Source organism: Nyctibius grandis, chromosome 34, assembly GCF_013368605.1.
Source record: "Nyctibius grandis isolate bNycGra1 chromosome 34, bNycGra1.pri, whole genome shotgun sequence".
Taxonomy (NCBI): Eukaryota; Metazoa; Chordata; class Aves; order Nyctibiiformes; family Nyctibiidae; genus Nyctibius; species Nyctibius grandis.
The window spans coordinates 1190249-1260529 of NC_090691.1; the positions used below are offsets into that span (position 1 = coordinate 1190249).

The following is a 70281-nucleotide window of genomic DNA, read 5'->3' on the forward strand; positions in this document are numbered from 1 at the left end:
CCCCCTCACATGGCCCACAGCTCTTCTGTGAAGGCACGCTACGTGGTAAGGTGCATTCAGGAATGGGTAAAAGTCACCTGGCACCATCTCTATGACAGTCTTCTATGCCCCATCTCCCCATGACCATCATACTTTGGAAGCTCTTCCAGCACCTGACCCCTGCCCAGTCCCAGCCATGTCCCGTGTGGGGGTTCACAGACAGCTCTGCTCCAGGGTCTGCTGGGATCTGGGCCAGGAGAGAGCACGGGAAGGGCTCGCTATTCCCCTGTTACAGGCACTGAGCCCGGCAGGAGGATGGAGATGGCCTTGCAGAAGGACTCACCCATAAACCTGGGGTGAGAGGCCAGTGCTGGAAATGGCCAGCGAGAAAGACTAGGGGGTAACAAAGGCCCTGCACCACCTTCCCAATCTGTCCATGCCACCAAGGGCACAGACCAGCCTCCTCTCTCCTGCACCTACATGTCTTTGATCCCCTCCACAAGCCCTGGCTCTGCACCTCAAACACTCTGGTGTGAATCCTCACCCTGCATGGTCACACAGTACAAGCCATACACTGATGATTTTTATTCCTGGGCACTCTCCAGCCCAGCCCAGCTCCCTCCAAGCTCTCCCACCTCCCATGCCCTGTCTCCAGCCCAGCCCAGTCTTGGCTGACCCCACAGCAGTGCCTGCCCCAGGGTGCTGCAGAGCTCTGGGCACTCACCCCACATCCCCAGCCCCTCTGAAGGGCACGGCAGCTCCTGGGGGGCAGAGAAGGGTCAGCCCTAGACATGACGGGCACCTGTGGCACAAGGAAAAGGCAGTCAGTGGCACCCTGTGTCCTCCTCTCCAGGGTATTCTGAGAGGTCTGCAGCTCCTCTGTGGCATCCCCTCTCCCCACGCCCTGGCCCTGGGGGTCCTCAGGCAGCTCCTGCTGCCCCAGGGACAGAGCAGCCCACCCCGAGCTGCTGCAGCCAGAAAGGTCTTTTCATTTCCTACTCATTTATGCTCAGACAAAGAAGTTGCTGCAGGTTCATTTATTTTGCTTAAACACAGACACTGCTGCCTCATTTATACAAAGCCACTGGGTCACACAACAGGTGGATTCTTAAGTAGAAGGGGATGAATAATGACATTTCTTTGCAGAAAATATCATCACAAACAGAAAAAAGGAAAAAGAAGGAAAAAAATAAAAGAGAAGGAATGACAGGCTTGGCCCATCACAACATACACTGGGAGTCATTTGCAGAGGAAGGTACGCAGTCTATGGCTGCTGAAAAAATGTTTATTCAGTTTCCTCAGGGCATCCTTGAGCTCCTGGTTCCTCAGGCTGTAGATGAGGGGGTTCACTGCTGGAGGTACCACCGAGTACAGAACTGCCAGCACCAGGTCCAGGGATGGGGAGGAGATGGAGGGGGGCTTCAGGTAGGAAAACACTCCAGTGCTGACCAACAGGGAGACAACAGCCAGGTGAGGGATGCACGTGGAAAAGGCTTTGTGCCGACTCTGCTCAGAGGGGATCCTCAGCACGGCCCTGAAGATCTGCACATAAGACAGCACAATGAAAACAAAACACCCCAAAAAGGAAAAGCACTAAATGAAAGAAGCCCAACTTCCCTGAGGTAGGAGTCTGAGCAGGAGAGCTTGAGGATGTGAGGCACTTCACAGAAGAACTGGTCCACAGCATTGCCGTGGCAGAGTGGTAGTGAAAATGTATTGGCAGTGTGCAGCACAGCATAGAGAAACCCACTGCCCCAGGCAGCTGCTGCCATGTGGACACAAGATCTGCTGCCCAGAAGGGTCCCATAGTGCAGGGGTTTGCAGATGGCAACGTAGCGGTCATAGGCCATGACGGTGAGAAGACAATACTCCGCTATAACTAAAAAGAAAAGCCAAAAGACTTGAGCAGTGCATCCCCAGAAAGTGATGGCCCTGGTGTCCCACAGGGAATTGGCCATGGCTTTGGGGACAGTGATGGAGATGGAGCCCAGGTCGAAGAGGGAGAGGTTGAGGAGGAAGAAGTACATGGGGGTGTGGAGGCGGTGGTCACAGGCTATGGCGTGATGATGAGGCTGTTGCCCAGGAGGGCAGCCACATAGATACACAGGAAGAGCCAGAAGTGCAAGAGCTGCAGCTCCCTCGTGTCCGTGAACACCAGGAGGAGGAAGCCAGTGATGGAGCTGCCGTTGGACATCTGCTGCCTCTAGGCACAGGTATCTATCCAAGGAAGAGAAGTCGTTGCACGTTAGACCAAAAATCTTGCAATAAAATTCAGTGTTTCTCATAGAAATGCTCCAATTGTCTTATTCTTGGTAGCACCTTCCTTCAGCTCCTTTTCTGGAGTTCCTTTTGTCTGAGTGTGCCATGAGGAGCAGGAGCTCTACTGTGTGCTACAGAGTAGCAGTCCTGCCCTACAGTGGAGCAGGGTGGGGAATAAGTTTCCTGCCCAGAATTTAGGTCAGATGTTACCCATTCATAATCCTAAAATGACCAGGGGAGTGTTCTTTTGGGGCAAAAATTGTCAGCATTTTTACTGCTTTCAGAGTGAACAGCTGTGCCTGGGGAAATGCAAAAGGATTGCCTGTGGCTTAGCGCCGACTACAGAGAGGTGATCTGTCCATCAGCCTTTCTCCTGGCTTCTTTGTGCTTGTGCCTCTTGGACCTGGAGTATGTTCACACTCAATATGATATTATCTCCCAAAGAAACAGAAAACAGTGGAGAAAGAGAACTCACAGAGTGCAGATCTGCATGGCAGGACCCACAGGGTCAGTGTCTAGCTGCAGCTGAAACCTCACTCCCCAGAAAGTTGAGGGGAAGAAAAAGGGCAGCACAGACAGGAGGGGAAGGAAAGAAGGAGCATCACCAGGATCCTCTGCAAAGGTACGAAAGGTCAGGGAGAGATTGCAGAGGCGATGCTGGAGCTGTCTGCAAGCTGGAGCAGAGGGAGTTTATGATGCTTCCCTGAGCATCACAACAGCTGCAGAGTCTCAGTTCCCCACCAAAACCTGAAAGACTGATTTTAATTTCTCATTCATCACCCAGCAAACCAAGAGTAGAAAACTCAAGGCACAGTCTCCTTCCCTTGCAGGTAACCCCTACACAAACCTTCCTCTTGAAAAGTCACCTCAGAAATCTCCTGGAGGTGATCTGGAGCTGAGAGCAGCCCAGACCCATGCAGCAGCCTCTAGGCAGCAGAAAGACCCTGCACTGCCCTGCTGGGAGTGCCTCCTTCCACCCACAGCTTCTCCCGCAGTCCCACAGGGAGCTCCCCGGGCAGGCTGAGTGCTGACCCTGGCAGGCAGCAGAGTCCGTGTCCCAGCACACAGCCCCTGGGCTGAAGAACAGCCCTGGGCACCCCTGGCTGCACACCCATTTTCACACCCCTGCAGCCATTCCTGGGAGAAGGCAGCTGCCATGCCCTGTCCCTCTGATGGTGCAGCAGGAAATCCCTGCTGAAGAGCGTGTCCTCCTTCTCCTCTACACTAGGAACCTGTGAGTGTTCTCCTGAAGATCCCATAGGCTGTGAGATGTACCAGCTTTAGGAGATCCCTCCAGGAACCACAGCTTCACTTCCCTTTACCCAGAGACTTACCATGTAGAGGGCTCTGAAGATTTCTTCCTCAACAAACTCTCAGCTCTCTCCCACTCCACACTGCCTTTAAGCTCTCCCTGCCTCGCTCCTCTCCCCTGGGTGCCTGCAGGCAGTGCCCTCAGCCCTGCTGCGCTCTGCAGAGGAGCTGCTCCTGGGCAGAGCTGTCTCTCTGCAGTGCTGCCCAGTGGCCAGCAGCTCCCTCCATCCCAGGAGCCCAGCCCGGCTCAGCAGCACAGGACTGGCCCAAGGCAGCACTTGCTCTTCCCCCTCTGGGGCTCCAGGGGAACCTGCTGCAAAACCGGCTGAAGGAATCACGATGTTCCCTCCCTCAGCCGCGGAGAGAGATTTCTTCCCAGCAGTGCCATTTTGCCTCTCAGGAAAAGATTTACATCTAAGAATCACTTCTTCTTGTCACAGTATTGGACAGGACACCCGGACAGTGACAGAGCTCCTTCACCCCTGCTAAGGGAAGGGAATCAGCTGAGGCAATGCAGGCATCTCACCCTGGGTCTCCTAGGGCTAGAAGGGGACTCAGCTCTCCTCCATACCTGCCACAGCCCCACAGGAGGTGGGATTCCTCTTGCCTCAGTTCAGGGGTGCACAAAATAGGCACCTGCATGTGAGCTCCTTGTCTCAGCTCTGCTGCTAATTAGTGGAGATGGAGGGCAGCAGTGAGCTGCTCAGACACAAACACTTGGTGAAATCTGAGGTCCAGAGGTGATCCAAGATACGTGAAGGTAACTGTAAGCTCTAATGGAGCAGTTCATAGAGACAGGGCAGCATCTGGGAACATCTTCTGACAGGCTGGTGGGGAATCCCTTTCACCAACAGAAATGAAAGAAGATGCCACATCTTCAGGACAACCGACCTGACCTTAATTTGTTAGTAGTGCACAGAGCTGTCTTTGAAAAACAGTGATGAACAGGTTGGGAGGTTATGGGTAAAAATTAGGGGCCAAGCCAAGAAAGGAAACCTCATGGCTGGTGTTTACTACAGGCCACCTGACCAAGAGGAGATTGTTGATGAAGCGTTTTTACTTCAATTGCAGGAAGCATCACGCTTGCAGGCTCTGATCCTGCTGGGAGACTTCAGTCCCCCGGACATCTGCTGGAAAATTGTCACAGCAGGCTGCAAGTGGTGCAGAAGACTCTTGGAGTGCATCGAGGATAATTTCTTAAGCCAGGTGGTAGACATCCCAACCAGAGCAGAAGTGTTACAAGACCTGTTGCTCACCAGCACAGATGAACTAATTAGGGATACAAAGACTGATGGCAGCCTGGGCTTCAGTGATCACACCCTGGTGTAATTCACCATCTCAAAGGATATGGGCTAGGCAAAGAGTAAGGCCAAGACCCTGGCTTTTAGGAGACCAAACTTTTGGTTGTTTAAGGAGTTAGTGGATAGGATGCCCTGGGACACTGCCCATGGGGATATGGGAGCTGAATAGAGCTGGTAGCTCTTTAAGGAAATCTTTCTTAGCACACAAGAGCTCTTGATTCCTGTGTGTAAGAAATCAGGCAAGAGAGGCAGGAGACCAGCATGGCTCAGTAAAGACTTCCTGGTCAAACAAAAGTGTAAGAAGGCAATGCACAGGCAGTGGAACCAGGGACGTGTATCCTGGGAAGTATGTAGAGATGCTGCCTGGATGTATAGGAATAGGATCAGGAAATCTAAGACACAGTTGGAGGTGAATTTGGCAAGAGATGTGAAGAATAATAAGAAGGGTTTCTACGGATATGTTAATCAGAAAAGGAAGATTAAAGAAAATGTATTCCCCTTTCCCCTTCCCCTTCTCCACCACCGCCCCCCTCCCATAAATAAGACAGGAGAACTAGCACCAACTGCTGTGGAGAAGGCTGAGGAAGAGGGGTTTTTTTTTGCCTTAATTTTCACTGACCATCACTCTTCCCACCTCTGTGAAGTCCCAGAAACTCAAAGCAGGGACTGAGGGAATGAAGTCCCTCCCATTGGAGGAGGTTCAAGACCACCTGAGGAACCTGAACATACTTAAGTCCGTGGGATCCTACAAGATGCATGACAGAGTCCTGAGAGAATTGGCTGATGTAGTGGCCAAGCCACTCTCCACCATATTTGAAATATCATAGCAGCCATTTAAAGTCCTCAGTGAATGGAAAAAGGGAATATCACACCCATTTATAAAAAAGGATATAAAGGATGACCCTGGGAACTCCCAACCGTCATCCTCACTTCTGTGCCTGGTAAGACCATGGAGAGATCCTCTGGGAAGATCTGTCAAAATATGGAAGACAGGGAGGTGATTAGACAACTAACATGGCTTCACCAAGGGCAAATCGTGCTGACTAATCTAGTGGCTGTCTATAATGGAGTGACAGCATCAGTGGACAAGGGAACAGCTACGGTTGTCATGTGCTTGCAGTCCAGAAAGCCAATCATATCCTGGGCTGCATCAAAAGAAGTGTGGCCAGCAGGTCAAAGGAGGTGATTCTGTTCCTCCACTCTCGTGAGACTCCACCTGGAGTACTGTGTCCAGCTCTGGGATCCCCAGTGAAAGAAAGACATGGACCATGGGAGTGGGTCCAGAAGATGGCCACGAAAATCCAAGGGCTGGAATACCTCTCCTGTAAAGAAAGGCCGAGAGAGTTGGCATTGTTAAGGCTGGAGAAGAGAAGGCTCCAGGAGACCTTTTCGTGGCCTTTCAATATCTAAAGGGGGGGGTATAGGAAGTACGGAGAGAGTTTTTACCAAGGCCTGCAGTGATGGGCAAAGGGAATGGTTTTAAACCGAAAGAGGTTAGGTTTAGTTGGACATGAGGAAGAAATTTTTTGCAATGAGGGTGTGAGACATTGGAACAGGTTTTCCAGAGAAGTTGTGGGTGCCCCATCATCGGAAGTGTTTGAAGTCAGGTTGGATGAGGCTTTCAGCAACCTGATGTAGTGAAAGATGTCCCTTGCCATTGTATTGGGTTTGCATGGAAACATTTCAGTAGCCAGGGGGCTACAGGGTTGGCTTCTGTGAGAAGATGCTAGAAGCTTCCCCTGTGTTCGATAGAGCCAAGGCCAGCCAGCTCCAAGTCGGACCCGCCGCTTATCAAGGCTGAGCCAATCATTGACAGTGGCAGCGCCTCTGTTATAACATATTTAAGGGCGAGGGGGTGAGGGGGCGTGGAACTGCTGTGCAGCAGCAGCCGGAAGAATGGAGTGAGAACATGTGAGAGACACAACTCTGCAGAAACCAAGGTCAGTGAAGAAGGAGAGGTAGCAGGTGCTCCAGGCCCCAGAGCAGATTCCCCTGCAACCGTTGGTGAAGACCATGGTGAGGCAGGCTGTACCCCTGCAGCCCATGGAGGTCCACGGTGGAGCAGCTATCCACCTGCAGCCCCTGGAGGACCCCATGCCAGAGCAAGTGGATGGACCTGAAGGAGGCTGTGACCCTGTGGGAAGCCCGGGCTGGAGCAGCCTCCTGGCAAGACCTGTGGTCTCGTGTAGAGAAGAGCCCATGCTGGAGCAGGTTTGCTGGCAGGACTTGTGAGCTGGCTGGAGCAAGCTGTTCCTGAAGGACTGCACCTCGTGGGAAAGAACAATGTTGGAAACATTCATGGAGGACTATCTCCCGTGGGAGGGACCTCACACTGGAGCAGGGGAAGAGTGTGAGGAGGAAGGAGCACCAGAGACAATGTGTGATGAACTGAGCACAACCCCCATTCCCTGTTCCCTCGTGCCACTCAAGGGGGAGGAGGTAGAGAAATCAGGAGTGAAGTTGAGCCTGGGAAGAAGGGAGGGGTGGGGGGAAGGTGTTTTAAGATTTGGTTTTATTTCTTATTATCCTACTCTGATTTGATAGGCAATAAATTAAACTCATTTCCCCAAGTGGAGTCTGTTTTGCCAATGACGGTAATTGCTCAGTGATCTCCCTGTCCTCATCCATGAGCTTGTTGCTATATTTTCTCTCCCCTATCCAGCTGAGTTGGGGGGAGTGATAGAGCGGCTTGGTGGGCACCTGATGTCCAAGCCAAGGTCAACCCACTACAGCCAAGGTAGAGGGGTTTGACTAGATGATCTTTAAAGGTCCCCTCCAGCAAAACCCACGCTGTGATTCTGATTCTATGCTTGAGGTGAGGTGTATGTGATGGTGGATGAGCCACCGCCATACTCTAACAGCCTGTTGTTTGATTACTTTATGTGGAGAAAATGACCCCAAGAAGTTGCACGGAAAATCGCAGGGCTGGACTTGGATTTCTTTTTCTGGGATTTTCTGATCACACCAACCTGCAGGGTTTCTGCTTCACAGTCTTCCTGATCATCTGCCTCATGGTCCTCATAAGGAATGGCCTGGTGGTGCTCATCACAATGGAAGACTCAAGCCTTCACAGCCCCTTGTACTTCTTTCTGAGGAACTTGTCCTGAGGACTTATCCGGTGTTCACTTTGTCTTTTTTGGGCATTTCATGACCTTCATCACTTTTTCTGTGATGCCCCCCCTCTCTGCTAGAAATTGCCCCTGTCCTGCGAGTTTTTTTCCTCAATTTCCGACCTGAAGGGGAAACTTCACTCTGATATTTATCAGTTCCAGAATGTAAGGAGCTCTTATTTTTCCTGTTCATTCCCAGATCTTTATTTATTCTCCACTTCAGAGGGGAAAATTTTCCAGTACTCCGGTAATTATGCCAGATATACCAATAGTCCTTTTTTGTAACAGGAACTGATCCTCCAGTTGCTGGCACACATACCTCAGCTTCATATCATCAAAAGACCAGACCGTGGCCGCATTTGGTGCACATCGTCAAAGGCAGTCAATTCTGGCCAAATTTCTTGGCATAGGGCTCAGGCTTTTGACAACTTGGCCATCTCATCAACACACTGTCAGTGTTGCAACAATTCATCTACCAGTGAACTCTTCACAATACTTTGCCTCCTGTTAATACAAAAATCACCTCTAATACTGCCCAACAAGGTCCACATTTCACTACTGTCATGCCTGAGTAACTCGAGGGGAACTCAACCACAAGCCGGCAGTGCAGATCTTTGGGGTCCAGGTGGTAGCAAAACTTTGGATCAGGCGAGTCGGCTGTGTCCCATCTGGGTCGCCAAACTGTTACAAAAATTTGCAAATGGCCCGTGCCGACCGAGGTCTGAAGCTCAGATGCAAAGTATAGAATTACAAGGGTAAATATTCAGTCATGTGCATGAGGTGTCCCAGCTAAACTGAGGCATCGCAAATGTGATTTTACATGGGGTTCTTATACCCTTCAAGTGTTCAGGTACAACACGATTTGAGTAATCGCTAATTAACCCACACACTACTGATTAATAATCATAGTAAAACTTCGCAAAGCAACTACATTTCTGTTGCGTCTTCATCCGTTAGCCGTCTTGTTGCTCATCTGTTGATGCTGATGTCCCTGGAGTCAGTCTTGCTGTAGTTACTTATCTATGACACCAGACAACGTTGGGAGGGTTTCAAAGATCTGTCAGAGGGGCAGAGTTACTGGTGTTATCTTGGGTTCTGGGGGTATCTTTTATCCTTCATGGACAGCTCTGAGACACCGAGAAGCTCTTTATTTCCAGGGCTGGGCTGTCCTAGTGGTCCTTGTGATGATCTGGTGTCCTTTGCTTTGCTTACTCAAGCAGGACTAATCAGCATAAAATGTGACACATATATATATATATATATATGAAGTTAATACACTTTCACACTATAAAGACTGATTGGAATAATAGTTAGGGAGGGAAATTTTCATAACACTATATAGACACATACACAGTATGGTTCCTTCCAGGAGCTGGTCTTAGGTCCTCAGTCTATCTGGGAGCTGGCCCCAGGATCCCCTCGTCCACCCCAGTTCCCCTATGGACAGTCAAGCACACACACACACGCACTCAGATGGGTCTCTCCAGCACAAAATCACAGAACCATTGAGGCTGGAAGGCAGCCAGCTTCCACCTTCTCTGAGCTTCCTCTTCATGCTTGGTTTTTGTCAACAGCTCCTTTTTCATCCATGCCTTCCTCCTGCCACCTTTCTTTGACTTGACACCTTTGCATGTTGCAGTGGACCATTCGGGAGCTTGAAGAGGAGATCCTTGAAAATCAAAGAGCTCTCTGCACCCCTCTTCCCTACAGGGCCCCAGCCCATAAAATTTGTCCAAGTAGGTCACTCAGCAGGCCAAAGCCTGCTCTCCTCAAGTCCTGTTCTCAGCTTTGTTCCCTTCTCTCAGGAGCCTCAACTCTACCTTCTCATCTCTAACTTTTACATTCATGACCAGCTCTTCCTTGTTTTTAAGTGGGAAGTCCCAGAGGGCACCTCACCTCACTGGCTCCTCAGTTACCTTTGTCACGAAGATGTCGTCAATGAGGTTCTTTGCACCTTGCTATGTTGCCCCTTCAGCAGAGATTAGGATAGTTTACGTCCACCTGGAGGACCAGAGTCTTCAAACATGATGCTCCTTGCAGGTGTTTGAAGAAGGCCTTATCTAAATCATCTTCATAGAATCATAGTGTGTTGACCCTCACCCAGTGGCCTCAGCCTGTCAATCCAGCCTGTCCAGATCCCTCTGCAGACCCTTCGTACCCTCCAGCAGATCAACACTCCTGCCCAACTTGGTGTCGTCTGCGAACTTACCGAGGGTGCACCCGATCCCCTCGTCCAGATCATTGATAAAGATATTGAACAGAACTGGCCCCAATACTGAGCCCTGCGGAACACCACTCGTGACCAGATGCCAACTGGATTTAACTCCATTCACCACAACTCTTTGGGGCCGGCCATCCAATCAGTTTTTTTTACTGAGCAAAGCGTACGCCCCTCCAAGCCACAAGCAGACAGTTTCTCCAGGAGGGTGCCATGGGAAACAGTGTCAAATGCTTTGCTAAAGTCCAGGTACACAACATCCACAGCCTTTCCCTCATCCACTAAGTGGGTCACCTAATCATAGAAGGAGATCAGGTTAGTCAGGCAGGTTCTGCCTTTCATAAACTCATGCTGACTGGGCCTGATCGCCTGGTTGTTGTGTATGTGCCGCGTGATGGCCCTCGAGATGAGCTGCTCCATAACCTTCCCCTGCATCGAGGTCAGGCTGACAGGCCTGTAGTTCACCAGATCCTCCTTTTGGCCCTCTTCTGGATGAGTATCACATTGGCTAACCTCCAGTCAACGGGACCTCCCCAGTTAGCCAGGACTGCTGATAAATGATGGAAAGTGGCTTGGTGAGCACTTCTGCCAGCTCTCTCAGTACCCTTGGGTGGATCCCATCTGGCCCCATAGACTTGTGCATGTCTAAGTGCTGTAGCAGGTCAATAACCATTTCCACTTGGATTATGGGGGCTTCATTCTGCTCCCAGACCCTGTCCTCCAACTCAGGGGGCTGGGTACCCCAAGAGCAACTCATCTTACTACTAAAGATTGAGGCAAAGAAGGCATTAAACACCTCAGCCTTTTCCTCATCCTTTGTCACTATGTTTCCCCCCACGTCCAATAAAGGATGGAGATTCTCCTTGTCCTTCCTCTTGCTGCTAAAGTATTTATAGAAACATTTATGGTCTTCCACAGCAGTAACAAGATTAAGTTCTGGTTGGGCTTTGGCCTTTCTAATTTTTTCCCTGCATAGCCTCACAACATCTTTGTGGTCTTCCTGAGTTGCCTGTCCCTTCTTCCAAAGGTCATAAACGCTCCTTTTTCTCCCGAGTTCCAGCCAAAGCTCTCTGTTCAGCCGGTTGGTCTTCTTCCCCACCACCAGCTCATCTTTTGGTGCATGGGGACGGCCTGCTTCTACACCTTTAAGATTTCTTTCTTGAAGAGTGTCCAGCCTTCCAGGACTCCGTTACCCTTCAGAAATGCCTCCTCAGGGACTCTGTCAACCAGGCTCCTAAACAGGCCAAAGTCTGCCCTCCGGATGTCCAAGGTAGCAGTTCTGCTGACCTCTCCTTACTTCTCTGACAACTGAAAACTCCATCATTTTGGGATCCCTGTGCCCAAGACAGCCTCCAATTGTCACATCACCCACAGGTCCTTCTCTGTTCGCAAACAACAGGTCCAGCGGGACGCCTTCCCTAGTTGGCTCACTCACCTGCTGTGTCAGGAAGTTATCTTACACACACTCCAGGAACAGCCTAGACTGTTTCCTCTCTGCTGGGTTGTATTTCCAGCAGATATCAGGAAAGTTGAACTCCCCTACAAGAACAAAGGCTAGTGATCGTGAGACTTCTCCCAGCTGCTTATAGAATATTTCATCTGCCTCTTCATCCTGTTTGGGTGGTCTATAACGGACTCAAACCATGATATCTGCCTTGTTGGCCTTCCCCCTGATTCTCACCCATAAACACGCAACCCTATCATCACCATCCTCAAGCTCTAGACAATCAAAACACTCCCTAACGTACAAGGCCACCCCACCATCTCTCCTTCGTTGCCTATGCCTTCTGAAGAGTTTATAGTCATCTGTTGCAGCACTCCAGTTGTGTGAGTCATCCCACCATGTTTCTGTGGTGGAAATTATGCCATAGTTTTCCTGCTCCTCAATGGCTTCCACAGCCTCCTGTTCGTTGCTCATGCTGCATGCATTGGTGTAGATTGAACTTCAGTTGGGCTATTGATCCCACCACCTTTTTGGTTTCTACCCCATCACTAACCTTTGCACCTCTGCTGCCGCATGGCTCTCCATCCCCTGCCTCCATTGAGATGGCCGACCAAAGGACCTTGCTAGCACACCATCCCTCAAACGTTGGTGTGCCGCCCCGAGCCTTGTCTCTAGCGAGCCTGGTTTCATCCTCTTCCCCCTTCAATACCAGTTTAAAGCTCTTTCGATGAACCCTGCTAACTCCTCCGCAGAGATCCTTTTTCCCCCTTTGAGACAGGTGTACCCCGTCTGTTGCCAGCAGGCCTGGTGTTGTGTAGACTGATCCATGATCAAAAAAACCCCAAATTTTTTCCAGTGACACCAGTCTCAGAGCCAGGTGTTAATCATCTGGGTCTTCCTGTTTCTTCCCTCATCATTCCCTGCAACAGGAAGGATAGAGGAGAAAGCTCTTTGTGCTCCTGATCCCTTAACCAATCATCCCAAGGCCCTGAAGTCTCTTGATTGCTCTTGGACTTCTTATTGCAGCCTACATGAAAAATCAATAATGGATAGTAATCCAAGGGCTGTAGCAGGGTAAGAAGGCTTCTCGTCACATCTTTAACCCGGGCCCAGGGAGGCAGCAGGCTTTGCTAAGTGGGTCACGTTGGCCTATGGGCCTTCTGTTCCCTTCGGGAGAGAGTCTCCTATGATGAGGACCCGTCTTTTTTTTCTTAATGGAAGTGGTTTTGACACAGGGCTCAGGCTGACTTAAGCTTGGCGACATCTCTAACCTAGATGGTCCATTGTCCTCATCATTGTTTGGATCCACTTGCAGACCCCTCCTCTGGACACACTCTAATAGTTTGATGTCCTTCTTCTCTTGAGGAGCCCAAAACTGCACACAGTGCTGGAGGTGGGGCAGCACCAGTGTAGTGTAGACTGGGACGATCACTTCCCTCGACTGGGTGGCTGTGTTTGATGCACCGCGGGACACACTTGGCCCTTTTGGCTGCCAGGGAACACTGTTGACTCCTATTCAACTTGCCATCCACCCAAACCCCACGATCTCTTTCCACGGGGCTACTCTCCAGCTTCTCATCCACCAGTGTGTATGTCTAAGCAGGATTACCCTGTCCTAGGTGTAGAATCCAGCATTGCTCTTGTTAAATTTCATACGGTTGGTGATTGCCCAGCTCTCTCATCTATCCAGATGGCCTGGTTTGGCCAAAAGTTTGGGAGAAGTTTTTGACAAAGGGGAGAAAATAATCCAAATTCTTCTGAAAGCTGGTTTTGCCATAAAAAGAGGCAAGGTCAAGGGACCTGCCCGGGAGATCCAGTTTTTAGGGATTAAATGGCAAGATGGGTGTCACCAGATCCCGATAGAGGTGATCAACAAAATAACAGCTATGTCCGCACCATCTAACAAAAAGGAAACACAAGCCTTCTTAGGCGTTGTGGGTTTCTGGAGAATGCATATTCCAGATCACAGCCAGACTGGACGCCCTCTTTATCAAGTGACCAGAAAGAAGAATGATTTTCGGTGGGGCCCTGAACAACGACAGGCTTTTGAACAGATTAAACAAGAGATTGTGCATGCAGTAGCCCTTGGACCAGTCCGTATGGGACAAGATGTTAAAAATGTGCTCTACACTGCAGCTGGGGACAATGGTCCTACCTGGAGCCTCTGGCAGAAAGTGCCAGGGGAGACTCGAGGTCGACCCCTAGGATTTTGGAGTCGAGGATTGTAGGGGCCTGGACCGTGGGAAAGTTATAGAGAGAACATACCAGTACACTGTTATGTAACAGCATGAGATAGCAAGAAAGCATAGGGATGTGGCTTGCTTAAGTTTATAGTAAGTATCCAATTAGAACAGTAGAGGTGGCACGCAGCCAGATTATGGACAATACTTGTAGCCAATAGCTTAGTGTGTGACCGTTACATAAGAGAGTGTGTAGGTTATAAAAGTGTGTGTTAACCAAAATAAAGAAGCGACTAGAGCACCATATTGGTGTGCTGTAGTTCCTTCCTCGCGCGGACCCCAACATTATGGTGACCCCGACGTGATCGTTGCATCGGAGAAGGGGGACCAGACGAAAGATGCGAGGGTGACTGCTGTGCCGACAGAGGTAAGCCGGGCCGTCCGAGAGAGGCGGGGAAGCCGTCCGAGGGAGACGGGGAATTGTAGGTCTACGTGATTAACGGCAGGATGGAGGGTGCAGTATCTGCACTGGAAAAGGCGGAGGTGGAATGTATTCTGCAGATAGCCGCGCAAACTGAGATTAAGATAAAAAGAAAAGAATTAGAAACTTTGCTGGAATGGGGCCAGCGAAGAGGTTTTCTAAAAACCACCGATCAGTTGTTTTCTGCAGCTTGCTGGGACGATTTAGGACAAGAACTTTTGAAATTAGTCACGGTGGGAGATAAAAAGGCTAGAAAGCTAATTAAATCTTGGAAGAAAGTGAGGGATATGCTGGAGGCTCTGTCCTCTGAGGCGAAAGTGCGATCCGCTCTCAAAAAAGCACTAATACCAGAAGAAAAAGAGCAGTCACCGGCGTACCCTGTAGAGGCAGCCCCTCCCTACGAGAACTTTCCGATACTCCCCCCGCCGGTTCGACGCCCTCCACCGCCCCCCTTCCCCCCCCGCAGGCTCGGTGCCAGCTGTTTACCCTGCGATTGAGGTAGAGTTTTGGGGTGGAGAATCAACAGTCCCGTTAGCCCCGTTAATGCCTTATGCAGTGGGGCCGGAGGTGACATCTGGGGTCTCGGTACCCCCTCCGGAGGCTGCCGGAGGCAAGCAGCCACCGGCGAATCCTGAAACTGTACCCCTCCCCATGGAAGTAGAAACAAATGAGTCAGACGCCGCTCCCGAAGCGGACAGTAACGCGCCTTTGCAAGAGTTACTGCAGCGACAAGAACAGCAAATGCAGCAACTATTGAAAAGAATGGAGAAGCCAGATGGAGGAGCCAGTAAAACATCGCGGCAACTCGCTTACAATAAAGCCTCGCAGGTGATATCTGGCGGGTTAGAGGCTCTCGGACAGGCTATCGAGAAGCAGACAGCTCCTCCAGCAGAACCAGAACTTACTCCGGCAGAGCTAAAGCACAAAGAGGAAAGAATCCGGAAGTGGGTGCGAATTTGTGTGGAGAACGGAGACTGGGAGGAGGCAGCAGCTGACACGTCCCTACGCGACAGATTTGGGAGTGGCCTGGGTGGGCCGTCTCCTCCCTGGGGCGGAACAGCGTCTTTCGTTCGCGCATGCGCCGACTGACCGACCCGCCGCGGCAAGAGCACAGCACTCACAGACCAGCAGGGGGAGCTCGAGCTCCATCTCCGCCAATGCCAGACTCCAGATTCCGACGATCCTGGTGACGAACAGAACACACGGCCTGCGGCATTACCCGGTTATGATCCAGGGCTACGATGGCAGGGAGTCATTCGAGAGGCTGCCATCGAAGGAGTAATGTTACCACCTAGTATCACCGCAGTGCCAGTTTTCACACAAGGAGATCATCGTCAATGGGCACCGTTTGATTGGAAAACTGTGAAGCAGTTACAAGAAGCAGTGATGCAGTACGGAATGGACAATAAACATGTGATGCAGTTTCTAACATCATTCTCTAAAAACCAAACAGTAACACAAGTGGGCACCTGCCGGATTGTGAATACCTCCTACTTCAGTATCCACGTTTCCGGTGGACAGATCCCCACAGGCAAAATTAACAGAGGCTCGACAATCTCACCAGTTTTTTCACCAATCTGCAGCAGCATTGCGATCACAATTCCAATTGACAAAGACTGATGCAAGGGCGATTATAGCTTCTTGCCCGGATTGTGCTAGAATACCTGTGTTACAGATTGTGGGAGCAAATCCCAGGGGACTCCAACCCAGACAGATCTGGCAAACAGACATCACCGAATATGCTGCCTTTGGCCGACTCAAATATATCCATGTATCAATTGACACCTGCTCCGGTCACATGTGGGCTACAGCCCTGACCTCCATGATGGCCAAGGCTGTTAAAAAACATCTGTTGCAAGCTATTGCAGTAATGGGCCAGCCAGAACAAATTAAGACTGATAATGGCCCTGCCTATCGATCTGAATCGCTTGCAGAATTTATGCAGAAATGGGGTATTACACATGTACGCGGTATTCCACGTAATTCTACAGGGCAGGCAATTGTGGAACGTGCGCATCGCAATTAAAAGAGCATTTAGAAATTATTCGAAAACAGGGGGAGATGGGACCACAGGATGCGCTACATAAAACATTGTTGGTATTAAATTGGCTAAACCCTAAGCAGAACTCGCAAACACCACCTGCCGTAGCTCACGGGCAGGGAAATCAAAAAGACCTCAGTAATACAAACGTATCGGTAAGGGTATTCATCCCAGAATCAGGCACTTGGGAAGGACCAAAGCAATTAATAACCTGGGGCAGAGGGTATGCTTGTGTCTCCACGGGAAATAACTGCCAATGGGTTCCGGCCAAATGGGTGAAGCCATGGCTAGATGAACCAGCCGATGCTACAGGACCAGACAACTCTAACACCAGAGGCCTTGAGGAGGTGTGATCACCGCCTTGCACGTATCATCTGGCCGTGACTCCAGGATCTGAATCCAGAACAGAAGATGCGGGAACATCATGGGTTTTTTGGATGAACTGGTTGGGTGGTCTGGGAATTGGAGGGTGGATAGCCAGCCTAGTGAAAGGCTTGGCGCAAGTATTGCTATTCATTTTGTATTGGTATTCTGTACTATAAAAGGTTTTGCAGGGAATGATATCAAGAACCATTGGCATTTATATTAAGAAAGAAAGGGGGAGATGTAGGGGCCTGGACCGTGGGAAAGTTATAGAGAGAACGTACCAGTACACTGTTATGTAACAGCATGAGATAGCAAGAAAGCATAAGGATGTGGCTTGCTTAAGTTTATAGTAAGTATCCAATTAGAACAGTAGAGGTGGCACGCAGCCAGATTATGGACAATACTTGTAGCCAATAGCTTAGTGTGTAACCGTTACATAAGAGAGTATGTAGGTTATAAAAGTGTGTGTTAACCAAAATAAAGAAGTTACTAGAGCACCATATTGGTGTGCTGTAGTTCCTTCCTCGCGCGGACCCCAACAGAGGATACAAGGGTTCCGAGGCCAATTACACCCCAACTGAAAAAGAGATACTGGCAGCATATGAAGGAGTTAGAGCTGCTTCAGAGGTAATTGGTACTGAAGCACAACTTCTCCTAGCACCTTGATTACCAGTACTAGGCTGGATGTTCAAGGGTAAGGTTCCCACTACCCATCATGCAACTGATGCTACATGGAGTAAATGGATTGCATTAATTACACAGAGGGCTCGAATAGGAAACCCTAATCGCCCAGGAATCTTAGAAGTGATCATGGACTGGCCAGAAGGCAAAGACTTCGGAATGCCACCAGAAAAGGAGGTGACACGTGCTGAAGAAGCCCCACCATATAATGAACTACCAGAGGATGAGAAGCAGTATGCCCTGTTCACCGATGGATCCTGCCGTCTTGTAGGAAAGCATCGGAAGTGGAAAGCTGCTGTATGGAGTCCCATATGACGAGTCACAGAAGCCACAGAAGGACAAGGTGAATCGAGTCAAGTCACAGAGGTAAAAGCCATCCAGCTGGCTTTAGACATTGCTGAACGAGAAAAGTGGCCAAGGCTGTATCTTCATACTGACTCATGGATGGTGGCAAATGCCTTGTGGGGGTGGTTAAAGCAGTGGCAGCGAAGCAACTGGCAGCGCAAAGGTAAACCTATTTGGGCTGCTGAATTGTGGCAAGATATTGCTGCTCGGCTAGAGAAACTAGTCGTGAAGGTACGTCATGTAGATGCTCACGTACCTAAAAGTCGGGTAACTGAGGAACATCGAAACAACCAACAAGCGGATCAGGCTGCTAAAGTGTTCCAACTAGATTTGGACTGGGAACATAAAGGTGAACTATTTTTAGCTCAGTGGGCTCATGACACTTCAGGTCATCAAGGGAGAGATGCAACATACAGATGGGCTCGTGACCGAGGGGTGGACTTAACCATGGACTCTATTGCACAGGTTATCCATGATTGTGAAACATGCGCCGCAATTAAGCAAGCCAAACGGTTAAAACCTTTGTGTATGGGGGACGGTGGTTGAAATATAAATATGGGGAGGCCTGGCAAATTGACTACATCACCCTCCCTCAAACCCGCCAGGGTAAATGCTATGTGCTTACCATGGTGGAGGCGACCACCGGATGGCTGGAAACATACTCTGTGCCCCATGCCACTGCCCGGAACACTATTCTGGGCCTTGAAAAGCAAATCTTGTGGCGACATGGCACACCAGAGAGAATTGAGTCGGACAATGGGACTCATTTCAAAAACAGTCTCATAGATAACTGGGCCAAAGAGCATGGCATCGAATGGGTATATCACATCCCCTATCATGCACCAGCCTCTGGGAAAACTGAACGGTGTAATGGGCTGTTAAAAACTACCCTGAAAGCAATGGGGGGTGGAACCTTTAAAAACTGGGATAAGCATTTGGCACAAGCTACCTGGCTAGTTAACACCAGGGGATCTATCAATCGAGCTGGCCCTGCTCAGTCAGACCTTCTACACACAGTAGAAGGAGATAAAGTCCCTGTGGTGCATGAAAGGAATCTGTTGGGAAAAACTGTCTGGGTTCTTCCTGCAACGGGCAAAGGTAAACCCATTCGTGGGATTGCTTTTGCTCAGGGACCTGGATGTACTTGGTGGGTGATGTTGCATGATGGTGAAGTCCGATGTGTCCCTGAAGGTGATCTGATCCTGGGTGAGAATACTTAATTCTGAACTGTATGTTGTTGCTGCATAATACTAACAGTGTTCGTAAGTGTCTTTCAGGTTAAGACAATGGTGATGAGACCAGAGCTAGCTGCAAGTGGCGTCCAGTAACCTCCTCGAGACTGACATTTTGAACCTGCAACCCGTGGGCATGAACCGTGACAAAACTCATACCATGTCTCCTGCCCTGAGAGACTGCTAGCCAGATGGAAACCCACAATCCTGAACTAAATGAACTTGATGAACTTTTTGCATAAAGATGAATCATAAACTAGTGATATGTGTATATATATTTGAAAATGAAAAGGCAGTGGTGATCTGAGTATGACGTGAATGGTATGGAATAAGGGGTGGAATGTCCTGGTTTGGCCCAAACCAGGCCAATTAGTCTTAGAGAAACCAAGGTCACTGCTAAATTCCTCACTGCTTACTAGTGAAGAGCCGAAGGGGGGTCGCACAGGCAGGGACGAGCAGACAGGGCAGGTGACCCAAGATTGACCAACAAAGTATTCCATCCCATACACGTCATTCTCACTTTCCTATTTATCACTAACCCACTGCCTCCTGGAGGTGGGGCCCAGGAGGGACGGGCCCTCCTGTCTCCCACTGATTGGTACCAGCTTTGCCAGTTCTCCAGTTAAAAGCCTGCAGGTGTGATGGCAGGGGGAGCTACTGCATTTTCCCCTCTGCCCGTGCTGGGGGGAGCAACTCTGCCTGAGGAGGATTTCCAAGCTCTCGATCTTGGTTTTGTACATATATTTGTATATATTTGATTATTTTTATTATTCTTATTATACTCTTTTTCATTATTATAGTTTATTAAAACTGTTTTAACTTTCCAACCCGTAAGTCTCTCTCCCTTTTCCCTTTCCCTTAGGGTGGGGGTGGGGGGGAGAGGGTTAACAGAGAGCGTCCGCCACCGGGTTAATAGCCGGCCCAGCTTTAAACCGTGACGCCAGATCTCTCTGTAAGGCCCTGTGACAGAGTCGACAGCTCCTCCTAGTTTAGTATCGTTGTCAAACTTACTTAATGTACATTCAATTCCTGTGTCAAGATCATTTATAAAATCATTAACACTGGCCCTAAAATCAAGCCCTGGGGAACCCCACTGGTGACTGGCCACCAGTCTGATGTAACCCACTTTGAGCCTGACCCATCAGCCAATTGCTCACCCAGCGTATGATGGACTTGTCTAGCTGTGTGCCGGACAGTTTATCCAGAAGGATCCTGCAAGAGACAGTATCAAAAGCTTGGCTAAAATCCAAACCCACCACATCTGCTGGCTTCCCTTGGTCAACTAGATGGGTGAGCTTGTCATAAACGGAAATTAAGTTGGTTAAGCAGGACTTTCCTCTCATGAACGCGTGCTGGCTACGACCAATGACTGTGCTGTCTCTCGAAGTGTGTCTTTGGTATCTGCATCGGCAACATTATCAGGAAGGATATGAGCATCTGCAAAGGTCTATGCAAAGGTTTCTGCAATGGTATTGGAATCTGCAATCCCCTTTGCAATAGCATCTGCGTCTGAAATAGTATCTACATCTGCCATGGTGTCTGCATCTGCTATGGCATCAGCAGCACTATCTGCATCACCAAGAGCATCTATGGGAAGTGTTATAGTCAATGGCTCAATGTTCAAGTGAAAACCAGTAACAAGCGGTGTCCCTCAAGGGTCTGTACTGGGACCAGTATTATTTAATATCTTCATCAACGACATAGACAGTGGGATTGAGTGCACCCTCAGCAGGTTTGCAGATGACACCAAGTAGAGCGGTGCAGTTGATCCACTGGAGGCTTTATCACCTGTAAAGGTTACTTAGGAAGACCAACACCATAACTCCAAACGTCCCCTCTTCCTTCTTCTTCTGCCAGCTTTTATTGCTGAGCACAAAGTCATATGGTATGGCATATCCTTTTGGTCAGTTGGGGTCAGCTGTCCCGGTGATATGGTAACATTTGTATTTGTGTTTGAACATTTACTTAGTGTACTTGCTAAGTGCGTAAAGATGCACGCAGAATACATTTTGTCAGGATCCACCTGGTCCATCTGGAGGGAAAGAAGATATTGTCCTTATTTAAATCTTGGGATGCTAGCTTGAAGAACAAAGACAAGAAGATAGTGTCCTTATCTACATCTTGGGATGCTAGCCAGAAGAAGAAGAAAGGAATATCCCAGAACATAAGGACTTTAATCAACGGTCTGTTTAAAGCAAACTACTAACTATTTTTTAATGTAAATCAACCTTGGCCAAAATATGAGTTTTAAGATGTCCTGAAGTAAACTATGCTCACTATAATACTAAAAATCACACCCACAGGTTAAAAAGACCCTTGCCCAGGTGAAGATCCTTCCCCTGAGCATGCATAGATAGTATAAGAATGACTAAGCATTTATGTTAATTGTAATGAGATATGTTATCCAATGAAAAGTATGTTACATAAATAGAGAGACGATGTAATGTAATTCTTTGTGTATAAAAATGGTACTGGGATTTGTAATGGGTGTGCTTGATTTGTGGACGATTCCACTGAGCACCCTGCGCAGAATAAATACAGTATCTCTCCTGAGCCTGTGAGATTGGTTCATTGCACGCTGGGCATGAATCCACTTTTCAGACAACAGCTGTGTCCCCTCTCAACCTCTTGCCCACCCCCAGCCTACCGGTCTTTGGGAGGGGGGGCATGTTGGAGGGACAGCCTTGATGCTGTGCGAGCACTGCGCAGCAGTAGCCAAAACATCGGTGTGTTATCAATCAACACCGTTCTAGCTACAGACACAAAGCACAGCACTATGAGGGCTGCTATGGGGAAAGTTACCTCCATCCCAGCCAGACCCAATACATCCTGTGATGATAACTGGGGTCAGACACAGCCCAGTGAATGCCGGTCAGGTCCATGGAGTATGTCCAAAGAGAAGCTGGAAAGTCAGTGCATGAGCCAGAGTCTGGATCATGCACTGGTTTTGGCTACGACAGAGTTAATCCTCTTCGCAGTAGCTGGTATGGTGCTGTGTTTTGGATTTGCGATGTGTACTCTGCTGTGCCTGGGAACATTTTGACAACACCAATGGCCATGTTTCTGGGCTGGCAGATGGCCAGGGCATTGCTGCTGTTCCTGTGCAGCTGCACTGGACGGGCTGTAACTACGGTGTGAACTCAAGTCGAAGGACTGTGACCTGTGGATAAGTCCACAGAGGAGCAGGACAACTTGAAGCATCTGTGGCCGTGGATATGTTCATGCTGCAGCAGGTACACCTCTGAAGGGACTGTGGCCCAGGGATAAGTCCTTGCTGGAGAATGTACGCCTCAAAGCATCTGTGGCCATGATAAGCCCATGCCGCAGTAGGTGCAGCTTGAAGCATCAGTGGCTGTGCACAAGGCTGTGCCAGAACACTTCAAAGGGTCTGTGGCTGTGGAAAAGTCCACGACACAGCAGGTACACCCCTGAAAGGACAGTGGACCGTGAATAAGGCCACGCTGGAGCAGGTACACCTCTGTCATGGCAGACAGTTAAATACTATGCAGCCGCTCACTCACTCTCCCCCTGTCCCCTGGGGAATGGTGGAGAGAATCAGAAAGGTAAAGGTAAAGAGTCCCGTGGGTTGAGATAAAAACAATTTAATAATTAAACACAATAAACTAGTAATAATGATAAGAATCATAATAGAATGTACAAACAAGTGATGCACAGTGCAACTGCTCACCACCTGCTGACCAATGCCCATCCCTGGCTAGAGATCCTGGAGGAGAGAAACCCTGAAACTGCAATCCCAGATGAGAGAGAGGGAGACTTCCCAGCCAACTCTCATCTGTATCCTGAGCATGACATTGCATGATACGGAAAATCTCATTGGCCCATTTGGATCCATTGCTCCCTCCCAGCTTCTTCTGCACCTGCACACTAGCATAGCATGGGAAGTTGAAAAGCCCTTGATTCCTTTTCAACTAATCAGCAACTAAAACAGCAACAACTGCAACTAAAAATATCAGTATATTACCAACATTCTTCTCATACCAGAATCCCAGACTAAATCTAAAACACAACGCTATTCTAGCTACTAAGAAGAAATTTAGCTCTATCCCAGCCAAAACCAGGAACCCAACCATTGCAACAAGCATTTGTCACCCTGAGAGTTTGTGAAGTCCTCTGTCCTTGCTGGTTTTCAAGACCCGGTTGAACCAAGGCCTGAGAAACCAGGTCTGATCGTGTACCTGACCCTGCCTGGAGCAGACAGTTTTTCTATAGACCTCCCAATGTCTACTCTGAAGCTCAACGTTTTTATCGCTCTCAAATCTCTTGTCTGATATCAGCAGATGAGAGAACAGATGTTTATGAGGTACCAATCCTCCTCTGGTTTATGTGACCAGCAAAGACAAGTCAGGTGAACATCTCCTCCACCCCACTGGCTGCACAGGGAGCCTGGGGGCACTGCCTCAGACAGCTCTACATTACACCTAAAGCTCATTGCATCCTGCTTTAACCACCTCAAAGGCCATGGTCTGGACTCTGAAGCTCCTACGTGTAGGTTTTGGGGAATCAGGGAAGGTGAATGCCACCTGTGACTGTTAGGTGCATTCCCAGTGTTTGTGGACAGCAAGGAGTTTCTCTTTCCAGTTCATCCCCATATCACACGGTCTCCACCTGGGATTTGTCTCCCCTTGTTGTAGACAACTGCTGTTTGTGTGTCTTTCCACTCTTTCTTGTACAGGCTCCCCTTACAGCTGACAGGTAGTCTTGACCCTCCTCTAGTGTCATTTATCCTCACAGAACTTTTAAATCACTTGGTTCCTTCATTGTCTTGGCCTCCAGGAACTTGATCTGCCCCCACACAGCCTGGGTATTAGCTCAATCCTGGGCTCTTCTTTCCAGGTGAACCCCATCCAAGCTGAATCCCCAGGTCTGGTTCTGAGCCTACTTTGGCCCAAGGTGACCTTCTGAAAGTATGGATAAAACCAAGCAAGGTTCAATTGCCTCTGCAGTACGCTAGTGCTGACCCAGAAAACTCTGCCCTGTTGTACACACCCACACATCTTCAGACACACGCCATCAGTGCACACACTATCAACCCTTTTGCAGCACACAGGTGAAAAACCTTCTGGCTGGTTATAACATCTCACGTGCAACTTTTGGGAAGGTTGAGCGGCCAAAGTAAGCCTGCAGATGATCCCCGTGTTGTGCTTGGGAATCAGGGGCAGAACATGGGACTCAGAGGAGACCTGGGCAAGGAGCTACATGCTGCTTGCTGTCAGGTCTGCTCCAGAGAAGACAGGGCTGAGCAGGGTGTCCACAAGCATGGCCTCCCCTCCTGCCTGCTACAGCTGGTCAGGTGGCTGTAACAGAGGTGTCCTCAGAGCCAGCACCAAGACAGGTCCCTTTCACCTGCCTTGGCCTTCTCTGTTTTGACACAGGCAGTTGATTACTGAGGAGGGCTGGACTCTGTTACTCGCAAACAAGGCAGAACTGGATGAAGATGTCAATGCTGAGGGCAGCCATGGCTGCACTGACCATGGCAGAGAAAAAGTAAACAGAAGAATCACAGCCTTGGACTGAAAGAGCACAGATTTCAGCTTGTTCAAGACCTGCTTAGCAGGATCTGCAGAGCCAAGATCCATGGGCCCCTCTTGGATCTTCAGGGAAAACAACATGAAAGCCCAGAAACACATCTGTCTGATATACTGGGAGGTGAGCAGGGCCTACGGGGAGGCTGGTGGGGATGAACAGGCATATTCTGGCTGAAGAGTTCAAACACCAGAAGGCATTGCACAGGGGTGGAAGGGAGAGCAAGTTGTCCAGGAGGAAGATAGACACATGGCCTGGGTGTACAGGGATGGAGGCAAGAAAGCCAAAGATCAGCTGGGGCTGGAAATAGCAAGGGACGGGGAGAGCAACCAGAAGGCCTTCTGTAAGTTCACTGGCAGCACAAGGAGTCAGCTGAGGAAAATGCGGTCTCATAGCTCAGAGGACAGGACATGTAGTGATAAGACCTGGAGAAGGCTGAACTCATTGGGTTTTTTCCCATCCTCTTCTCCTGGTAAGATCTTCCCTCAGATCTCGCTGGTCCTCGAGTCTCCTACCAACATCTGTGCTAGCAAGGCTGCATTCATGGCAGAGGAAGATGTGTATGGGAGGGTGGGCACTTATGCCAGTTGGGCAAACACAGGTCCACGGGACTAGAGGAGATGTGCGCAAGGGTGCTGGGGGAACTGGCTGGTGTCATTGCAAGGCTGCTCTTGATCATCTTTGAAATGCCTGGGCAAACAGGGCATTCTCTGGTGCCATGAACTGCCACGCCCCTGTTTGCACGCTCCTGTTCGCCACGCTCCGGGTCGCTCACGCTCCCCAGAGGCCCTTCAAATCTCCCGCGGTGCCTCCGGCTACGCTCCCTCCTCACCTGATTCGTTGCCGGGAACTTCCGTGTCCAGATAGGACTCAGGGCTGCTGCTTGGGTGGCCCTGGGTACAGAAACCGCCTGGTACAGCCCAATCTCACCCTCGTCCCGGACTCATCTCAGTCACTGTCGCCGCTGCCGCTGCTGCCGCTGCTGCCGACTGACAGCGAATCCTGCTTTAGGCCAAGGGCTTCCAGCTCGGGATGAGATGCCTGCATTGCCTCAGCTGAATCCTTACACAGGGGAAACCAACCTCATCCTTGTCCCTCTCTGTCTGTCCTTTTTTTGTTTTGGGACAGGAAAATGATGTTTTCCAGAGGGGAACATTTCCAGATTTTGCAGGCAACCATGCTCTGGTAGGACAACTGTTGTGGAGCAAGTCTAGAGGAGGCCACGAAGATGATCAGAGGGCTGGAGCCCCTCTGCTATGGATACAGGCTGAGAGAGTTGGGGCTGTTCAGCCTGGAGAAGAGAAGGCTCTGGGGAGACCTTCTAGCAGCCTTCCAGTACCTGAACGGGCTACAGAAAAGTGGGAGAGGGACTTTTGACAAGGGCGTGTAGTGATGGGATGAGGGGGAACGGTTTTAAACTGAAAGAGGGGAGATTTAGATTAGATATTAGGAAGAAATTCTTTGCTGTGAGGGTGGTGAGACACTGGCCCAGGTTGACCAGAGAAGCTGTGGCTGCCCCCTCCCTGGCAGTGTTCAAGGCCAGGTTGGATGGGGCTTGGAGCAACGTGGTCTAGTGGAAGGTGTCCCTGTCTGTGGCAGGGGGGTTGGAACTAGATTATCTTTAAGGTCCCTCCCAACCCAAACCATTCTGTGATTCTATGATTCTATGACAAACCATGCTGCTGGATTCAGTGTCTCTCTGCTGTTTAGAGAGGGAGAATTGATGATTACTTCAGTTGACTTCAAAGTACTTTCCCCAGGGGTGACCCTGCTGCCTTTCAGGAGCTGTCAGCCCTGGAGCACCAGGGAAATCTCTGGAGGGAGACTAGCATTGTAGAGAAAGCCGTGCCTCGGGCTGGTCCCTCTGCTCCTGAGCTGGGCCAGGCTCTTGGGGCAGGAGCAGCTGATGGCAACTGGGCAGCACTAGAGAGAGACAGCTCTGCCCAGGAACAGCAACTCTGCAAAGCACAGCAGGGCTGGGGCCACTGCCCACGGGTGACAAGGGGAGAGGAGAGAAATGAGAGAGATGTTAAAGGCAATGTGGAGTGGCAGGATGCTGAGAGTTCACTGGGGGAGAAGCCTTCATAGCCCTTATGTTGTAAGTCTCTGGCTGCAGGTGAGTATAGACGAGTATCCTAGAGGGGTCTTCTAGAGCTGGCACATCCCAGGGCTGATGTTCTCTGGAGCAGTGTTTATCTGCCAAACTGTCAGAGGGACAGGGCACGATGTCTCCCTTTTCCTAGGGACAGCTGTGGGAGTGTGAAGCTGGGTGTGCACCCAGGGGTGCCCAGGGCTGTCCTTCAGTGCAGTCACAGCTGGTCAGGCAGGGTCATTCTGCTGTTGAGGGAGTGATGCGTGGGTCAGAGCTGCTCACAGCTCCTGCTCACAGCCTAGACATATCTGGAAGGGACTTTTCATGAGTACGATCAAGGCAGCGAGAGGAAATGCTTAATTTCAGGGGATATACGGGCACCTTCTGCTATCCCCTGCAGTGTAGATCGCTTCCTCTGAGCAACACCCCTTACCTCTCCTCTCCCACCCAGCAGAGCCTCTGCCCCCACAGCCATGGAGTCCAGGGCTTCAGTAGCCTCCTCATCCACCTGAGCACCAGAAGAGGTGAAGTGCCTCTCTCCTGCCATGTCCCCATTTCCCACTGCACGGCACAGGGGTTGAAGGTAAGTGCCTGGCAGTGTCACGGTCTGGGAGGTGGCGTGCACAGCTGGGAAAGGGGAAGGCTTTCCTGAGTGCCTGGCTGTCTCTCCGCTAGCCTCTCTCGGCTGGATCGTGACTGTGGTTTTTCTTGTGTCTCCACCTGTCTGTGCTGCTTATGCTGTTGCTGTCAGGCCCACTGGGGGTGGGAGTTTCAGCTGAAGAGTCCAAATGGAGCTTGTGGATCCTCCCATGCAGACCTATCCATGGGAATCAGGTGCTCCAGCTTTCCTCTAAGCTATGGGGCTCTGGGCCATGGGGTCAGTGGGCATGGGGAATGAGCTGGCTCTCCCTTCATGAGATACCATCATTGGGACACTCGCCTAGCTCCTTGGGGTGTCCTTCCAAGCTGGGAGCTGCCCTCCAAGACTTCAGATCTCTCCCACAGCATCTGTGCGTTACCTGATGGAGAAGTGTAGAGATGCCAGGGGCAGGTAAATGCCGCTGGGCTGGTGAAATGAACTCTGTGTCCTTGGCAAGGAGTGGGGTGATGGAACTTTGTTCAGGCACCCGAAGGCTGGGTGAGACAAAGGGTGGTCTGCAGTGGATCCCTCTGCTCTCAGCAGTGCCTGTTCTCCTCTCAGGGTAACACAGGAGTGCCTCAGCTCAAGAAGAAGCAAGCACAGGGCAGCTGGGAACTAGACCAATGGACAGCCCAGCTTGCCTTCCCCTGCACTAAGCGACAGAGAGTCCTTTTGCCTCTCAGGACTTGCAGCTGCTCAGCCTGATTGCAGCAGAGGTGCTCAGGATGTCTGATGTCAGAGGAGACTCCCCAGAAGAGACTGGGCTGGGTTGGGGTTGGGGGGAGGGCAGGGAAGAGCTTTCTGAAAGAAAAAACACAAACAAAAGCCTAAAACTCCTTTATGCAGTCATAAAGGCGGGGGAGAATGTATAAGAAAAGTCTTTGGTTTTGCAGAGAGAAATCTGTCCTCACTTGTCACTGTCTTTTCCTTCTGGCACAGGACCTTGGGTCCATAGGGAGAGAATGTCCAACAGCAGCTCCATCACCGAGTTCCTCCTCCTGGCATTTGCAGACACACGGGAGCTGCAGCTCTTGCACTTCTCGCTCTTCCTCAGCATCTACCTGGCTGCCCTCGTGGGCAATGGCCTCATCATCACTGCTGTAGCTTGTGACCACCACCTCCACACCCCCATGTACTTCTTCCTCCTCAACCTCTCCCTCCTCGACCTGGGTTACGTCTCCACCACTCTCCCCAAATCCATGGCCAATTCCCTCTGGGACACCAGGGCCATCTCCTATGGGGGATGTGCTGCCCAGCTCTTTCTCTTTGTCTTTTTCCTTGGAGCAGAGTGTGCTCTTCTCACCGTCATGGCCTATGACCGCTATGTTGCCATCTGCAAGCCCCTCTACTACAGGACTCTGATGAGCAGCAGAGCTTGTGTCCACATGGCAGCAGCTGCCTGGGGCAGTGGGTTTCTCGATGCTGTGCTGCACGTTGCCAATACGTTGTCACTACCACTCTGCCGTGGCAATGCCCTGGACCAGTTCTTCTGTGAAATCCCCCAGATCCTCAAGCTCTCCTGCTCAGACTCAGACTATCTCAGGGAAGTTGGGGTCCTTGTGGGTAGTGCATGCTTAGTCTTTGGGTATTTTGTTTTCATTGTGCTGTCCTACGTGCAGGTCTTCAGGGCCGTGCTGAGGATCCCCTCTGAGCAGGGACGCCACAAAGCCTTTTCCACGTGCCTCCCTCACCTGGCCGTGGTCTCTCTCTTCATCAGCACTTCGTTTTTTGCCTACCTGAAGCCTCCCTCCATCTCTTCCCCGTCCCTGGACCTAGTGGTGACTGTTCTGTACTCAGTGGTACCTCCAGCTTTGAACCCTTTCATCTACAGCATGAGGAACAGGGAGCTCAAGGACACGATGAAGAAATTGATCCTATGGGCCTTGTTCCACCAGCAGTAACCTGCCTCCCCTTCTCTGCAGAGGACCCAGAGCTTGGCTTAGGCCAGGCCTCTGCTTTTTTTTCCTGTGATAATCATAGTAATAGGTAGCTGCTTGGCTTCATACCACTTCTCTAGAGGCTTCCTCCTGTTGTGTCTGACCCTTTCACAAATGCTTTGGACACTGTATCAGATCTGGGCTCCCTAATAGCATCTCAGCAATAAAAGGGGTCTCCTCAGTGCAGTGCCTGAAGGCTGGGCTCTCCTTATAAAGCTGCTGCCAAGAACAAACACAAGGAACTGGACTTTTAAAGTGTCTTTTCTCATTCTTTTCTCCTTGTGTCGGGGGCAATAAGCTTGTGGCATCTCTGAGATCTATTAGACACCAAGTGCTGCTTTTAAAGACTGTATTCCTGGTGTCCAAGGGCCATGTAGCTGCTGCATGAGCTCTCTGTTACCTCTTCAGGCTGCCACATGTCTAGCAGGGCGGATGGCATATATTGTATATTGTTCCCTGTGGAAAGGAGTTTGGAGGGGTCAGGAGAGAAAGGACACTCTCCCTGTGCCCTGGGGTGGGCAGTGAATGGACACTCTGAAGATGAAACGCTCCTCAAAGGTGAAGTTCTCCCAGAGTAAAGCACTAAATCCAGATACCCACAAACCATGACCCTGCAGTTCTATGGGAGCCAGTGAAAATGCAGCAGGCACAGGGAAGGGAGACAGAAGAGATGGAGGAGCTGCCTGAGGAGCCTCAGGGCAGGGGTCTCATGCTGTCTTGGGGAGCAGGGCTGGTGGGGAGGCAGAGGGGGACAAAGGCAGTGCGGGCTGGGGATCACTTGCAGCCTGAATACAAGACAGCCAGAGAGTGACTGGCTTTGTTTCCCCACGCCCTTCTGGCCAGCTCAAGCACTGGAGCTGATGTGAGGGCTGAACACACCCTCAATGGCCCTGGAGCTGCTGTGGCCTTCAGAAAGGCTGGAGTTGTGGTGTGAGTGCCCAGAGCTCAGCAGCACCTTGCAGCGGGCACTGCCATGGACAGAATCACAGAATCACAGAATCAACCAGGTTGGAAGAGACCTCTGGGATCAACGAGTCCAACCGTTGCCCTGACGCCACCCTGTCAACTAGACCATGGCCCTAAGTGCCATGTCCAGTATTTTCTTAAACACCTCCAGAGATGGTGACTCCACCACCTCCCTGGGCAGCCCATTCCAATGTCTAATGACCATTTCTGAAAAGAAATGCTTCCTAATGTCCAACCTGAACCTCCCCTGGCCAAGCTTGAGGCTGTGTCCTCTTGTCCTATCGCTAGTTGCCTGGGAGAAGAGGCCAACTCCCACTTCACTACAACCTCCCTTCAGGTAGTTGTAGACTGCAATAAGGTCACCTCGGAGCCTCCTCTTCTCCAGGCTAAACAACCCCAGCTCCCTCAGCCGTTCCTCATGGGTCAGACCCTCCAGACCCTTCACCAGCTTGGTCGCCCTCCTCTGGACTCGCTCCAACACCTCAACATCTTTCTTGAAGTGCGGGGCCCAGAACTGGACACAGTATTCAAGGTGCGGCCTCACCAGTGCCGAGTACAGAGGGACGATCACTTCCCTAGACCGGCTGGCTACACTATTCCTAATAGAGGCCAGGATGCCGTTGGCCTTCTTGGCCACCTGGGCACACTGCTGGCTCTTGTTTAGCCGGCTGTCGATCAGCACCCCCAGGTCTCTTTCCGCCAGGCCTCTTTCTAACCACTCTTCCCCCAGCCTGTAGAGCTGCAGGGGGTTGTTGTGGCCAAAGTGTAAGACCCGGCACTTGTTCTTGTCGAACCTCGTGCCGTTCGTCTCGGCCCATCTATCTAACCTGTCCAGATCCCTCTGTAGGGCCTTCCTACCCTCCAGCAGATCGACACTCCCACCCAGCTTGGTGTCATCTGCAAATTCACTGAGGGTGCACTCAATCCCTCCGTCTAGATCATCTCTAAAGATATTGAACAGCACCGGCCCCAGAACTGAGCCCTGGGGAACACCGCTAGTCACCGGCCGCCAGTTGGACTTTGCCCCATTCACCACCACTCTCTGGGCTCGGCCATCCAGACAGTTTTTAACCCATTGAAGAGTCCACCCATCCAAGCCCCAGCCAGCCAGTTTGTCTAGGAGGATGCTGTGGGAGACAGTGTCAAATGCCTTACTGAAGTCTAGATAGACTACGTACACAGCCCTGCCCTCATCTACTAAGCGGGTCACTTTGTTGTAGAAGGAGACCGCGTTGGTCGAGCAGGACCTGCCTTTCATGAATCCAGGCTGACTGGCCCCGATGCCCCGATTGTGCTGCGTGTGCCGTGTAATGGCACTCAGGATGATCTGTTCCATCACCTGGTTGAAGTGCAGGTGCACTAAGTGGGACCCTCTGCCTGGCCTCTATCAGCAGCTCCCAGGGGGCTCTGGTCTCCTGCAGGAGACCTCCTGTCCCATGTGACAGTGGCCAGTCATGGGGAAACACCTCAGACACACCGGGGCCTCTACGAGTGGCCCTTGATGGCCATGGTCAGAAAACTGCACTCTGCCTGGACAGGGAAAGAACTGATTTCAAGTTTTAAAAAATGCATGAGCACCTTTTCATTAATTGATTGATTTAATAAAAATGACAATGTTTTCCCACCCAGCAAAAGTTTTCAGGAAGTGTGCTAATTGCAGGAGAAGAAATATTGCTCTTCCCCTGTACGTGTATTGGCAGTACTAGGAACATTATCCTGTGCGTTTCATCTCCTGAATCTTCCCACCTGTCCTGATAAAATGTCCAGGTCTAAAGGCATATTTTCCGCAGACTATGTAGACCATCGCCCTTCCCCCCGCTCTCCACTTTTCCCCTCTCTTTACTCCTTGCTCACTCAGATCCCTCTCGACTACCCAGGTGCTGCTTTGAGTTTCAGGGAGTTAGATGCCTGTCCTTGTCTTTCAGCAGACTAATGATCTCTTCAGCCAACTCCTACTTTGTGGTTATATCTATTCTTTCTGCTCTCTCTCTAAAACATTTCTAGTGAGGCTATCCCCTGTGGATGGTGAACCTCACCAGGGGCAGCTTGTACTTAGCCTGAAGTTGAGGAGCGTGGGGGGTGTTCACTAAACGTTGCCGTGCTTTCCTTCTGTTTGTTCGAAATGAAGAGAAACACCGCTGTGTTTGTGTGCAGCCACGTCTCTAAGGAAAGCAGGTGGGAGCTGGTGCAAAGGAGCTGTAACCTCCAGCTGCAGACTTCAGAGGAGAAGGCTGGTGGAAGAAGTGATGCAATCCCAGGTGGCCCATGAGATAAATGGCAGGGCTGGGGAGATGAGGAGGAAGGTTGTCCATGCAGTGCCTGACCTCAGTGAGGAGCTGTTCCTACCCGTCCTGACTTCATTAGGAGACCCCCTGCATCAATATGGATTGGACAACGCTGCTATCACTTATTCTGTAAATTAAAAAAAAAAACTTAAACTCTTAAAAAATCAAAAATATTCCTTTATTAGGCGCTCAATGAAATCTTTGAAATCTTCCACTTCACGTGCGCTCTGGAGACCTCTCCAATTAGTTGTATAAGTTTTGAAGACTTGAAGAAAATTGTGGAAAGAGACATGGCTTTTTGCATTTTAATGAGCCCCATGGCGTATTTGATGCTGAGACCATGAACAAAGACACTGAGAGAAGCCTGAACAAACTGCTGAAGAAGTTAATGTCAGAAGCAACCTCTACAGTTTCAGGGAGTGTTAATGGGTCCCACTGGGAGCCTTTACTAACGAAGCCTGCCTGGGGGCTTGTTAGAGCAGAAAACTAGAGGCAGTGATGACAGGTAGGCAAAGGCAATGTAAAGGTGGCTCTGAGGCTGAGTAACCCGTGGTATGTCACATCTACTACGCTTTGCAGAGGAGCTGCTCCTGGGCAGAGCTGCCTCTCTGCAGCACTGCCTGCTTCCCATGAGCTCTCTCTGTCCCAGGAGCCCAGCCCAGCTCAGCAGCAGAGGTCCAGGCAAGGCATTTTAATGACCCCTCTGGTGGGTTTGGTGTCAAGTCCGTGAAACTTAGGTACTGAAAGGAAGCTGAAGAAACCTCTCAAGAAGTCAAAGTCAGATGTCAGATGCAAACTCCAAAGTTTCTTGGAACATTAATGGGTCCCACTGAGAGACGCTACTGACAAAGCAGCACTGGTTAGTGCAGAAAACTGCTGAGTAAACCTCGATGTGTTACATTAAGCCAAAGGGCCGAGCCCTGTCCCCCAGACCTTGGGAAGGGAGTTCCTGTCCCTCACACATTGCTCAGGGCTCTTCCTCGGGGCAGCGTGATATGGGGATGTGCGATGCCAAGCGCAGGACTACGGTACAACACCTTCCAGGCTCCTGGGTGGGGATGAGGAGGCCATGAAGCTCTTGTGCTCTAAGGATAAGGTGTCTCCTGATAGGCATCAGCTGCAGAGAGAACAACCATAGCCAAGGAGACAAAGACCTCAGCTATGCTGGAAGTTTTCAGCCTTGACAGAGCCCTCAGCTGTCTCCACCACAGGTTGTTCTACAGTGTCCCACACCTGGTCAGGAGGTCCTTGCTGGCCCTGGTGTATGGGCTTATTCTTCCCCCTGATGCAGGACTGGCCACTTCTTTAAAAACTTCAAAAGATTTCTGTTGGCCAAATCCCAGAGTTTCTCAAGGTCCCTCTGGACTGAAGTTTCATTTTATCAGCTGTTAATGTTTGTGTGCAGATGGATCACCCCGATGGCAGTCTCTCACAACATAACAGCATAAGGAGTTGCAGGGCAGTAAAGTCACGTAAAAAAGGTACTAGTTCAGAGGAATTTCTAACCCAGGTGAGAATTACTACGACAACTATCTCCGAAACACCAAAGGAGGGTACAAAGCAATCAAAGCCAGGGCCAGCAGAGAAATGGTAAATGAGGATTGAGCTCTTTGCACGCGAGGCTGTTACTGTAAAATGAATATCTTTATAGCCACACAGACAACATGGATCCCTCCAGGACCTGGTCTTAGGTTCTCCATCCCTCTGGAAGCTGGCCCAGGATCCCCTCATCCTCCCCAGTTCCCCCATGCACAAACACACACATGCACAAATGGATCTCTGCTGCACAGAATCACAAAAGCATTGAGGCTGGAAGGCAGCCAGCTTCCACCTTCACTGAGCTTCCTCTTCACCCTTGGTTTTGTCAGGAGCTCCTTTCTCATCCATGCCTTCCTCCTGCCACCTCTGCTTGACTTCCTGCATGTCCAGGTGGACCATTTTGGGGCTTGAAAAGAAGATCCTTGAACATCATGGTTCTCTGCCTTGTTCCCTTCTCTAAGGATATTCAACTTGACCTTCTCATCCCTGACTTTTACATCCCTGACCAGTTCTTTGCTTTTGCAAGTAGGAATTCCCACAGGGCACCTCATCTCATTGCCTCTTCTGTCACTGTAGTCAGGAAGATGTTGAAACGAGCTCCAAAAACCTCCTGGATGGCTTTCACCTCACCGTGTTTCCTCTTCAGCAGAGGCAGTTGGGATAGTTCAAGTCCCCCATGAGGACCAGGGTCTACAAACATGAGGCTTCTTCCAATTGTGTGAAGAAGGCCTCGTTTACTTCCTCTTCCTGATCAGGAGGTCCATAGCAGACACCCACCCACCACAGTGTTGCCCATGTTGTTCTGCCCTCTCATGCTGACCCTTCAGCTCTCAGCTGCCTCATTGTTTGTCCCCAGGTAGAGCTCCACACATTCCTGCTGCCCTCTCACAGGAAGGGCAACTTCCCCTCCAGGTTCAGACCTATGGCCTTATCAGTATCAGATGCCTAATACCCCACAGCTTTCCCAGGAGGTGGTTTGAACCATCTTCTCCTTCTGGCAGCCAACTTGCAGACCCTCTGGGTTCTCTAGAGTCCGGTCCAGACTTAGGGTCTCTAAATACAGGGCTCCCAGGATTCTTCTTCTACTTAATGGCTGCTCTGGTTTGATGTTCGCTAGTGGTTACACCCACTGACACACACAACAATGTTATATGCATACTCTCCAAGCTCTCCAGTTTCAGGGCTCCTGAAGAACATGAGACCATACGACATGGTTCCCACTCTGGTGGCTGGCAATTGGACTTCCATCCATACACAAAACCAGGGCTTCTCCACACTCCAGAATGTTGTGGGAAATTGGAGTTTAATAAGAACATGAGACAGACTGGCGTGATCAGCTGTAGGGCATGGCTGGACAAGCGTAGTGACTGGCCACATGTTTACATGTGAATAGCTCCCCTTATCCCCATATCCCTCAGTTTTCCCACGCTTATTCTGCCTCAGACCACCACAATCCCTCCCTCCCACTGCCTTTGGTCCTTTCCTAGACATTCCACAGGAAGTCTTGCACATTCCCCAAATGCTCTTTCTTGCATCCCATCACGAGTCTGAGACATAGAGAGGCAGAAACCCCCACTCTCAGTATGAAAGGTCATTCTGGGAGGCTGTCCCATTGACCCACCTGCTGAGTTTCACACCCAAATATCTTGGACCTGACTGGGAAAGAAAGGTTTTCCATTTGGGTTTTTGTTTCTCTGAAAACAGGGTGATTCATGTCCCAGAAATGGCATTTCTTTATGTGTATGGAAGCGTGGAGGATTTGGTCAGATCAAAATGCCTACGTGGGGCATGTGTGAAACAGAGCAGACTATTTGCCTCCCACTTGACCACAACCAAGTCCTGATTCCATGAGGCATTTACTAGCACTGAGCACACATGATAAGGATCATAACATCCATCTATCTGGGTGACCCGGTAAGTCCTCTTCATTCCTGTCTGCCTATGTTTCTGTGTTTCCTCCCTCAAAGGCTGTGTCATACACCCAAGCCCCAAGACTTAAAAGGTATTAAAAGGACAGAAATGCAAGCCAGGCCAACACTAACTCTCTATCAAAGCTTAAACTACAGTGAACAAGCAGCAGTCGCTTAAAGACATCCAAGAGTATCTGATTGTACGTCACCTGTAGGATGCCTATGGACTTTTTCAGTGCATCCAGTCATCTGGAAGTTGTTTCCGGTCTTTGTCGGTGTGCTGCAATTTTGGAAAGTGAAGGTGATCTTCCAGAGAGTGGAACTGGTGTCACATCATGTCAGACGTAAAGTCCCTCAGATCATGGTCTATGCTCCCTTTGCCACTATTAGAAAGAAACAGGGAGAAGTTGGAAGATTATTAATCTCATTCTAAGGGAGATACTGAAAAAAGCTGAGTGATTCAGCCTTGATCTTGTTTCTCCAAATTACCAGCAAGTCAGTTTAGAACAAAGGTTGTCCTCCATTCAGGAAATAATTCAGATAGGACTAGACCTTGGGAGGTGTCCAGTCAACCCTATATATATATATATATGAAGAGGGCTTATGAGAAAGATGGAGAGAGACTTTTTACCAAGGTCTGTAGCGACAGGACAAGGGGTAATGGTTGTAAACTGAAAGAGGGTAGGTTTAGATCAGCCATAGGGAAGAAATGTTGTATGATGAGGATGGTGAGGCACTTGAACAGGTTACCCAGAGAAGTTGTAGATGTCCCATTCCTAGAAGCATAGAACGTCAGACTGGATGGGACGTTGAGCAACATGATCTAGTGAAAGATGCCCCTGCCCGTGACAGGAAGGTTGGACTAGATGATCTGTAAATGTCCTTTCCAATTCAAACCATTCTGTGATTGTATGATTCTAGAATTTGTCAGTGTCTACAGAGTGCCTTGACTGATGTTCCAAGTACACAACCATGACCAGGCCAAAGAAGAGAGTCACTGCCCTGAGGTGTGAGGAGCAAGTGTGTCTGCTCAGAACTGAAGGCATTTTCAGAATAGCCCTGATAATTTTAGTGTAAGAAATAACTGTAAAGGAAAAGGGAAGGATTGCGACTACCAGGATGATGACGTGCAGTGTCACTTGATTCCAGGAAGTGTCTGCACAGGCCAGTTCTAGCAGAGGGGGGAGTCACAGAAGAAGTGATGAAGGTCACGGGATACCCAGAAGGGCAAAGTGAATACCTGATAGGTCTGCCCTACTTGTGCTGGTATGACAGCAACCTATGACCCCATTACCAGTGTGACACAGAACACCCCATACATGATGAGGCTACAGTGCAGGGGGTCACAGATGGCTATATAACGGTTTTAGGCCATGGAAGCCAGGAGAAGGCTTTTGGTGCCTCCCAGGAAAACAGGAAATTCAACTGGGCAGCACATCCATGGAAGGAGATCCTGCTGTCTTTTCACAAGAAGCCCACCAGCATTTTTGACAGAGTGATTGATGTAGAACAGATCTTCAGGAAGGACAAGTTCCTCAGGAAGAAGTACATGGTGCTGTGGAGGCTTGACTCCACCACAGTGATGGGCACGATGAGGCCATTCCCTATGAGGATCATGCAGCAAATGATCAGGAAGACTGTGAAGCGCAAGCTCTGCAGGTTGGTGTGAACAGAAAATCCCAGAAGAAATCCAGATCCAGCAGTGTGATTCTCCAAACCACTTCTTTGGGGCATTTTCTCCATATAAAGTAATCCAAACAAGAGCTGTTAGAGGTTGGTGATGTCCCATCCACCATCACATACCCCTGAAGCACAGCTACAAACATCAGCAGACACTATCGCAGTGTTAGGAAAGCTAGACCAAGATGTCCATGTACGTATGGAAATGTACCATGGAGTGATGGGTAGACCTGGATGGCAGCTAAGCCTCCATGCAGTCACTCTCTCACTCCCCCTCCTCAGCAAGACAGGGGAGAAGATCAGATGGACAAGCTTGTGGCTTGAGACAAAGGCACTTTAATGAGAAAAGCTAAGGCCACTGGCAGAAGCAAAGGAAAAAGAGATTTATTCTCTCCTTCCCATTGTCAGGCAGATGTCCTGGGAAGGATTCCTGGGAAGCCTGGCCTCAGTACGCCTAGCGATTGGTTCGGAAGAAAAATGCCATAACCATGACTTCACCTTGCCAGACCCTTTCTCTCATCTTTTATTGTTGATCATGACGTCATAAGATGTGGAATATCCCTTTGATCCGTTTGGGTCAGCTCTCCTACCTATGTCCCCTCCCATCCCCAACCTACTGGCCTTTGGAGGGTGAGGGGTAGAGCAGTAGAGCCAGCCTTCATGCTGTGCGAGTACTGCTCAGTAACAGCCAAAACATCGGTGTGTTATCAACATTGTTCTGGCAACCAGTGCAAAGCACAGCGCTGTAGGGGCTGCTATGAGAAAGTTAGCTCCTTCCCAGCCAGACCTAGTACAATCTACACCTCTTATTCCATGCCATTTGCATCATGCTCAGGTCCCATATAATTTCATATGCTGACATATCTTCTGACCATCTCATTGTATCTATTTCTCATTCCTGAAATCCCCCTCACCAACACTTAAAACTTATACTACATCTGTAAACCATCTTTACATCCAACATACAGATTTATACATCCTCAGTAACCACTATCCCCTGTTCCTGGACAGATAGATAAATATCATTTCCCCATTCCATGGACTTCTGCCTCTCCCCAAAATGTCCATATAAACATGCAATGACTTGGGCCCCATCTGTCAATGTGGTTGCTCAGGACAGGATAAGCTGCATGTTGGATTGTTGGACACCAACAACCGCTGGGTTTGGATCATCATTACACTAGCCCAGTTCCCACCAAAGCTCACTCTTCATTCGTTCAGATAGTTCCTGCTACATTACTTCCTACAACATACAGCTCATAGCATGGATTATTTTCCCTCAAGGATTAAATCTCCTTGAGGCATGCATCAGATGTCCCCATCTTTCTGCATTACCCACCAAGTACATCCTGGTCCTTGAGGAAAGACAACCCCGTGAATGAGCTTGCCTTTTCCCAAGGGAGGAGCAACCCACACTACCTTCCCCAGCCACATCACTCTGTGCACTACGGGGACATTGTCTCCTCCCACAGTATGTAGGGGCTTTGTTTGGGCACAACTAGGACAGTTAGCAGATCCTCTGGTGTTAACTGCCCCACCTTCCCAGGTGCCCCTGCATAATAGGTATGAGGTTCTACAAGGGGACCAGGACAGTAATAAGGAGGATGGTTTGGCTAGCTCTGAGGTGTCGCTGAGGTTAAGTCAACATAAGTCCTGTGTCAAAACAGCATCCACAAATAAAAAAAGACAGGTCATTGTCTTGGGAGACTCCATCCTGAAGGGAAGAGAAGGCCCGATACGCAGACCGGACCCCCTTCACAGGGAAGTCTGCTACCTCCCTGGGGCCTGGGTTAAAGATCGTAGAATCATAGAACGTTAGGGGTTGGAAGGGACCTCTGGAGATCATCAAGTCCAACCCCCTGCCAGAGCAGGACCAATCTAGGGCAGGTTACACAGGAACACATCCAGATGGGTCTTGAAAGTCTCCAGAGAAGGAGACTCTACAACCTCTCTGGGAAGCCTGTTCCAGTGCTCTGTAACCCTTACAGTAAAGAAGTTCTTCCTCATGTTGAGGTTGAACTTCCTGTGCTCTAGCTTGCATCCATTGCCCCTTGTCCTATCGCAGGGCACAAGTGAAAAGAGGTTGCCCCTTTCCTCTTGACACCCAGCCCTCATCTATTTATACACATTAATCGGATCCCCTCTCGGTCTTCCCTTCTCCAGACTAAAAAGCCCCAGGTCTCTCAACCTTTCCTCATAAGGCAGGTGTTCCAGTCCCTTAATCATCCTTGTAGCCCTCCATTGGACTTTCTCCAGTAGATCTCTGTCCCTCTTGAACTGGGGAGCCCAGAACTGAACGCAATACTCCAGGTGAGGTCTCACCAGGGTAGAGGGGGAGAAGGACCTCCCTTGATCTGTTGGACACACTCTTCTTAATGTATCCCAGGATATCACTGGCCTTCTTGGCCACAAGGGCACATTGCTGTCCCATGGATAACTTGTTGTCCACCAGGACTCCAAGGTCCCTCTCCACGGATCTGCTCTCTAGCAGATCGCCTCTTAACCTGGACTGGTGCATTTTATTACTCTTTCCCAGGTGCAGGACTCTGCACTTATTCTTGTTGAACCTCATTAGGTTCCTCTTTGCCCAGCTCTCCAGTCTGTCCAAATCACACTGAATGGCCTCACAGCCTTCAGGTGTATCAGCCAAATCTCCCAGCTTCGTATCATCAGCAAACTTGCTGAGAAGACACTCTGTCCCTTCATCAAGGTCATTGATGAAGATGTTGAACAGGACTGGACCGAGCACTGATCCCTGGGGGACTCCACTAGTTACACGTCTCCAGCTGGACTTGGCACCATTGATTACCACTCTGGGCTCTATTGTGTAGCCAGTTCTTAATCCATCTCACTGTCTGTTCTCTACCTCACACTTCCCGAGCTTGCTCACGAGGATGTTATGGGAAACTGTGTTAAACGCCTTGCTATGGTCAAGGTAGACGACATCCACTGGTCTCCCTGTGTCTACCCAGTCAGTCACGACATCATAGAATGCTATCAGGTTAGTTAAGCATGATTTCCCCTTGGTAAATCCATGTTGACTACTCCTGATAACCTTCTTCTCTTCCGTGTGCTTAGAGATGACCTCCAGCATGAGCCGCTCCATCATTTTTCCAGGGACAGAGGTGAGGTTGACTGGTCTGTAGTTTGCCTCTTCCTTCTTGCCTTTTTTGAAGACTGGAGCGACATTGGCTTTCCTCCAGTCCTCAGGCACCTCTCCTCTTTGCCACGATCTTGCGAAAAAGATGGAGAGTGGTAGAGCAACAATATCAGCCAGTTCTCTCAACACTCTTGGGTGCATCTCATCAGGGCCCATGGACTTGTGTGTATTCAATTTCTGTAACTGATCACTAACCCAGTCTTCACTGACTAGTGGAGCGTCTTCCCTCCTCCAGGCTTCCTCTCCTACATCCAGGGTCTGGAGATCACAAGGGCTGATCTTAGGATTAAAGACTGAAGCAAAGAAGGTATTCAGCAGCTCTGCCTTCTCTGCATCCTTGGTTATCAGGGCTGCCGCCACATTCAGCAGAGGGCCCACACTTTCCCTGTTCTTCCTTTTGCTACTGATATATTTGAAGAAGCCCTTTTTGTTCTCTTTTACTTCCTTTGCCAGTTTTAGTTCTAAGAGGGCTTTGGCCATTCTTGTTGCCTTCCTACACGTCCTGACAACTTCCCTATAGTTCTCCCAAGTGACAAGACCCTTCTTCCACAAACTGTAAATTTCTTTCTTCTGCGAGATTTCCTTCAGAAGCTCCTTGTTCATCCATGCAGGTCTCTTAGCACGTCTACCCCGATTAGGGAACACACCTATCTTGGGCTTGGAGGAAGTGGTATTTAAAAATGGACCAACTTTCTTGGGCTCCTTTGCCCTCCAGAGTCTTAGCCCATGGGATTCCTGCAAGTAGATCTTTGAAGAGTACAAAGTTGACCCTGCGGAAGTCCAGGGTTGTAATCCTAATTATTGCCCTACTTCTATTTTGTAAAATACTAAACTCCACCATGTTGTGATCACTGTCGCCAAGGCTGTTCCCGAAATTAATGTCCCCAACTAGTCCTTCTTTATTCTTATTATTTATTTTATATTATTTATGTTAAAACAAGGTCCACTAGTGCACCTCTTCTCGTTGGTTCCTCCACTACCTGCATTTTGACAGAACACGTCCAGCTGTGTGGGCTTCCCAACAAATATCAGGGTGATTAAAGTCACCCATGAGTACCAAGGAGTGTGTTCTAGAGGCTACCTCCAGTTGTCTGTAGAAGGCCTCATCAACATCTTCTTCTTGGTTTGGTGGATCCCCATAACAGTTTCACTCCCCTTTGCATGTCCCTGAATTCTTACCCACAAGTTTTCAACCTGTTCAACCTCCCCCCCCCACCCCGGACAGAACTCAATACATTTCAGTTGCTCTCACACATAAAGAACAACACCACCACCTTGCCTTGTTGGTCTGTCTTTCCTAAACAGTACATAGCCATCCATGACAACATTCCAGTCATGGCAGCTGTCCCACCATGTTTCAGTGATCGCAACTATATCATAGTCATGCAATCTAAGGCAGAACTCCAACTCCTCCTGCTTATTTCCCATACTCCGTGCATTGGTATATAAGCATTTCAGAGAGGGAGTTAAGCCACCAGTTTTCACACTTGCTATCTGACCATTCCTGGCCACTTCCGTGGTTACTAACTTATTAGTGAGCCCTGTGTTATTATTGCCCCATGTACCACCATTATCCACCTCGAGTAGGACAGTAGTCTGAAGGCTGTCCTTAGGCTCATCTCCAGTGAGCCTGGTTTTATCCCCTTCCCCCTTCGAGCCTAGTTTAAAGCCCTTTCAACGAGCCCCGCCAACTCCTGTGCGAGGATCCTTTTTCCCCTTTGAGACAGATGTACTCCATCAGTCACCAGCAGACCAGCTGCCATATAAACTTCCCCGTGATCAAAGAACCCAAAATTCCGATGGTGGCACCAGTCTCTGAGCCATGTGTTAATCAGGTGTGTTTTACACTCTCTTTCAGTGTTTGTCCCTACCACTTGAGGTATTGATGAAAACACCACCTGCGCACCCGAACCTTCAACTAGTTGCCCCAGTGCCTTGAAGTCCTTTTTGATTGCCTCATCATTACCAACCTGGATAACTAACAAAGGGTAATAATCAGAGGGCTGCACCAGAGCAGTGGGCTTCCTTTTAACATCTCTAACCCGAGCCCCAGGGAGGCAGCAGACTTCCCTGGGGGATGGGTCTGGTCGACAAATGGGCCGCTCTGTTCCCCTCAGAAGAGAATCGCCTACTACAATTACCCTCCCTTTCTTCTTAATTGAAGAAGTCATAAAATGTGGGGATGAGTGACAAGCCGTGGGTGACTCACTGGATGGATCACAGAATCACAGAATGTTAGGGATTGGAAGGGACCTCGAAAGATCATCTAGTCCAATCCCCCTGTCGGAGCAGGATTACCTAGATCATGTCACACAGGAACGCGTCCAGGCGGGTTTTGAATGTCTCCAGAGAAGGAGACTCCACAACCTCTCTGGGCAGCCTGTGCCAGTGTTCGGTCACCCTCACTGTAAAGAAGTTTTTCCTCATATTTATGTGGAACCTTCTGTGTTCCAGCTTGCACCCATTGCCCCTTGTCCTGTCAAGGAATGTCACTGAGAAGAGCCTGGCTCCATCCTCATGACACTTGCCCTTTACATATTTATAAACATTAATGAGGTCACCCCTCAGTCTCCTCTTCTCCAAGCTAAAGAGACCCAGCTCCCTCAGCCTCTCCTCAGAAGGGAGATGTTCCACTCCCTTAATCATCTTCGTGGATCTGCACTGGACTCTCTCTAGCAGTTCCCTGTCTTTCTTGAACTGAGGGGCCCAGAACTGGACACAATATTCCAGATGCGGCCTCACCAGGGCAGAGTAGAGGGGGAGGAGAACCTCTCTTGACCTGCTAACCACACCCCTTCTAATACACCCCAGGATGCCATTGGCCTTCTTGGCCACAAGGGCACACTGCTGGCTCATGGTCATCCTGCTGTCCACTAGGACCCCCAGGTCCCTTTCCCCTACGCTGCTCTCCAACAGGTCTGCCCCCAACTTGTACTCATACCTGGGGTTGTTCTTGCCCAGATGCAGGACTCTACACTTGCCCTTCTTATATTTCATTAAATTTCTCCCCGCCCAACTCTCCAGCCTGTCCAGGTCTCTCTGAATGGCTGCACAGCCTTCTGGTGTGTCAGCCACTCCTCCCAGTTTGGTGTCATCAGCGAACTTGCTGACAGTGCACTCTATTCCCTCATCCAAGTCATTAATGAATATATTGAATAGTACTGGTCCCAGTAACGACCCTTGAGGGACTCCACTAGACACAGGCCTCCAACTGGACTCTGTCCCATTGACCACCACTCTCTGGCTTCTTTCCTTCAGCCGTCTTTATCTCCATCTTCATTCTCCTGGCCAACAAGCCCCAAAGCCCCATACCTATTGCACAATGGACACTGGGAAGGTGAGGGGGGCCGAGAAGGTTTTCTCTTGCCTCTCCGAGGAGGGATCTCTCCCCATTCCCCCTTGTCCCTTATGTCCCCGCCTTTGGCCTGAAGACAGGAGGGGAGGGGGTCCTCCACTTCTTGTAGAGTTTCTTCCTGCTGCCTTTGCCTCAGAGTGTGGCTCCACCAATCTATCTCGCTTTCACACTCCCTGATACTTCTCAGTCTTTCTACCTCATCTCTCAGTTCAACCACCTGCCTGAGCAGGTCATTTATTGATCACACCGCACACAAGCTGTGTCTCTGACTCCCTCTAGTTCAAGTGCCAGGCTCAGGCACTCACCGCAGCCAGAGACCTGCACAGCTGCGTGTTTGTGCAGGAGCTCAGTCTGAGTTCCCCCATTCTTCCTCACTGTGGCTCTTGGCTGTGTTGGGACCATGTTCTTATCTCTGGCCAGGAGGGAACCAACCACAGTTTGAGGCTTCCAAAACGCCCTACTCACATGTTCCTGCAGGCTGCTGTTCCTCCTATCCCCTCACCCGCGCTGGCTGATCTCTTAAGAGGTCCAACTTACCTTGTGCACTGGCAGAGACTCAGCGCCCTGCCCAATGAGCTGCAAACAGCAGCTCAGCTGTAACTGCCCAATGAGCTGCAAAAGGATGTGCCCCCCCACCCCCGGGGCACACACAATCACTGTTTGCTAGCCCCGTGCCCTGTGGGGCACAACTGATGTGGTGGTTGTATTTCATCTAGCAGCCTCATGTTCTTATACTGCTGGGCTCACGGAATGCCAGCCGCACATCGGGAGCATTTTCCTGTTTGTCCTGTTTTTCATGGGTTTCTCAGAGGAATAAGAATCGTGAGCAGGCACAGAAGGGTTTCTGTACTCAGCCTGGTTGGGATGCAAGTAATTTTTTTTCATCACAGCCTGCACGGTGCTGTCTTGTGGTGGTGAATGGGGCAAAGTCCAACTGGCGGCCGGTCACTAGCGGTGTTCCCCAGGGCTCAGTTCTGGGGCCGGTGCTGTTCAATATCTTTAGAGATGATCTAGACGTAGGGATTGAGTGCACCCTCAGCAAATTTGCAGATGACACCAAGCTGGGTGGCAGTGTCGATCTGCTGGAGGGTAGGAAGGCCCTACAGAGGGATCTGGACAGGTTAGATAGGTGGGCCAAGACCAACAGCGTGAGGCTCAACGAGCACAAGTGCCGGGTCTTACACTTCGGCCACAACAACCCCATGCAGTGCTACAGGCTGGGGGAAGAGTGGTTAGAAAGTGGCCCGGTGGAAAGAGACCTGGGGGTGCTGATCGACAGCCGGCTAAACATGAGCCAGCAGTGTGCCCAGGTGGCCAAGAAGGCCAACGGCATCCTTGCTTCTATTAGGAATAGTGTAGCCAGCCAATCTAGGGAAGTGATCGTCCCTCTGTACTCGGCACTGGTGAGGCCGCACCTTGAATCCTGTGTCCAGTTCTGGGCCCCGCACTTCAAGAAAGATGTTGAGGTGTTGGAGCGAGTCCAGAGGAGGGCGACCAAGGTGGGGAAGGGTCTGGAGGGTCTGACCTATGAGGAACGGCTGAGGGAGCTGGGGGTGTTTAGCCTGGAGAAGAGGAGGCTCAGAGGTGACCTTATTGCAGTGTACAACTACCTGAAGGGAGGCTGTAGTGAAGTGGGAGTTGGCCTCTTCTCCCAGGCAACTAGCGATAGGACAAGAGGACACAGCCTCAAGCTTCGCCAGGGGAGGTTCAGGTTGGACATTAGGAAGCATTTCTTCTCAGAAAGGGTCATTAGCCATTGGAATGGGCTGCCCAGGGAGGTGGTGGAGTCACCATCTCTGGAGGTGTTTAAGAAAAGACTGGACATGGCACTTAGTGCCATGGTCTAGTTGACAGGGTGGTGTCAGGGCAATGGTTGGACTCGATGATCCCAGAGGGCTCTTCCAACCTGAGTGATTCTGTGATTCTGTGTGATTCCTTGCACCTGCCTTGCTGACATTCAGGTGCCCCAAATGACGACATCACCACCCAGACCCCTCCCTGTTTTTTCTTCAGCCCAAAAAAAGGCACTAAATGAGGGAAACAGACCTGACCGCCACCTCCTTACTTTAGCAACGCCATTTACAGATGTACATGCCTCCTCCCCAAAAAAGGGGAGCTCTGCTTGAAAAATAAAGGGAGGGCAGCCCCCACAAACGGCTGACACCCCCCCCACTCCAGCCCCTGTCCTGCAGCCTGGCAGCTGCCCCATGGCACAGGGGCACCGTGCCAGAGGATGGTGCCGTGGCTCTTGCTCAGGCTGTGCTCTGCCACGTTCCCCCTCCGTTCCTGCGCCGGGACGGGCTCCCCAGAGTGACAAATGTCCCTGACCCCTCTTGGCCCCGGACCCCCCCCACCAAACGCTTCTCGCTGCCGCCCCTGCGGGGCACCTGCTGCACCCAGAGCCAGGATCCTCCAGACATGGTGCTGGCCCCTCACCATCAGCACGCTTAACGACCCACACGCAAACCTGCGCTAGGGGTAGCCATCGAGTCTCACAACATGCTTACGACGACGCATAAACCCCAAATTAGACTCGGGCAGATTCAAAAAATAGCACAGAAGAAAGCAGAGGAACACAGTCAGAATGTAGCTGAGCTAAAGGAGGACTCTAGGCAAAGAGGTCAGCTCGAAATACAACACATCCTTTAAAAGCCGGAGCAGCCTGAACTCTTAAAATCAGTATCAAGACTCACGGATACGATTTTGAACACATTCCTAACATAAAAGCGAACGCTCTCACTGCTGCTGGAAAATGTCTCCTCCCTCCCTCACAGCGCTGCTGCAGGGAGATCACCCCGTGTGGCTGCAGGACGAGGCTGTATCGTAACCAGAATCTACGCTGACGGATCCGCCCCAACAGCTACGGCCCTCGTGCTGCGGCTGCACATCTTGCTCACTCGGCCAATAAAGCTGAAAGGGACGTGTAAAACTTTAAAGGGTAAAATGAAAATAAAGAACAAATCTCAGTAACTGACTTTGTGCTAAAAAGGTGTGCGTAGGCTCATAGAAATTCAAGTCAAATATTTATAATGGAAAAGTATTTTATCTTCCTTTTGCATTAACTTAACTTGCATAGCTGTGAACTGATACCATTGAATGACCTACTTTCAAAATACAGTCATCACTCGACGAGGGTTTTTTTGTCTGTTACCTAATTAGCAGGCACATCTGGCCAGCTGCACTGCCCACCAGAGACACTACGGAACTGCCAGGGAAACGCGCCATTGAAAGCGAGGAATAAAGGAGGGCTCAGGGGCTGACAGGGCAGCCGGGGTGGGGGGGCAAAGGGACCAGAGAGACCAAAGAAGCTTTGGGGACACGGCGAGGAACTCGGGAGGGGATCTGAGCAGAGTGTGCACGTCCTCCGGGAGCCAGCGACAGACCCTCAGTGGCTCTTCGTGCTCTGCAGCACAAAGGAGGCCTCGGGAGGGGTCCCAAGGAGACTAAAGGGGTCCAAAGAGAGTGAGAGAGACAAAAGAAATCTCTGGGACACAATGAGGGATGCAGGAGGGGTTGGGATGACACCAGAGGGGTGCTAGAAGGACTATACAGGCAGGAAAAGGCTCACAGGGAACAACAGGACCTCAGGACAGTTCCTGTGTACGGCACAGAGGTCCTAGAGGAGCTCAAAGACCAAAACAGGGGTGGTCCAAGATGGGGTAGAAGGCCCAGAGTCTTTTAGGTGGTTTTGGGGGTCCTTCGGCAGTCATGGTGCTGTCTGCACCTCCCTGAGTACATCCCTGTATGCCGCACCGGCAAGGCAGTTCTGCACTGTCCCTTCCTGGTACCACCTGTCAAAGCAGATCGAAACGTAAGTTCACTTTGTGCATTTGGTGTTTATTGAGAACACAAAATCATGAAGAAACACTGAGGACAAATCCCACCTTATCTTTAGGTTTACATGCTTTTATATATTCAGACAAACCACAAATCCTCTAGATAAGGGAAAACTCACTATGAGACTAGAATCTTGGTAGGTCAGTACCTAAGGATATGGTTTAGGGATAGAGAGAAAAAGAGGGATGGGGAGAGGGACAGAGGGAGGAGAGAAAGGGAGAAGGGGACGAAGGAAGGGGGGAGAGAGAGACTGGGACAGGGTGCAGTACATACAGAGAGAAAAAGGAGGACAGGGAACAAGCCAGAGAGACTGAGAAAAAAAAGAAAAAGGATGCAGACAAGGACAAAGATGGAAAAGGAAAAAGTGATGGGCTAAGGGATGGAAATGGAGGAAGAGAAAAAGGTCTGAGGATCGGGACAGAGGATGCACAAGACAGCTGGCTGGATGGGGGGATACAGCGAGAAACTATGAGACAGGCAGCAGGACAGAGAGAGAGGAAAAAAGATGGGGACAAGAAGCAGGACAGAGGGACAATGAGAGGAAAAAAGGGAGAGGGAGCTGGACAGAGAGAAAGAAAGAAGCATTAGGGACAGAAGGACTGTTGCAGTTTAATCCCCGTAGGCCACTCAGCACCAGCCAGCCGCTCACTCGCTCCCCCCTTCAGTGCGATGGGGGAGAGAATGGGAAGGGCAGAAAACTTTTGGGTTGAGATAAAGACAGTTCAATAGGTAAAGCAGAAGCTGCATGCACAAGCAAAGCAAGATAAGGAATTCATTCACTTCCCATCAGCAGGCGGGTGTTCAGCCACCTCCAGGAAAGCAGGGCTCCGTCACACGTAACAGTGACTCGTGAAGACAAATGCAATCGCTCCAAACGTCCCCTCCTTCCCCCAGCTTTTACTGCTGAGCATGATGTCATGTGGCCTGGGATATCCCTTTGGTCAGTTGGGGTCAGCTGTTCCACCTGTGTCCCCTCCCAACTTGTTGCCCACCCCCCGCCTGCTCGCTGGTGGGGCAGTGTGAGAAACAGAGGCGGCCTCGATGCTGTGTAAGTGCTGTTCAGCAATAACTAACACAGCCCTGTGTTATCAACACTTCTCATCACAAATCCTAAACACAGCCCCATGCAAGCTATGATGAAGAAATTAACTCCATCCCAGGTAAAACCAGTACAGGGAGAGACAAAGAGAGTGACAGGACCAGGACACACAGAAAGAGAAAGAAAAATCAGCAATGGGCAGCGGGAGAGAGGGGAAAAGAAGGGCAGGAAGACAGTCAGAAAACTGGTGAGGGACAGGGAGCCAGAAAATGGGATTCAGAGAACGAGAGAGGGACTGGGACAGAGAGAGAATGAGAGTACAGGGAGAATGACAGAGAGATGGAGCAAGAGAAAGGGACAGAGAGCAGGATGAAGATAAATACTAGGGAGACTGGGATAGAGAGGGGGGAAAAATAGGGACAGAAAGAAAAGCAGAGTAAGGGAGAGACTTTTTTTAAAAACAAATGGGGAAAAAAAGGGGAGAGAGAGCAGACACACCCCCTCTGACTCCTGGCTCAGAGGGGAGGGGGGCACAGTCCCCACTTGGCACCAGCCTCGGCAGAAAATGAGCCGCATCTGGCCCAGGCTGTTGCCGAACTTGACGGTGATGGGCTCGGCAGCACACAGTGGCTTCTGCCTGTGCAGCCCCTGCAGAGCCTCCTCCGCCTCCACGCACTTGTCAACGCAGACGAAGCCCACCCCCTGCGAGCCACTGGGAGCGCGCTGGGAGTCCGGGGGGCAGAGCCCTGAGACTGCTGCACGCCGGCAGGACCCAGGTATCTGGGAAATCCCCGCCACAGCCCTGTCTGCGGGACCCGGGTGCCCCAGGAATCCCGCCCCAGACACCCTACAGCCCACCCACGGCACCGCGGAACCGCTCCCTGCCCCGGACACGCTCCTGGGAAGCCAGGCTTCGGGGCAGCCCCTCCCCCAGGGGCACCCGGCGTCCGGGAAGTGGGCTGGGAAGGCGGGGGGCACCCAGCGATGGGGGGGCAGCACCCACAGCCGGGGGGTCCCGGGGGTTCCCCGGCCGTGACCGCCCAAACCTGCGGCTTCTCCCTGGGCAGCCCCGGCTCCTCCATGGCGGCGGGCGCGGGGGGTGATGGGAGCGGACAGGGCGGGGCGAGGGGCGGAAGCCACGCCCACATCCGCCGCGGGGCGTCACGGGAGATGCAGGCCCGGCCCCGCCGCGGGGCATGATGGGAGTTGTAGGCTCGGCGGCGCCGCGGGGCATGATGGGAGGTGAAGGCCCGGGGGCGCCGCGGGGCATGATGGGAGGTGCAGGCGCGGGGGCGCCGCTGCCGGGGCCAGTGCTCCCAGTACAGCCCCAGTGCTCCCAGTATGGCTCTTTGGCTCCCCCCAGTGCCCCCAGTATCACTGCCTGACTGCCCCCACTGCTCCGGTGCCCCCCCAGTGCTCCCAGTGCTGTTCCCTTGTTTCCCTCAGAGCTACCAGCACTCCCCCAGTGCTCCCAGTACTTCTCCCTTGTTTCCCCCAGTGCTCCCAGTACAGCCCCTGTGCTCCCAGTGCCGCTCCCTTGTTTCCCCCAGTGCTCACAGTGCACTCGTAGGAGTGCCGAGACTCACTAGGGTCATAGTAGCTGCAGTGGCCATCTTGGGTGGTGTAATCTGAGTATCTGCAGTGGCCGTAAAATTGAAAATGTTGTTATTAACAAAATCAGCTAAAGGACGCCTGAAGTACGCAGACAAAGTCGCTGCTACCGATTCACGATTAAAGCTGCCCATCGCTGCGTTATAGAGATAAGAGATCGGAATAGTAACGGCCCAGTTTCCCACAACATAAACATGTATCAAACCCCATACCAAAACGAAACGTTTCAAGCAGCTCCCACTGTTAAATCATATGTAAACATTCATACGAAGCAAGCAATAATACGCTGCATACGGCAGGGAAGGCAGCATTGCCATACTCAACTGTGGAAGAAACTCTTTATAGAGATGAGATAACACAGTGCTCAAAAGCGACATTACCACGTTAGCTCTCTGTTTGAATTTCCAGCCCCTCGTGAATCTCAAAGGAAGAACTCTGGTACTCCCTCGGCTGAGCTCTCCGGGTCTGCTCCCGCCGGAGCCGGGATTCAACTTGTCAGAGCAACCTGTCAGAGCTTCTCTCGAGCCCCACGTTGGGCACCAATAAATCTGTCACGGTTTAAAGCTGGGCTGGCTATTAAACCGGTGGCAGACGCTCTCTGTTAACCCTCCCCCCGCATCCGCTCCTTCAGAAGGGAAAGGGAAAAGGGAGAGAGACTTGCGGGTGGGAAAGTTAAAACAGATTTAATAAACTATAATAATGAAAAAAAAAGAGTACAATAATAATATTGGAATAATCAAATACATACAAATATATACAAAACCAAGATCGAGCTCCCCCGGTGTCGGCCACGTCACCACCGGCACTGCAGGGCAGGCTCCGGGAAGGCCCAGGCTGGGCCCAGCGACGGTCGAGAGCTGGATTCAGGGATGCACGGATCGGGATCGGGGGCAGCGGGAAAACAGACAGAGTCCTCTTGGGACGCCGGCCATAGCAGAAGGGGGCGAGAAGGGAGAAGAAAGGGCCTAAGGCTCAAGCCGCCCGAAGGCTCAGGCCGCAGAAGCCCCAAGCAGGCAGAAGCCCCCAAAAACAGAACACCGAGACCCCCGTGATCCCCCCGCTTTATCTTGAGAGTGACGTGTGTGGGATGGAATCCCTTCGTTGGTCAGTTTTGGGTCACCTGCCCTGTCCGCTCCTCCCTGCAGGTGCGACCCCCCCCTTAAGCTCTTCGCTTGTAAGCAGGGAGGAATTCAGCAGTGACCTTGGTTTCTCTAACAATAAGGACAGCAAGAGCCTTTCTGTGTAACATCCCTACCGGTGCCTCAGTGATAGCTACAAACTTGGAGCGTTGTCAGTCCTGGAAGCAGAGACTGTCTGCAAAACATGCAGTGAGTTTCAGAAAGTGCAGTTACGTAGAAGAGACTTGGCTGAAAGGAAAAGTCACTGCAAGGACAATTGGCCTGGTTTAGGCCAGACCAGGACACCCCCCACCCCAGGCCCTGCCACCGGGACTGGCGCTCGCTCCCGGGGGAACTGGACCAGATCGTACCGTGGCCCCTCGGCAAGGGGGGGCCCCACACCCAGGTATGGGGGGGGCACCCTGAATTTGGGGTTTGGGGTCAGAGGGGGGCTGGGGGGTTTGGGGTGCTGGGGGGGTGAAGGCAGGGTGCTGCTGGGGGGGAGATTGGGGGGGCTTCTGGGTGCTGGGGGGGGTCTAGGGGGGGCCTGGGGGGTGTGCACCCCCACAGCCCCCCGGACCCCCCTTCAGACGCAGGTGCTGAGCAATGTCTTGGGCTACAGCCTGCACCTCCAGAGGGTCCTGAGCATCGGGGGGGGTGTCAGGTAAGGGGGACACCCCCCCCAATCCCAGACACAGCCCCACTCCCTGACCCCCTCCACCCGATTTTTGAGACCCCCCCGGACCCGTCCCCCCCCATTTCCCCCTCCCCCCCCTTCAAGTCCCCCCTCAAGCCCTTCTCCCCACTCAGGGGACCCCCCCCCTAAACTGGACACCCCCCCAAATTGGGGACGGCCCCCCCTAAACTGGGACCCCCTCCAAACTGGGGACCCCCCCTAAATTGAGGACCCCCCGCAGTGACCCCCCTCATCCCCACAGGCTCCCCCGATGACGGTGACACCGCAGCAGCACGACTGAGTGCTGGGGCCACACAGGGGGAGGTGACGTTGGGGCGGGGGGGGCAAGGGCAAGTTTGCGGGGGAGGTGCACCCCAAGGTGCTGACCCGCCCATCCCCCCCAGGCAGCGGATGGTGCATTATGAGGAGGAGGAGGAGGAGCTGGGGGAGGCACAGAGCCCCTGGCTGTGCCCTACTGGGACACACTGGGAGGCACTGGACTGGGCTGAGGGGCTCCCTGTGTCCCCCAGCTCCCCGCCCTGGAGCGGGTTGTTGGTGGAGACCCCACAGGTGGGGACCGGCACCTCCCCCCGGTGTCACCCCCCCACCCCAAGTGTCACACCCCCGCTTGGTGTCACCATCCCCTCAGTGTCACACACACCCCTCTTGGTGTCACCCCCCCCATCGGTGTCAACCCCCCTTGGTGTCACCAGCCTCCCAGGTGTCACTCCCCCTCAGTGTCACCCTCTCCGGTGTCACCCCCCCACTCCTGGGTCACAACCCCCTCGGTGTCACACTCCCCCCCAGCTGTCACCCTCCCCTTGGTGTCACCCCCAGTGTCACCTCCACCGCGGTGACACCTACCCCCGCCCTTGGTGTCACCGCCACCCCTTGGTGTCACCCCCACTTTAGTGCCGGGGACATGGGGGGGATATGGGGACATCGGGGACATGGGGGGACATGGGGGGACAGGGAGGGGGACATGGGGACAGGGGACATGGGGGGACAGGGGGGGCATAGGGATGGGGAGACATGGAGACATGTGGGGGGACATGGGGACACTGGAGGGGACAGGGGGATGAGGGGAACATGGGGGGGACAGGGGCACATGGGGACACCGGGGGGCACATGGGGACGCAAGGACATGGGGACATGAGGGGGACATGGGGACAACGCACCCTCCCCAGGGGAATGGGGACAGCAGCAGGGTCACATGAGCCCTGGGGGGGGGGGGTGTCCCGGGGAGGTGACAGCGTGGTGAGAGTGATGTGACAGCACCCACCCCAAGTGTCCCCAACGAGGCCACCAGCATCACCAGAGCCTTTATTGGGGGGGGTCGGGGTCTGGGGAGGTAATTAGGGGCTGAGGGTCCACAAAGGGGCCAGGGAGGCAATTAGGGGGTGGAGGGAGCAATTAGGGGGTTGGGGATAATTAGGGACTGGGGTGGTAACTGGGGACTGGGGGGGTAATTAGGGGCTTGGGGGGCACAAAGGGACCGGGGGGCAATTAGGGGCTGTGGGGGTAATTAGGGGTGTTGTGGGGGGGTCTGTCCCCCACCCCAGCAGCACCACGAGGCTCTTGGCAAAGGGCTTTATTGAGGCACGACCCCCCCCCCAAGACATCCCCTCCCCCTCCCCCCCCAAAAAGCCCCAAATAAATATACAATAAAAAGCCAAAAAAAGGGGCATTTGGGGGGTGCGGGAGGATCCCCGGGGGTGGGGGCGGGGCCCGGATTATCACACAGTGATAAGGCGACGGTGACACCCCGGGGGGGAGGGGCAGTTGGGGGGGGGGAAGGGGCATCAGCGCTGTACAAATATACGCGGGTGGGTGGGGGGGGAGTGCTGGGGGAGCTCCCCCGGGGGGGCTTCAGGCTGGAATTGCCCCGAGGGGGTAAAAAGCCGCCCCCGGGGGGGGGGGGAAAGAGCCCTGATCTGCCCTCAGGGAGGGGGGGTCTATAGGGTCCGTAATTGCCCCTGGGGGGGAGATAAGGCCCAGAATTGCCCCCTGTTGGTGCAGTGCCCCCCCGGGGTATTTGGATCCGCCCCCCACCCGTTTCCCACCGCCGAGGCCGGGCCTCGGCCACGCCGCTTTCGGTCGCCCCGCCCCTTCCGGCTGCGGCCCCATCTCCGTCCCCGCCCCCCTCTGCGCATGCGTCCTGGCCGCGGCGGCGCGGTAACCCGGAAGTGGAGCTGCGGCAGCGCCGTGACCCGGAAGTGGGACGTGAGGGGAGACGCGGGAGAGGAGCGGAGCCGCCATGTGAGTGGGGGCCGGGGCCGGGGCCGGGGCCGGGGCCGGGGCCGGGGCCGGGGGGGATTCAGGGTCGGGGTGGGGGGGTGTCCGGGCTGCCTCCCCGTCCCGTTCCCGCTTCCCCCGGGCCCGGGCCCGCCCCTCTTCGAGGCTCCCGTGTCCCCCCCCGTTGGCTCCGGTGTCCCCTGAGGCCCCGGTTCCCCGTCGCGGTGTCCCCTGCCGCCCCCTGGTCCCCATCCCGTTGTCCCCTGCCACCCCCTGGTCCCCATCCCGTTGTCCCCTGTGACCCCCAGTTCCCTGTTCCCGGTGTCCCTTGCCACCCCCACTGTCCCCTGCCGCCTCCAGTTCCCTGTCCCTGGTGTCTCCTGCCACCCCCTGTTCCCCATCCCGTTGTCCCCAGGCGCCCCCGGTGTCCCCTGTCACCACTAGTTCCCTGTTCCTGGTGTCCCCTCCCACTTCCGATGACCCGTGCCATCCCCTATTTCCAATCCTGATGTCGCCTGCCACCCCCAGTACCTTGTCCCCAAGGTCCCCAGCCACCCCCGCTGTCCCCTGCCACCCTCAGCTCCCCATTACCCCCCTGCCCAGCCCCTCTATCCCCCCTCGGCTCCATCCCTCTCTAAACCCTCCCCTTTCCCGTCTCCCCACGCCGTCCCCGCCTTGTCCCCTCGCTGTCCCCTCACTGTCCCCTCTCGTCCCCCCCCAGGAGCCTCCTGAACAAGCCCAAGAGTGAGATGACGCCGGAGGAGCTGCAGAAGCGGGAGGAGGAGGAGTTCAACACGGGGCCGCTCTCCGTGCTCACGCAGTCCGTCAAGAACAACACCCAGGTCCTCATCAACTGCCGCAACAACAAGAAGCTCCTGGGACGCGTCAAGGCCTTCGACAGGTGCATGGCGGTGTCCCCAAATGTCCCCAAAGTGTCCCTGAGGGGTCCTGCGGGGTCTTTGGTGTCTTGTGGGGTTATTTCGGTGGCACCTGGGGTGACCCAGGGGCTCCCTGGGCCTGCTCTCCGTTATCCTCAGGGTTTGTGATGTCCCCCTGGGTCCCTCCACAGTCCCCAATGTCCCCCTGGGTCACCCCAGTCTCCCTCCACAGTCCCCAATGTCCCCCTGGGTCACCCCAGTGTCCCTCCATGGTCCCCAGTGTCCCCCTGGGTCACCTCAGAGTCCCCCCATGGTCCTCAGCGCCCTCCTGGGTTCCCCCAAAGTCCCCAGTGTCCCCCCACGGTCTCCAATGTCCCCCAGTGTTCTCCCATGGTCCCCAGTGTCCCCCTGAGTCACCCCAGTGTCCCTCCACAGTCCCCAATGTCCCCCAGGGTGACCCCACGGTCTCTAGAGTCCCCCAGAGTCACCCTACGGTCCCCAGTGTTCCCCTGGGTCACCCCAGGCTCCCCAAAATGCTCTCTGGGACCTCCAGGGTGTCCAGTATCCTCCTGAGTCACCCCCAAAGTGTGTGTCCTCTGGCGTCCCCCTGGGTCACCCCATGCTCCCCAATGTCCCTATTGGTCACCCCAAAGACCCCCCCAAGGTTCCCAGTGTCCTGCGGGGTCCCCCAAAGTCCCCCTGGGGTCCCCAGTCTCCTGCGCTGCTGTGACCCAGTGTCCCCCTGATCCCACATGTTCCCTCCCAGCCTCCCCACTGCCCCTGGGGTCCCCAAACTCCCCAGGGGTCCTGCTGGGTCCCTTTTGGGGTGCCCCCACATCCCTCCAGTGCTATTGGGGTCCCCACAATCCTACTGGGATCCCCCTCAGGGCCCTCCCCAAACCCCTCCTCCACCTCCTCCCTCTGTCCCCAACCCTTCAGGAGAGGCTCAACGCCCCCCCGCCTACTTCTGGGGGCCCCCCCAAATATTCCTGTGTCCCCCCCAGGCACTGTAACATGGTGCTGGAGAACGTGAAGGAGATGTGGACGGAGGTGCCCAAGAGCGGGAAAGGGAAGAAAAAGTCCAAACCCGTCAACAAAGATCGCTACGTCTCCAAGATGTTCCTGCGCGGCGACTCCGTCATCGTCGTCCTCCGGAACCCCCTCATCGCCGGGAAGTAGGGACCCCCCAGCATCCCCTGAGAGCCCCCTCAGGGGGACAGACCGAGTCCCCCAGGGTCCGTCGGCGTCACCCCGAGTCTCCTTGTGCCATCCTGGGGCTGGGACCCGACACCCAGGACCCCCCTCAGGACCCCCTGGGACCACCCCGACCCCCCCCACACTCAGGGTCTCTGCCGAGAACTGTTGGCATCCTTGGCTTGCCCCCCCCCCCCCCCCTCTTTGTGTACCCCCCACGAGGACGCTTGGGGGGGTATTTTGGGGAGGGGGAGGTGGCTGAGCCCTCCCAGGGGGGCAGAATTAGGGGGTGTCATGTGTATCCCCCCCCCCCCCAGATACTGTGCTAACCCCCCCCAGGGTAATAAAGCTGGTTTGTCACTACCTGGTGTCACACTTTGTGCCCCCCCCACCCCCGGGGCTGATCTGCCCCCCACCAGGGTCGATTCTCCCCCGCTCTGGGCTGTTCTACCCCCCACGGGGGTTCATCAACTTCCCCCCCTGGGGTCAATTCCTGCTCCCCCGCGGCTGATTTGCCCCCTGGGCCCATCTTCCCCCTCCCCCTCCCCTGGGGTCGATTTGTCCCCCCCGGGGTCGATTCCCACCCCCCCAGGCCCACCTGCCCCCTCCGGGGTCAATTCCCACCCGCCCCCTGTTACCGGGAAATACTCCCCAAGAAAACTCTGTGACCCCAGTGCCAGTTCAGAAGCCGACACTGGTTTGTTGCAGCTGGTGCGGGGGGGATCTCTCCTCCTGGCGCGCACCCCCGGGGACAAAAGCACACTCCTGTGTACGGTGTAGAAAAATGACTGTTCCTACGATTCCGAGCAGAGCCCCCCATTCCAAGAACCCTTATGCACATGCTAATAGAGTCTGTCATCGTCTGCCCACGCGTACTGAATTGGGGAAGGGGTCTTGGGTGGGCTCTGGGGGGCTCTAGTGGCCGTAACCCCCCCCAGTTACCCTGTCTGCTGTGTGACCCCGCTGCTGCGCCAGCGCGGTCGAGGCCTTTCTGCTGACGCACGCGGGTGGCTCCGAGGAGAAGATCCTGTGCTGGTTCCTACAGGATTTCTCTCTTCTCCTGGCGCCAGAGCTGTGAGTCGAGTCGTTTAAGACACTGCAAAGATGTTGTTCACAGTCTTGCTTATCTCTGGCCCCTCTTTGTAATTAGTGAGGAATTTATCAGAGCCCTTGGATTCTCTAAGACGAAGCGCAAGCGCGACTCGGTGATGGCTCCAGCTCCGGGTGTTCTCAGGCCCAGCAGCAGGCCCTGTCTGCAGCCCGCGCCGGGAGCCTCAGACCGAGCCCTTGTCAGAGCTGAGAGGAAAATTGCTGGAAGGGAACTTGGGTCTGTCTGCAGGTGACACAGAGCGGGCCTTGAGGGCGAGGCGTCCTTTTACTGAACCGGCTGGTATAATCCCCAGTGCTCCTCCCTTGTTTCCGCCAGTGCTCCCAGTATGGCTCCTTAGCTCCCCCCAGTACTCTCAGTATCACTGCCTGACTGCCCCCACTGCTCCCAGTGCAGCCCCAGTACTCCCAGTGCTGCTCCCATGTTTCCCCCAGTGCTCTCAGTGCCCCCCTAATGCTCCCAGTGGGGCTCCCAGTGCTCCCAGTACCTGTCCCCGGCTCCAACAGTGCTCCCAGTTCCTCCTCAGCGGGGGAACACCAAGAGGGGTGTGTGTGACACTGAGGGGATGGTGACACCAAGGGGGGGTGTGACACTTGGGGTGGGGGGGGTGACACCGGGGGGAGGTGCCGGTCCCCACCTGTGGGGTCTCCACCAACAACCCGCTCCAGGGCGGGGAGCTGGGGGACACAGGGAGCCCCTCAGCCCAGTCCAGTGCCTCCCAGTGTGTCCCAGTAGGGCACAGCCAGGGGCTCTGGGCCTCCCCCAGCTCCTCCTCCTCCTCCTCATAATGCACCATCCGCTGCCTGAGGGGGATGGGGGGGTCAGCACCTTGGGTGCACCTCGCCCGCAAAGTTGCCCTTGCCCCCCCCGCCCCAACGTCACCTCCCCCTGTGTGGCCCCAGCGCTCAGTCCTGCTGCTGCGGTGTCACCGTCATCGGGGGAGCCTGTGGGGACGAGGGGGGTCACTGCGGGGGGTCCTCAATTTAGGGGGGGGTCTCCAGTTTAGGGGGGGTCCCCTGGGTGGGGAGAAGGGCTTGAGGGGGGACTTGAAGGGGGAGGAGGGGGAAATGGGGGGGGACGGGTCCCAGGGGGTCTCAAAAATCGGGTGGAGGGGGTCAGGGAGTGGGGCTGTGTCTGGGATTGGGGGGGGTGTCCCCCTTACCTGACACCCCCCCCCCGATGCTCAGGACCCTCTGGAGGTGCAGGCTGTAGCCCAGGACATTGCTCAGCAGCTGCGTCTGAAGGGGGGTCCAGGGGGGTGTGGGGGTGCACACCCCCCCAGGCCCCCCCCCTAGACCCCCCCAGCACCCAGAAGCCCCCCCAATCTCCCCCCAGCAGCACCCTGCCTCCATCCCCCACACCCCAAACCCCCCAGCCCCCCCTGACTCCCCCCAAATTCAGGGTGCCCCCCCCCCATACCCGGGTGTGGGGCCCCCCCTTGCCGAGGGGCCACGGTACGATCTGGTCCAGTTTCCCCAGGAGCGAGCGCCAGTCCCGGTGGCAGGGCCTGGGGTGGGGGGTGTCCTGGTCTGGCCTAAACCAGGCCAATTGTCCTTGCAGTGACTTTTCCTTTCAGCCAAGTCTCTTCTAAGTAACGGCACTGTCTGAAACTCACTGCATGTTTTGCAGACAGTCTCTGCTTCCGGGACTGATGACGCTCGAAGTTTATACTGAGGTACCAGTAGGAATGTTACACAGAAAGGCTCTTGCTGTACTTATTGTTAGAGAAACCAAGGTCACTGCTAAATTCCTCCCTGCTTACGAGTGAAGAGCCGAAGGGGGGTCGCACCTGCAGGGAGGAGTGGACAGGGCAGGTGACCCAAAATTGACCAACGAAGGGATTCCATCCCACACACGTCATTCTCAGGATAAAGCGGGGGGATCACGGGGGTCTCGCTCTCTTTCTGCCATGGCCGGTGTCCAAGGAGGACTCTGTCTGTTTTCCTGCTGCCCCCGATCCCGATCCGTGCATCCCTGAACCCAGTTCCCGTCCGTTGCTGGGCCCAGCCTGGGCCTTCCCGGAGCCTGCCCTGCAGTGCCGGTGGTGACGTGGCCGACATCGGGGGAGCTCGATCTTGGTTTTGTATATATTTGTATGTATTTGATTATTCCAATATTATTATTGTACTCTTTTTTTTTCATTATTATAGTTTATTAAAACTGTTTTAACTTTCCCACCCGCAAGTCTCTCTCCCTTTTCCCTTTCCCTTCTGAAGCGGGGGTGTGGAGGGTTAACAGAGAGCGTCTGCCACCGGTTTAATAGCCAGCCCAGCTTTAAACCCTGACAAGGAAGAACAGGAAGTACAGGAGGAACAGAACAAGGAGAAAGGAGAACAGAAGGGGGAAGAGGAAGAACAGGAGAAAGGAGAAGGAGAAAGAATGGGAGAAAGGAGGAGGAGGAAGAACAGAAGAAAGGAGGAGGAGGAAGAACGGGAGAAAGGAGGAGGAGGAAGAACGGGAGAAAGGAGGAGGAGGAAGAACAGCAGGAGGACGATGAGGAGGAGGAGGAGGAAAAACAGCAGGAGGAGGAAAATCTGGGGTGATACTAGAAAAGGAAGAGGAAGAAGAGCAGGAGGAGGAAGACAAGGAAGAAGAGGAAGGGGAGAAGGAAGAACATGAATAAGGACAGAAAGTAGTACAAGACAAGAAGGCAGAGGAGAAGGAACAACAGGAGGAGAAACAGGAGGAAGAGCAATAAGAGAAAGAAGAACAGGAGGAGTAAGAGGAGGAAGAAAAGGAGGAAGAAGAGCAGGAGGAGGAAGACAAGGAAGAAGAGGAAGGGGAGGAGGAAGAACACGAATAAGGACAGAAAGTAGTACAAGACAAGAAGGTGGAGGAGAAGGAACAACAGGAGGAGAAACAGGAGGAAGAGCAATAAGAGAAAGAAGAACAGGAGGAGTAAGAGGAGGAAGAAAAGGAGGAAGAAGAGCAGGAGGAGGAGGAGGAGGAAGAATCAAAGGAGGACAGGAAGAATAAAACCAGGAGGAACAGGAGGAAGACCAGGAGGAGGAAAAACAGGAGAACGAGGAAGAGGAGGAAACACCACCAGATTCACTCTACATAGTCAGCACATGAGAACTAAGGAATGGAGCACCTGCCACACCCATCTATCCACGGGAATTCAGAAAATCCACGCCTGGTGCTGAAGCCATTACTCACAGGAGTTGTTCCATGTCGCTGCCATCGCTGCTTTCGGGAACCGAGGGGACAGCTCTGGATGACAAAGGCTGTCAGGACGCACTCCAGAAGCAGAAGATCAGTGCAGAAAGATCCCCGTCACCTAATCGCAAAGAAATAATTCTAGCTCAATGAAATGAGTACCGAAGCCAACACACACAGAACTGCATCTGTCATCAAAGCTGTTTCAGTGGCAGCTTTACCTGCTGCAGAGCTGCAGGCGGACAGACCTCCTGTCACAGGACCCCAGAAGAAGAAATAAGCAGCAAACAGTAACTCTACCCACAGCCCGTCTCTGTCTGGCCTGTAAAGGCAGAACAGCTCAGCCTACAGCTCTGAAGGCACAGACCAGCCTGTGCTTATATCCTGGGTCTACCTGCTCAATGAGCTGTGCAGAAACTGAAATCATCATCACCGCTGAGAGAGAACAGAACATGGGGATGAGGGGGAAGAGAGAAAGAGATTGGTGGGACAAAGGAGAAGTACGATGCACAACTATAAAATTGTAAATTCCCACAAAGTCCAGCTCAGCCCAACTCGCTTTTGCTGGCAAGAAGCTGTGCGGCTTGGAGGAAAAAGACACGACTTTGGTGCTGGGATGCAGAGAAATGTCTGAGCTCAGCTGCAGAACAGCAGAACCACCTTGACACGGCTCCTCTCCACCGCCCCACCTGTGTGCGTGCTGGGACTGCCTCGCTGCCCTGAGCTCCTCCCACACTAACAGGGACGTGGCATCAGCCCTACTGGAGGTGGCCCTGGCACTCTGCGGTGCTTGGTGTCCTCCCCATGGTGCTCGGTGTGACCCTAGGTGGTCTTTGTCCTTGTCCCACCACGGCCCATCGGTGCCTGGTGGCCCCAAACCTGTGTGTCCCTCTTCTGTCCTCCTATGGCCATGCTGCCACCCCACGGTACCTGAAGGTCCTGAATTGTCCCTTTGCCCCACCCCAACCTGCCACACCCGTCCCCACATCCCCACCACACATGATCCCTCATAGCTAGTCCACCCCCACGTCCCCACCACAGCTGAGCCCTTATGGCCACCTCCAACTTTCCACACCCAGCCCCATGTCCCCACCAACCCCAACCACCCCACGACCACCCCCAACCCTCCACGCCAATCCGCACGTCCCCACCACACCTGATCCTTCATGCCCGTGCCCACCACCCCTACCCCCACGAACACCCCTAACCCTCCATGTCCGTCCCCACCACACCTAACCATCCCATGACAACCCCCAGCCTGCCTGACCCAGCCCCACCACACCTGACCCCCCATGACCGGCCCCAGCCTTCCACACTCATCCCCATATCCCCTCTACATCTGACTCCCCAAAATCACCTCTGACCCTCCACGGCCACCTCCAACCTTCTACATCCATCCTCACTTTCTCACCACCCCTGCCCCCCATGACCACCCCCAACCCTTCACGCCCATCTGCACGTCCCCACCACACTGGACCCTTTATGGCCAGTCCATCCCCACCACCTTCAACCACCCTATGGCCACCTCCAACCTTCCACATCCATCCCCACCACACCTGATCCTTCACGTCCATCCCCACCTCTCCACATCCATCCCCACTGCCCCACGCCCACCCCCACGCCTCCCCCTCACCCGTGGTGGAGCCCACGATGGCTGTGTTCTCATCGACGGCCTCCAGTAACTGCCCAATGACCAAGAGGATGCTCTGGATCCTCTTCACCTCCTCTGGGGTGTGAAGAAACTCATTCTTGAGGTTCTTCTGCTCATCCTTGATCTCATCCTCTTGCACCTCTAGGAACTCCAGCTCCTCCTCCAGCTTATACGGGGACAACTGGAGGTCACGGGGGGGCAGGGGGGGTCCAAGAGGACTCCCCGCGTCTGCCTGGACCTTCTCCTGCCCGGACCTTCTCCTGCCCACCCCTCACCTTGGAGCAGCTGTAGTGGTCCTCCAGGTCCGCAGATTCTGGCACCAGGAAGGAGAGAGTGGTCGGGGCAGGGGGGGAGGCCAGCGCTGGCAGGTCATCCTGGGGCGGGGAGAGAGCACAGAAAGATGGGGTGGGGGGGCACCTAGAGAGGGGGGGGGCACCCAGGGGTGGGAGGGGGCAACCGGGCAAGGGGGGGGCATCCCGAGATGGGGGGGGGCACCCAGGGCTGGTGGAACCCAAATATTATGGGGGGGCACCTGAGTAAAGGGGGGCACCCTAAAATTGGGGGGGCACCCCGAGATATGGAGGGGGGACACCTGGGTCAGGACGGAGCACACAGCAAGGGGGGGGGGGGGCACTTGTGTAAGGGGGGGGGCACCAAAAGATTATGAGGGGACACCTGGGTAAGGGGAGGGGCACCCCAGGATGGAGGTGGCACCCTGGGGGGGGCACACAGAGATGGGGGGGGGACACCCAGAGATTTGGAGGGGGGGCATTCAAGCAAGGGGTAGGGCGGGGGCACCCTGGCAAGGGGGGGGCACCCAGCCATGGCGGGGGGGGACAGGAGAAGGGTGTCACCCTGAAATGGGGGGGGTCTAACATGGCGGGGACCCGTGAGGTGGGGGGGGGCGCTGGGAAGGTGGGGGGCACCCACAGCCGGGGGGTCCCGGGGGTCCCCGGCCATGCACCGCCGACTCCCACCGGTGCCGGTGCCCGTGCCCCCCCTCCCCGCCCGGCCCCAAACCTGCGGCCTCTCCCCGGGCAGCCCCGGCTCCTCCATGGCGGCGGGCGCGGGGGGTGATGGGACCGGACAGGGCGGGGCGAGGGCCGGAAGCCACGCCCACATCCGCCGCGGGGCATGATGGGAGATGCAGGCTCGGCCGCGCCGCGGTGCATGATGGGAGTTGTAGGCTCGGCCCCGCCGCGGGGCATGATGGGAGGTGCAGGCGCTGGGGCGCCGCTGCCGGGGCCAGTGCTCCCAGCACAGCCCCAATGCTCCCAGTACAGCCCCAGTGATCCCAGCACAGCCCCAGTGCTCCCAGTACAGCCCCAGGGCTCCCAGCACAGCCCCAGTGCTCCCAGTACAGTTTAACATCTTGGTCGGTGACACGCACAGTGGGATTGAGTGCGCCCTCAGCAGCTTTGTGGACGACCCCAAGCTGTGCACTGCGGTCGACACGCTGAGGGAAGGGATGGCATCCAGAGGGGCCTAGACAGGCTGGAGAGCTGGGCCTGTGCGAACTGCATGAAGTTCAACAAGGCCAAGTGCAAGGTCCTGCACGTGGGTCGGGGCAATCCCAAGCACAAACCCAGGCTGGGCGGAGAATGGACTGAGAGCAGCCCTGAGGAGAAGGGCTTGGGGGTGGTGGGTGCCGATGTTACCGAAAATAGTAACCAAGAAAACTCTCCAAACCAAATGATAGTTTAGAAAGCCGACATTGGTTTATTGCAGCGCTGGGTGCATGGGGGATCTCTCCTCCTAGCACGCACACCTGAGAACAAAAGCTTGCTCCTTGTATACATAATCCCGAGAAAAGCCCACGCATTCCAGAAAAAAACCTTATGCATAATATGTTATGTAATGCGTTACGTAATGTCTTTACGCATGCGTACTAAATTGGGGAAGGGGTCTGGGGTGGTCTCTGGGGTCGCTGGTGGTCGCAATCCCCCTTTAATCGTGCTTGTGCGCGAGCGTGGTCGAGGCCTTCTTGTTTACAAGTACATGTGTTCTCAAGAAGAAGATATTGTTTTGAACTTATCTCTCCTCTGACACAAGACTTTATGAATCAAGTTAATTTAGACATCACAAAGTTATTCTCTGCAGTTTTGTATTGTCTTTTGGCCTTATATAATTAGCAGAGACCTTTGTTTTTCTGGGACTAAGCGTAAACAGCATGAATCATTATTTACTAGAACCTTGTTATCAATCCCATAAACAATCTCTATCTACAAAACATGTAGTTTGCTTCAGAACCTATTGTTATTATTCTAGCTAAAAGGAAAATTATTGACAGGAAAGTTTGTTCTGTATAAAGGTAACACAGAGCAGGCCTTTAGAGCCTACTCTGAGGCCTACTCTTGCTAAACTGTTGCTAAATTGAACCATCTGGTATCACGGAGCAGCTCACCACGAGCCGGCAGTGTGTGCTCGCAGCCCAGAAAGCCACCGGCATCCTGGGCTGCCTCCCCAGCAGCGTGGCCAACAGGGCGAGGGAGGGGATTCTGCCCCTCTGCTCCGCTCTCGTGGGACCCCCCCTGGAGCACTGCGTCCAGCTCTGGGGCCCAACAGAAGGAGGACACGGAGCTGTTGGAGCGAGTCCAGAGGAGGCCACGGAGATGTTCAGGGGGCTGGAGCCCCTCTGCTATGGAGACAGGCTGAGAGAGTTGCTCCCTGTGCAGCCCAGTGCTCCCAGTGCTGCTCCCTTGTTTCCCTCAGAGCTACCAGTGCTCCCAGTACTTCTCCCTTGTTTCCCCCAGTGCTCCCAGTGCCCCCACAGTGCTCCCAGTGCTGCTCCCTTGTTTCCCACAGTGCTTCCAGTGCAGCCCCCATCCTCCCAGTGCTACTTTCTTGTTTCCCTCAGAGCTACCAGTGCTCCCCCAGTGCTCCCAGTACTTCTCTCTTGTTTCCCCCTGTGAGAAACGAGCCTCAGTCTCAAACGCCAATCATAATTTCAGTTTATTACAAAGCAAAGGCAAAACAGCGCTGGGCAGCACGGGGGGTAACCCCACCAAAATCGTGCGCGCCTTTCACGGTATTTCATTTTGTATTTATGTGGTAAAATGTTACATATTCATCATAATTTTAAGGACGCCTATACATATTCATGACTGTCCCAAAAAGGCGGTCTTTATTATAATAAGCCCCAAGAAATCATTTCCATAGTCTCCGCCTTTAATTCCTCCTGGTTGCGCGCGCGCAGTTTCTCCTGGTGGTCGTGGGCCGGGGTCTCAGGGATGAAGGCCGTGTGTCTTCCTCGCTGTGCACTTTTTACCCCAACTGCAAAACCTGCTGAGACCAGCTTTCTTTTGACAGCAGTTCTGTGATTTCCTTGACGAGTCCCTTCCTCGTATACATTCTACTCTATCTTATCTTACGTTTTTCCTGTGGTTGGTAGTTAGTTCCTATCTAGGGTCTGAGACTATAGATATATAGCTTAAGCTAAACAATGGTCCTGATGGTTCTGTTATTAACCCTTAAGTGTCAGTTTCTCCTCATCACAGCGGCTTAGTATTTTGCGGTCACTTATACATTGCCAAGAAGTCTCTACTTTTTCCCCTTTATTCTGACACGAGTCATATTTCACTTCTCACACAATCTATGGCAAATGTCGCCGGGACAGACAGAGGGTTGTCCACCTTGACGGCGGAAGATACTCTCTGCCGAACAGCGGCGGTCATTTCAACGGTGCTGATGGGTCCCGAAGCAGTGGCCTTGAATGTCACCATGTAGAACAAGTACTCCTTGGTCACCTCGTTCACGAAGGTCACCTGAATCAGAGAAAAAAAGGGAAGCGCTGGTCATTCTGCACATAAAAATACACCAGCTGTGCTAAGCCAGCCCAAAGAGCCCCCCTAGCTCAGCACCCGACCTCCAAGAACGGCCGTAAGCAGCCACCCAGCAAGGGTGCAAGCCTGGGGAAGGCATGTGTGGTATTTCCACTTCGTAGTCTCCCGATAGGTTCCAGCTCACCAATGTCCTGACCCACCTGTGCTCAGCAGCCCCCAGTGGGACCCTCACAGAGCGCGATACGTGAGTGGGGTGTGCACAGAGGTGCCTGCTGTTCCGTACCCACCTAGGGCACCTACAATCCCACCCGTGGGCACGCGGAGGCATGAAACCAGCTTCTCAGTGAGCCAACGGCTCCTGGAAGGGCCCCACAGCCTGGTGTCCACACTTACCCTCACGTTAAAGACTCCTTCCTTGTAGGAGAGGAACGTGAGCTTGTAGTCCTTCTTGGCAGAGCCGGGCACGTCAATGTGTTCCAGCCCTTGCAGCACAGAACTGTTTTTCAGGTTTTTTGGTTTGACTATGTCCATTACCACATGGAACCTGGGGGTGAGAAGGACGCAGCAAAGGTCAACGGGAAGGACTCCCATAGGATACCCATCGTGTTGGGGTACAACACAACCCTTGTCATCCTCAATGCCTCAGGCTGAGGGAGCCAGCTCTCATCCACCTTGGAGGAAAGCCCTCCAGGATGGGTCTGCATAGGCTCTGGGGAGACCTTCTAGCACCTTCCAGTACCTGAAGGGGCTACAGGAAAGCTGGAGAGGGGCTTTTGACAAGGGCGTGGAGTGACAGGACGAGGGGGGATGGTTTTAAACTGAAAGAGGGAAGATTGAGATGAGATCTGAGAAAGAAATTCTTTGCTGTGAGGGTGGTGAGACCCTGGCCCAGGTTGCCCAGAGCAGCTGTGGCTGCCCCCTCCCTGGCAGTGTTCAAGGCCAGGTTGGATGGGGCTTGGAGCAACCTGGTCTGGGGGAAGGTGTCCCTGCCCGTGGCAGGGAGGTTGGAACTAGATGGGCTTTAAGGTCCCTTCCAACCCAAACCATTCCCTGATTCAATGATCCCAGGGTCCTACCACCAGAAATGGCCAAGGAGAGTGAAAAGCTTGCAGGAAGGAACTTCCAGGCAGTGGGAAGCCCTTCCTTGTGCTGCTGCAGGGATGAGACTTCCTGAGCTGGACTCACCTCTGTGGTCTGGTCAGCCAGCTGGAGACAGGGAGGAGCTCAGTGTAGGAAGTCCTACATGGTCGCTGCTGGACAATGGTCCCTGAACACTTTGGGGCCTCAGCAGTCTCTTGCAGGAGGTAGTACAAACCTGTCCCATCCAGCAATGGGAAGAAGATGGAGCCCTAGAAGACAAGTAATAGGATAAGTGAGCTCTCGTGCTCTGTCTGGACCAGTTCCTGGCTCTCGAGCACACCAGAACTGTCCCCTGTCTCAGGCTGTCACTTGAGCAGCTTTGAGCAGGTCCAACTGGCAGAGCTGTGACCACAGCCAGGAGGAGATGACAATAATGTTGTACCCGCTCGAGCTGGCACAGCCGCAGGACACGGAGGCAGCACATGTGGGCAAAGCAAGGCAAGAGCAGGCCGACACCAGAGCTGGTCTGACCATCCTAACGCCCCTTCACGCGCCTCACTACGTGGGGCACATCAGCTGCCAGCCCGGCGCTCACGCAGGGACAGGTAAGGGGGTGGCCGTCCCTGCTGAGCTCGGCTGCCCCAGAAGCCTGTAAGCTCACACGGCCGGGTCCCACCAGCCAGGGTGGACCACAAGAAGCTCATATCCAGTACTCCTTTTGGGTGCCAATGGGTCAGAGCCACCTGCCTGCGGCACCTCCTCTGCCTCCAGAGGGGGTGAAGCCTACAGGACCCTTCATGCAAGGTTGTACATTAAAGAGATACTGAGCATACGTGGCCCTACAGGGCACAGATCTGCTCTGCACCCCGGAGACTGACCCCAGAAGTCCTCAGCCTCCAACTCTTGCTCTGGCCTAAATTCTGGCATGGTGTAAGATTAGCTGGGGGGTGGAGGGACAAGGGGCAGGTGTCTGACACCCACCTCCAGCACCCCAGAGCTGTTCTCAACTGACCCCCGTGATTTCAGAGCTTGTCCCTGGTGTGTCTCAGAAATAGCACCCATGGAAACAGAGGGGCCAGTCCCCCCACCTGCCCAGCCGGAGACCTGCAGGAAGGGCTCCTTCCAAAGCTCCTGCATTACTGACGGTGATGTCAAGAGAGATCTCTGTGTCATTTCCCACCTGACTGCTCGTGGCCAGGGGGACACTGAGAAATGGCAGGGCAGCTTTGCCCCTTGTGTTCCCTGCACGCTGCAAAAGGAGCCCAGGAGGGCAGAAGTGGTGGTGCCTGGAGAGCCTGTGCAGCTCACATAGCTGAGCACGGGGGTCTCTGAGCCCCTCTGGGCTGCACAGGCATGGAGCAGGAGCTGCACAGAACAAATTTCAGTTCCTGAACCTTCAGACAACCTGGCTTTTTAGGTTAGCTGCTCCAGTACATTCAGTGGTCAGTCCAGACTTCCCACCTGGCCTCTAGGCACCAAGGAATCCAGCTTCCAACACAGGATCACAGGACAATTTCAGTTCACAGGGAACCTCTGGAAGGTCATCTCGTCCAACCTCCTGCCCAAAGCTGGGTGAGCTATGAGGGTCATGCTATGAGGGTCAGCGTGCTGGCACAGCTCATGTACCTGATGCTTCTTGTTCTCAGAGCTCATGGTTAGGGGGTTGTAAGTGATCTGGTAGGGCTTGTTTTGTTGATTTGCCTCTAGATGGAAAAATTCAGGCCCCTTCCAGTGTTCTCCCTCAATGACAGGTTGGATGGTCCAAGCCTCGTTGCTCGGGTTGGACAGGAGGATGGTCCGGCTGTGCTTCTTGCGCACGTCGCACGTGAAAGTCAGCATCTGCAAACAGAGGAGCACAGAGGCTGCTTGGTCACACCGAGGAGCCCTTTCCATCAGGCTCTGACGAGATCTACGCACACAGAGCGGCTTTTCCTCATCATGTGCAAAATTTCCATTTGAGCCATAGCTTTTGGTGTAAATCAAGTTCTTGGAGAAGGGAGAGGAATGAGCCTTTTGCACGCTGGGGGAAGGGGGCTGCTGCCTCCCACGGAGGGGAGAAAGAAGTCCTGGATGGATCTCTCTCCTGGGCAAGGACAAGACCTGCAGCCACACAGCCCCTTCGTGGCCAGGCTGAAGGGCAGCTCTGGGCTCTCTTTTGGGAGCCAGAGCCAACACCCCCCAGCTGCACTCTCCTGCAATGGCCGTGAGGGCCAGGAGTCCTCCACGCTGCACCCCCGTGCCCCAGGAACTGGACGCAGATGCCTTGCCGGCTCCCAGTGCTGAATGCCCTCCCCTGCCCCGACAGGGAGGAAAAGTGTGGCTGTGGGTGCAATATCGGGGGTATAGCTGGGTGGCTCTGTGGGGAGGGTCTCAGAAGAGCCCTGTAGGGTGTCCCCGTGGCAAGAGTGCTGCAATGCAGAGCCAGGGCAGCTGAGGTGCAGCACCTGGATGGCCCTCTGGACAGAGCTGTCGTCCAGTTCTCCTGCAGCCCCCTCCTTGCTGCTGGTCGAGCTTTGCCGATGCCCTGCTGTGCAGAAGCAGGTAGAAACATCAGCCTCCTGCCTACCTGTGATCCTGATCACCCTCCCCATCCCCTCAGATCCTGGGAGAGGAAAGTCTGCCGAAACCAACATCATGCCCGGGGTCTCTCCATGCCCTTCCTTTAGGGTTGGGCAGATCAGGGTCCACCCTAGATGCTGGTAAAAGGTTCCAGTTCAGATTATAGTAAATGGGGTGGCAGAAAGAGGGAAGAACGAGCATCCGGCAACAACCAAAAGTACTGGGCCAAGTCTCCTTCCATGAACTGCCAGCATGGTCCTGATGGGAGTTTGGTCCTGGGTCCTACTAAGTCAAGAAC

General features: G+C 53.1%; 3 protein-coding genes and 1 pseudogene across 3 annotated transcripts; 2 read left to right on the forward strand and 2 right to left on the reverse strand.

Moving 5' to 3' along the window:
* Positions 1 to 1218: 1218 nt before the first annotated feature.
* On the reverse strand, positions 1219 to 2173 carry LOC137675526 (olfactory receptor 14C36-like; annotated as a pseudogene).
* A 26013-nt stretch (positions 2174 to 28186) lies between these two features.
* LOC137675527 (olfactory receptor 14C36-like) lies at positions 28187 to 29125 on the forward strand. The gene has a single exon (XM_068421655.1). The coding sequence runs from the start codon at positions 28187 to 28189 to the stop codon at positions 29123 to 29125; it is 939 nt and encodes a 312-aa protein (XP_068277756.1).
* Positions 29126 to 54509: 25384 nt separating this feature from the next.
* On the forward strand, positions 54510 to 57007 carry LOC137675545 (small nuclear ribonucleoprotein Sm D2). Its single transcript, XM_068421671.1, has 3 exons — positions 54510 to 54596; positions 55294 to 55473; positions 56455 to 57007. Coding segments are annotated over exons 1-3 (357 nt in total). The 5' UTR covers positions 54510 to 54594; the 3' UTR covers positions 56630 to 57007.
* Positions 57008 to 60686: 3679 nt separating this feature from the next.
* Positions 60687 to 63623, reverse strand: LOC137675549 (26S proteasome regulatory subunit 6B-like). Its single transcript, XM_068421676.1, has 4 exons — positions 63583 to 63623; positions 62838 to 62936; positions 62545 to 62728; positions 60687 to 61032 (listed from the first exon to the last, which is right to left on the reverse strand). Exons 1-4 carry the CDS (start codon positions 63616 to 63618, stop codon positions 60983 to 60985), a joined length of 369 nt encoding a protein of 122 aa, XP_068277777.1. The 5' UTR covers positions 63619 to 63623; the 3' UTR covers positions 60687 to 60982.
* Between the last annotated feature and the right edge of the window lie 6658 nt (positions 63624 to 70281).

Coding starts and splice junctions, on each gene's coding strand:
- LOC137675527 (XM_068421655.1), top strand. CDS start 28,187: ATGTCCAACAGCAGCTCCATCACCGAGTTCCTCCTCCTGGCATTTGCA.
- LOC137675545 (XM_068421671.1), top strand. Junction 55,474..56,454: donor CGCGTCAAGGCCTTCGACAG/GTGCATGGCGGT, acceptor TGTCCCCCCCAG/GCACTGTAACATGGTGCTGG.
- LOC137675549 (XM_068421676.1), bottom strand. CDS start 63,618: ATGGAGGAGCCGGGGCTGCCCGGGGAGAGGCCGCAG. Junction 62,729..62,837: donor ACCACTACAGCTGCTCCAAG/GTGAGGGGTGGG, acceptor TCCCCGTATAAG/CTGGAGGAGGAGCTGGAGTT. Junction 61,033..62,544: donor CATCGTGGGCTCCACCACGG/GTGAGGGGGAGG, acceptor CTTTGCGATTAG/GTGACGGGGATCTTTCTGCA.